Source organism: Enhydra lutris, unplaced genomic scaffold, assembly GCF_002288905.1.
Source record: "Enhydra lutris kenyoni isolate GAN:26980312 unplaced genomic scaffold, ASM228890v2 scaffoldscaffold9, whole genome shotgun sequence".
NCBI classification, from domain to species: domain Eukaryota; kingdom Metazoa; phylum Chordata; class Mammalia; order Carnivora; family Mustelidae; genus Enhydra; species Enhydra lutris.
In genome coordinates, this window is record NW_019154093.1 from 32,574,559 (window position 1) to 32,646,647 (window position 72,089).

At 38.3% G+C, this 72,089-nt stretch overlaps 1 protein-coding gene across 1 annotated transcript; it reads left to right on the forward strand.

The window, feature by feature from the left end:
* The first annotated feature begins 4,977 nt into the window (after positions 1-4,977).
* Positions 4,978-48,133, forward strand: LOC111143702 (ubiquitin conjugating enzyme E2 U (putative)). The gene is made up of 8 exons (XM_022497526.1): positions 4,978-5,043; positions 6,753-6,834; positions 8,852-8,944; positions 13,816-13,913; positions 19,270-19,390; positions 34,018-34,066; positions 40,462-40,550; positions 48,048-48,133. Exons 1-8 carry the CDS (start codon positions 4,978-4,980, stop codon positions 48,131-48,133), a joined length of 684 nt encoding a protein of 227 aa, XP_022353234.1.
* The last annotated feature ends 23,956 nt before the right edge of the window (positions 48,134-72,089 follow it).

The following is a 72,089-nucleotide window of genomic DNA, read 5'->3' on the forward strand; positions in this document are numbered from 1 at the left end:
TTCCAGCTCTGTGACTGTGTCCCTCCTTCTTCTGCAAAAATTAGAATCATAATAGTACCTACCTTATAGAGTTGTTTCTGACTATGAAATGAATTCCCCCAGACCACTGAGAACGGTGTGCCCAGTGCGTGGAAAGCACAGGTGTTGACTATCAGTCCGGCCCACAGGTTGGCAGCCATTACTGCCGTCAGCCTTCACAATGATTCTGAGAAGTGGGTGTTGTTACTGGCCACATCCTACAGGGGAGAAAAGGCAGGTACAGGGAGGCTAAGTAACTTCTTCAAGGCTCTGCTGGCTATGCAGACATAGGTATCTTGGGACACAACCGGGTCTGTCCAAGAGCACACATTCTTTACCCAGACTAACCAATGAACTAACACAGTGGAAGGACTACAGATGGGATTTATCTTCCTGAGTGTGTTGGTTTATCTAAAACACAGACCCCCACAACAATGCATCTGACAAACAAGGCAGGGAAGGACATGGCTCAGGAATGAGATGCCAGCAAGGACATACCATCCATGCTATCATGTATGGGGAAATTTTATTAAAACATGTGCCATAATAGATGGAAGGTGAGTCCGTGCAGAGAAAAACATTTTCAGATAGGCCTCTACTTAGAAGTTTGCAATTTCAAGTGACTCAGATGTCCAAACAGCTGATGCTACTAGTCTCCAGCCCCTGCTGTTATTAATGCAAGAAGCAAATCTAGCCCGTTGCTACCCCCGTGCTCCATGCGGGCACACGCGTGCACACACATCTCACTGCCACCCTTCTCCAAAGCCCCAATTCCACTTATCATCTCAGGAGCCACTGTAACCAAAGCCCATCTCCCATCCACACAGGAGCTAAGCTAATTGTAAAAACACAGGATGTTGGCCCGCCAGTGAGTACAACTGTGATCCCGTTTACTTAGTACCGTCAAATACAATAGAGCCAAGCCCCCTGAGGCAGACTAGCAGGAAGCTGTCTTTCCCAGCAATTTCATTCCCAAAACAGGTCCAGGAGTTCTAACCGCTTTATCCCTTGAGGCCCAAAGGTTGCCGACCTTTCTAAGTGCCTGCACCTTCTTCTTGATGCCCTGGGGGTTGGGCTTAAAATCTATGCCCTACCTGCAGCTCTCCAGCCCCTCTGCTCTGTGGGCTCCTACTGTCAGTGATTCTTTTGCTCTATTGTCTACTTTGTCACTATCCTCCCAACTTGAACCTGCGATGTAGCCATGGAGCGGACAACCACCTCTAAATCACCCACCGCCCCACATTTCTGCAAACCCTTTCCTCTGCTTATGTCTGGTTCTGTCACAGAAGGGTCACTCTCCTGACCCCCAATGTTTTATCTGCTAAGTTCAATTCAATCAGCATAGACTGATGCCCCTCTGAGCCGGGTGCTTAGTGCTGGGAATGCAGTGATGAAAAAACAAGTGTCCGTGTTCCTTGCCCTTAGGAACTTACATTCTGGTAAGGAAGAAAACCCCAGAAGCAGATCACTTCAAAATAACGTGGCAACGATCTACAAAGATGTGCCCAGGTTAAATGAGAACACAACCCATCCTGGTAGTTCAGGAAGACTCTGAGAAGGAATTTATGTCTTTTGACATATGTGACAGCTGGTTAGCCAGATAAAGAAGAAGAGGAAGAGAGTCCAGGTAGAGAGCCTAGGCAAGATGGTAGATACAGGAAAGAGACAAGCAGCTCAGGGATGCTGCTTTTTCAAGTGTGAAGCAGAGTGAGCATCAGTAAAGAAAAGGTTGATGGGAATAATAGCACGGGAGGTTTTGTAGCACCATGTTAAGAAGCTTGGATTTAACTCTGTAATGCATGGTTTCTTAAGCTTTTTACATCACAGGCTAGGCTAAACTTAATGCATTCCATGATCCTGTTCTACCAAAAAAAAAAAAGTCTATGTGCACACATGTACACATATACACATGTATACACATAAAAGGTTGCTCACGATTTTAGCCCCCCAACACTGCCAGAAGTCAATCTACATTTAAAACCCTATAGATGGAAGTAGGGTAAACTGGGGTGGTAAGGGGGATCACTTGTACTATTTTCAGCAGAGAATTACATGATCACATGTTAGTTTACATACATTACACGGAGGTATCATGACGCAACTCTGGAGTAAAGGAGTGTTGTATAAAGATGTTCTGTGTTCTAGGAAGAAATAACAGGGCTGTGAGCTCAGGCACTGGTGATAAGGCTTGTGAAGAAGCTAGAAAATCATGAGTCATTGAAGTTGAGTCTTGAGGACGGAGTCAGAGGGACCTTCAGATTTCCAGCTTGAGAAACTGAATGCACAAAATGAAATAGAAGGCTAGTGGAGAGGAGGAAAGGCAATGAGTTTATTTTGGGACATTCTGAATTTGAAATGTCTTTGAAACAGCCGGTGAAGAATTAGGCAATTGAATTTACTAGGATGAAGTCCTGAGGAGAGGTCCAGCAGGGGTCATATGAGAGCCTACCAACTTGATTTTCATTGCATTAAAGTACAATATAAATACCAATTTCTAAAAATTCAGAACAAAGAATGTTTTAATTTTACCTTTTTCTTTGACCTTAACATAATTTCCCCTAGAACAAAACTTTCATTTTTGTTTGTTTGTTTGAGAGGGGGTGGGAGGAGGGAGAGGGGCAGAGGGAGAGAAAATCCCGAGCAGACTCCCTGTGAGCGTGGAGCCTAATGTGGGCTTGATCTTTCAACCCTGAGATCAGAACCTGAGCTGAAATCAAGAGCCTGATGCTTAATGATTGAGCCATGCAGGCACCCCCAGAGCAAGATTTTGAAGAAATAACAAAAGATCCTACATTTACTATCACAGTTTTTCCCTATTAGAGTCAAAGGAGCTGCGGGACCACTCTAATATCATCAAGAAATCTAGCTAAAACCCCCAAACCCCCTTCTCACTGAAGTGCCTGTCTTCACTTTCCCCTTACACTCATAGACCTACATAAATCCACGTTAAAATCTAATGGATATAAAAGGCAGCCAAAAAAATTCAATCTTAGATCCTGGTTGATGTTTTCATAGGAAAAATTCTTTTATAGTCAGTTTTATGAAATATAGACTAAAATCATTTTATTGTGCCAAGATGTTAGTAAAATTAATTTATTGCTGGGAATTTGTAAGCTATCATACCCGGACACGGAATTGAACATGGAGCCTTCTAAATGATTTCCCCCACAATCCATTCTCCACAAAGGGAGCCAGAGTAATTTTGTAAATGTAAATCAGAGCGGAACTCTATCTCTGACTTAAAACCATCCATTGGGTTCCCATTGCTATTCAAATAAAACCTAACCCCCCTGCCCAGCTTGTTGAGCCCCACTCTAATTACATCCCACTACCCTTTCAAGCCCTCTGTGATTCCTTTTTTAAGCCCCGCTTTTTCCTGACTAGAACTATTGTGTTTTCATCTTCCTGGAAGTATCTGCCCTCCATTTCATAAAGCTGGCTCCTTTTCATCTTATCTTTGAGATACCCCCTCAAACTCTACTCCTGACAGAGGTCTTCCCTGACCACCACGTCTAACCTTCAACTACCTGCTGCACTCTCGGTCACATTACTCTTTTATTGTCCACGTGTCACTGGTCATGTGTTTTTGTTTTGTATGCTTGTTTCGTTTTTGAGTACTTTACTGTATACTGGAACCATAAAGGCAGTCACTTCATTTGAATTGTTCCGCAGTACATAATTATAATAAGTCGTTAATATTTGTGGAATGAATGAACTAATTGAACTGACAGTTTCCATAAAATTAGTAAAACAAATAAGCAACCAAAAAGCACTCTGAACCATGTTGCCCATTTCTGCAGTTGGCACTGGTAAATGAATACCTTTCAGTAGTTCCCCGCCTGCTGAAGAAGACAATAGGCAATTGTAATCCAGCGTGATAAATGCTAATGAGGAAGTAAAATAGAAGGTCCTTTAGGATCACAAAAGAGAGGAACCTAATCTTGTCTTAGAGTATGTCCGGAGGAATCGTGGGCAAAGTTAAATCGAAAGATGAGTGAAGAAAAGTGGGGGGTGGGAGGGGTGGAGAAATGGTGGAAGGGATGTGGTAAATGTCTAGATAGAAGGAACAGCAGGAGCAAAACCCTGTGGCAAAAGATGGGAACCTGAGACATTTTAAGTACTTCTCTGTTCCTGGAACATCCTCCCAAAGTAACTGTAGGGTACGATGACATAATAATGTACGCGAACGTGTTATGAATGGTAGCTTGCTATGTAAGTATGATTAATAAGCTCAGACTTGGACGTAATGATCACTTATTACCCGATCGTTCCTGGTATTCAAAGAAAAAGGAACGCATTTCAGAGAAGGACTTCTGAACGAAAGATCCTGGGACTTCACCTACCCTCCTCACTAGTTGGGTACAGTCTATGTTGATGGACTGAGTTGGCTTGGCGGGGTGGGGGGGGGGGGGGTTGCTTTGACAACGGGTCCCACGGCCTGTCAAAGTGAAACGGTTGGACGATTGGCTGCGAAGGTTTCCAGAGGCCTGCCCCCCGTCGCTGATTGGATGAAGGGCGACCAAGCTCCGCTGCTTTCCCGCAGGGTCCTGTTGCTTGGCAACCGATTTGCGACCTCCAGCAGGGCGGGCACCCAGTAACACCTTCACACCTGTGAAGCGTAGACTACACCGACTAACGACCCCCTCCGCTGCCTCCGCTTCGACCTCTCGTGCCCGCTTCACGCACGAACAACACGGGTTGTCCCAGGTGCTCCTCCGAGTGCCGGTTTTCCTTCTGGAAGTCTTAGCTGGGAGGAGTCAGAGGAGGAAAGAAAGTCTCTATTGTAAATCCAACTTAGAGCCGCTTACCTTGGGAGGATAGCGTTCTGGGGCTCTAGAAAAGAAGTAGATGAGGTGAGTTTGCTCACCTAACTCGGTGTGGAAGAGAGACCTATAAACTCAGACATCTGTCCCAGAGTAGACGCTTGGGGACAAGTGCCAGACCCTTTGCAGCCTTATCATGTACAGCAGAGCTTACTTACTGCTGGAAAGAGACTTCCAGGAGCTGAAGGAGAACAACTTTAAGGTGAGTACTGGGAACTTGGAGGGATGTGTCTCGTTGGGGTACGAATTTTTAAAAGCATTTCAATCCGTGTTTACTCTATAAGGCATAATTTAGTTAAGCCTCATTTACCACTACAGTTTTGTTATTTAATGAATTGATTGCACCATAATAATCATCTTATAAAAATAAGAATTACTATGATTTCATAGTAATAAGAGTTAAAAATATCGAGCATACTGTGCTGAGTAATGTATGTGTATTTAAGCCCTGACTATCAGGTAGTGATGGGTAGGTGCGGGGTAGTTCTCATTAATTACAACATTATTAAATAAGTAGTGTGGTGTTTGTCCTACCAGAAACTTAAGCCCCAGAAAGGTTCAGTAAATATTTGGCCCCAAGCTTCCATCACAAGCTTTTTTTTTTTTTTTTTAAGATTTTATTTATTTATTTGACAGAGAAATCACAAGTAGGCAGAGAGGCAGGCAGGGGGAGGGGAGAAGCAGGTCCCCTGCTGAGCAGAGAGCCCCATGAGGGGCTTGATCCCAGCACCTGAGATCATGGCTTAACCCACTGAGCCACCTAGGTGCCCCATCATAGGCTTTTCTGATTCCAGACCCCTTGCTCTTAAGTCTTAAGTTCTACTACTTACTGTCTACTGCACTTTTCGCCAAATGCTATCATATATAATACAGAAGTGCCTTTCCCTTCTAACTTTGACACAGAGGAAGGCTTTGCCCGGAATGCCACCACAGTGAGATTCACAGGTGCCACAGGCTGGTGTATCACTTATTCTACAGAGAATAAACGGAAGGGAGAGGGAGGGAGTCCTTCAGAGAAAGACTAGAGAGAAAGCCGCCTTATAGGGATGGCGCACAGGGTTACCAACAGTTGCTTCAAGTGTGCTTCCATGGCGTTGTTCTGTTTCCACCCCTGCTATAGAAGCATTGTCTTCTCTGGATGTCAGAAACAATGATTGAGTCCAATAAAAATCCCAGACATACCAACCTAACATTTGATGTTGTTTGTTTCTGCTCTGCCTGAACTCTGTGGTTCTCTTGTGAAAGAGAATTTGATGAAGGAAGTGATACGTGACTATAAATAATGTAGATAATAGAGATACAATGTTAATCCAGATGAGCATTTAACATACTTAATAACTGTGTGGTTGGTTAGAAATAGTTGTTGATTCTATTTAAGTGTATCTCTCAGCATAAATGATAAACTTTTCCATGAAATAGTTTTGTCCCTCCATTGGGACAGAACCTCAAGCATAGGAAAATTCTATTATTATATACAAGCATAATTTTGGAGTTGTGTTTTTCTTAATGAAAATTTTCTACTTCATGCCTTCCATATGGCATCCATATAGTTCTTTAAAGCTTTGAGGAAATGTATCTTTCCAACTATTTCTGTGTTTTCTATTTGGAATCTTAAATTGCCTATTGATTTATATAAGCCACATCTCAAGCTTGACTTTGTAGTCCCACTTGTGATTTCCATGCTTATGACTTATTTTAAATTTACCATTGTGTGTGTGTTTTGGAATCTACCTTAACTTCTATGTAATTAAACAATATATAATGTATGACATCTCCCCAAATCAACAAATACATAAATTTATTAGGAAAAGAAAATGTGGAGTTTATGGAATTCACTGTAACTTGACATCTGATTTTCAAAGCTGTATATTAAATATTTTCTTCTGCTTTAATTTTTTTTTTTAATTAAAGGGTATTACTGCCTTTCCTATATGTGAAGATCTAATGGAATGGGGAGCCGATATTGAAGGTCTACAGAATACATTTTGGCATGGTTTGTGTTTTCAAAACCAATTTACTTTTTTAAGTCTTTATACCATTATTAGCTTATCTTCTTTACATGTATAATAAGGTTACAATATATAAATTCTCTAGAATTCTAAAGGTATTCACATGTTGTTTTTTCATCATGTGGCTTAATTTCTTGCCATTTGTTAATGTAGATGGGAATTTTAGATTTGAAATTTTTTATGCCAAATTTTAATGTTATTACACTTTTAAGAAGCAGAAACAATAAAGCACATCATTTGGGAATAACATATAAGTTTTCTATGAAATCAGAGAAGAGCTATCAAAATTCCTACTTGCATAAAAATCCCAGTTACCTCTCGTTTTTTTCCTCCATGATTTTTCCCAAAATTTTCATAAATCAAATTCTCAAGAAGACTGGGCTACTATAACCTTTAATGACCATACACTCTTTCTTTATGGATTAACAAAATAGAGTTGTTGAGTGAAGTAGGGGAGAAAAACATAAGTGGCTAATTATAATAAAATCTAATATGTGCTATTAATGGATCTTGAATGAAATGCTGAGAAGACAGTGATTAGTTAATTTTGCCTTGGAAGGTCAGGAATGCCTGTCTTCTCAAGGAAGTGACATTTGAGTTGAATCCTGAGGAATGGGTAAGTTTGTCAGGTTTAGAAGGAGGGGGAGGAAATTCAGTCTGAGTTAACAGCATGGTAAAAGCTTATAAACAAGAAGACAGTTCTAGAACAGTGAGTTCAGTAAATATGAGCCAAACAGTGAAAGGGGCAGGTGTTAGGAGGTGGAAAGGACTGGGGGGAAACAGGTTGAAAACACAGTGGAATTAGATTGTGAGGAGACTGTCTTTTTTCCACTCTATATTTTTTCCTGCTTTGTCGAAGATTATTTGACCATAGAGTTGAGGGTCCATATTGGGGCTCTCTACTCTGTTTCACTGGTCTATGTGTCTGTTTTTATGCCAGTGCCATGCTGTCTTGGTGATCACAGCTTTGTAGTAAAGCTTGAAATCAGGCAACGTGATGCTGCCAGTTTTGTTTTTCCTTTTCAATATTTCCTTAGCAATTCCGTGTCTCTTCTGATTCCATACAAATTTTAGGATTATTTTCTCCAGCTCTTTGAAAAATACCAGTGGAATTTTGATCGGAATGGCTAAAAGTATAGATTGCTCTAGGCAGTATAGACATTTTAACAATGTTTATTCTTCTGATCCAAGAGCATGGAATGGTCTTCCATCTTTTTGTGTCTTCTTCAATTTCTTTCATGAGAATTCTGTAGTTCCTCGAGTACAGATCCCTTACCTCTTTGGTTAGGTTTATTCCCAGATATCTTATGGTTCTTGGTGCTATAGTAAATGGAATCGATTCTCTAATTTCCCTTTCTGTGTTTTCATTGTTAGTGTATAAGAAAGCCACTGATTTCTGTACATTGACTTTGTATCCTGCTACATTACTGAATTGCTGTATGAGTTCTAGTGGTTTGGGGGTGGAGTCTTTTGGGTTTTCCATATAAAGTATCATGTCATCTGCAAAGAGAGTTTGACTTCTTCATTGCCAATTTGGATACCTTTTATTTCTCTTTGTTTTCTGATTGCTGTTGCTAGGACTTCTAATACTATGTTGAACAAGAGTGGTGAGAGTGGGAGATGGAGAGGAGAAGGGAGTTGAGGGAAATTGGAGGGGGAGATGAACCATGAGAGACTATGGACTCTGAAAAACAATCTGAGGGTTTTGAAGGGGCGGGGGGGTGGGAGGTTGGGGGAGCCTGGTGGTGGGTATTATGGAGGGCACGTATTGCATAAACAATGAATTCTGTTGCACTGAAAAGAAATTAAATTTTAAAAATGGGGGGTAAAAAGATTATGAGCAGACTGTTAGACTATCTAGAGGACTCTATGTACCGTATGATCCAATTTACTTCTAAAACTCTAGGGACCTCGAGGAGTCTAAGCTAAAGAGAAACATCAGATTTTAATTAATCAATACAACATTACACTTTAGCAAAAATGTTTGTTTCTTTATTATAGGATTATTCTTCCAACTGACAATAAACTTTACATCACAGTACAATTGTGTGCCTCCTGTTGTGAAATTCCTAACAATTCCTTTTCATCCAAATGGTAAGCACCAAATGAAATTTTTATCATTGGGGCTCCGTTCCTATTATCCTTGTTCCTTATAAGTGTTTGATAATGTTTCTAAAAACTTTGTTATGGTTATATTTAGTAAGCATGCCTATTGGGGAAAATACAAAAAGGCAGAAAAATGTTATCACTTTGAATCGTAATTCAGAGAGCTATTCCTCTCAACATATAAATAAATTTATTTGCTTTTTACTATGTATATATTTCTTCTACATAGTTGAAGTATTACATATGAAGTTTATAAAATGACTTTTTTTTAAGATTTTATTTTTTTATTTGACAGAGAGAGGGAGATCACAAGTAGGCAGAGAGGCAGGCAGAGATAAAGAGAGGAGGAAGCAGGCTCCCTGCTGAGCAGAGATCCTGATGCAGGCCTCCATCCCAGGACCCTGAGATCATGACCTGAGCCAAAGGCAGAAGCTTAACCCACTGAGCCACCCAGGCACCCTAAAATGACATGTTTATTTCTGGATTATTAAACATTCTTCAAAAGCTCAGTTTTAATGACTAAATGATAAACTTAACTATTCTTATATTCAATATTCTCATTGGACCTGATTTTTTATTATCATAAAAAATAATGCACTGACAAATTAACATTTTAGAAAGAAATGAGTTAGATTGCTATTCAAGTTAATACACAAAATGAATTCTTGATATATCAAAAAGTCTAAAACTTTTAAATACTAAAAAGAAAATCAAAGAGAATTTTTAATCAGCTTGGTGAGGAAAGCTTTTCTAAATATGATAAAACCTATAAACTGAAAAAAGCATGACACATTAAACTACATAAACTTTTTTTTAAGATTTTATGTAATTATATGATAGAGAGCACAAGTAGGCAGAGAGGTAGGCAGAGAGAGAGGGGGGAAGCAGGCTCCCTGCTGAGCAGAGAGCCCAATGTGGGGCTTGATCCCAGGACCCTGAGATCATGACCTGAGCTGAAGGCCACCCAGGCACCCCTAAAGTACATAAACTTTTTAAAACTTCTCTACAGCCAACAATGTGATAAACAGAGACAAAATATGTTGACTTTTGCAAACCAAGGTATAATAATTGCAATGTGTAAAACAGAATATCTACAACATATAAAGAACACTTAAAAATCACTAAGAAAGGGACGCCTGGGTGGCTCAGTTGGTTAAGCAGCTGCCTTCGGCTCAGGTCATGATCCCAGCGTCCTGGGATCGAGTCCCACATCGGGCTCCTTGCTCCTCAGGGAGCCTGCTTCTCCCTCTGCCTGCCATTCTGTCTGCCTGTGCTTGCTCTCTCTCCCTCTCTCTCTCTGACAAATAAATAAAAATAAAAAATCTTAAAAATAAAAAAAAAAAAAAAAAAAAATCACTAAGAAAAATATAAAGCAATAGAAAAACAGACAAAGGTTATAAACAAACACTTGATAGAGGAAACATAACAAAAATAAACATAAAAAGATGTTCAGCTTCACTAGTAAGAAAATAAATGCATATTAAAACAAGAATTTATGATTCATTGCTTATGCTTACAAAATGTTAAAAATTTATCCAGTTTTAGTAGGGATGGGTGGGTTTAGTAGGTGGGTGGGTTTTCTGATATGATGACCTCAGTGTGACATTTCTGGAAAGCAGTTTGATAGTTTCTAATCAGCTATAAAAGGCAAATAGCCCTAAATCCCTGTAGTACCATGTTTATAAATTATTCCATAGAAATACTAGCACAGGTATGGAAGAGTATGTATACTATTTAAAGGTGTTTGTTCCCAGTAATGATGTTGGAAATAGGGAAAAGGGGAATAATCCCAGTGTCTGTTAATATAGGAATTTTTAAGTAAAATATCTTACTGCTGTGTACATAACAAGGAAGAAATAAAAAGCTAGACTTTTTGGTCACTACTATTCCTAGAATATTCACTACCTGGCACATAGCTGGTACTCAAATATATTTTCATAAACATGTCCAGAAATATGTTGGTAATTTACTATTAAATGAAAAAAAACCTTCAAAGAATAACACATAAGATATAATTCCATTTTTTTAAAGATTTTTTTTTTTTTTATTTGACAGACAGAGATCACAAGTAGGCAGAGAGGCAGGCAGAGAGAGAGGAGGAAGCAGGCTCCCTGCCGAGCAGAGAGCCCGATGTGGGGCTCAATCCCAGGACCCTAGGATCATGACCTGAGCCGAAGGCAGAGGCTTTAACCCACTGAGCCACCCAGGCACCCCAAGATATAATTCCATTTAATTAGAAAAACTACATAAACAGTCACACACACACACACACACACACACACACGTGTATATGTACATTTGTATAGACCAACTGGTGGATTTTTTTAAAAGATTTAATTTATTTATTTTGGAGAGAGAGAACACATGTATGCATGTGCACACAGACGGGGAGGGGCAGGGGGAGAGGGAGAAAGAGATCTCTAAAGCAGATTCCATGCTGAGCACAGAGCCTGATGTAGGGATTGATTTCAAGACCCTGAAATCATGACCTGAGCCAAAACCGAGAGTCAGGTGCTTAACTGACTGAGCCACCCAGGTGCCCCTAGACCAACTGGTAATAACTCTAAAGAGTGGTATTAGTAGACAAGGAAGCTTTCATATTTTACTTTATATACTTTTATGTACTTTTTTCCAAGTACATTATTACTTTGTAATTAAAACCTATTTTAAGGGATAAAATTAAATTTATGGTACATAATTCATTGTGTACATTTGCTATTATTTGTTTAACATAAACATAAGTGGAATTACTGGTTAAATGTCGTGAGGGGGGGCGTTGGTGTTCTTATACCCTACTCCTCACATCTTCCATTTCCGGAATAAAAAGAACCTCTGTCTCTAGGAGGAAAAGTAGAGGAAACTTGTGATTGCTCTTCTTTCCCTCCCTCACTCCTTGAGTGACTTACCTATTGGAAAAATAGGGAATAAAAATTGAACACGTGTGGCTCAGCACTTTCTCAACACTTTCTTTCCAGTTTCAACCAGTTTTCCTTCAAAATGGGTGCCCTCTTGCTTTCTCCAGGGTGGAGACAGGCAAGCCTTCAGTTTGGGTGTTAAGTTCAAATCAGGGCGTTTTTGTGGAGCTCAAGTAAAGCCATTGATCACATGCATTCTCCATTTCAGTCTTACCTATGGTAGAGTTGGTGTTTTACTTCCATCTTTCAACAGTTAGGTCTGTTTCATTATATATGCGCTTGGGAGGAGGGGAGTGTTATTTATTAGCCCCAAACTCCAAAGGATGGCTCTGTATGGTTCTAAGTCTTTAGATACGTAAAGCCAAGTTGCCTTTCGGGATGTTATTTACACTTCCACCAATAACTGTGTATAAAGTCCTCATTTTAGCACTCCAAATCTGGGCATTGAAACTTCAGAAACATTTTTTTCCAATTTCATAGGAATGTCGCTGTTATTTTAATAAGCACTTCTTTGAATACTTGTGAGTTGAACATTTTTTTCATGTCTGTTGATTTTGTGAACCGTCAGACTTAACAATGTTATTATATTGTATTAGATATTGCAAATATTTCCCTTTGTCACTAATTTTTAAATTTTTCTTATGCTGGTCTTCTTATATCTGGGATTTAAAAATTTTTATGTAGTCTTATCCTTTGAGATTTTTGCAGTTACCTTTAAACATAGATGATCCTTTCCCTAAACAAAATCAAATCATCATTTTAATTTTTTCAGTTATTCCATAGCCTTATTTTTCATATTTAACTCCATTCTTTTTTTTAAATAGTGATTTAATTAATTTGTTAGGGCATAGGCCAAGCTTCTCTATATCTTTCCAATCTGTGTATAACAGAACAAAGCTGGCAGGGTGGTTTCACCATCCTCAATGTGCAAGTGACATTTCTGGATGTAAGACTTTTACTATGGGACCGTTTCCAGACAGTGGGAAGGGAAAAAAGATAAAGAGGGCAAGACAGCTTCCTTCAGGAAGTATGACCTAGAAGTTGCATGCTTTCTTTCTGCTGATATCCCACAATTACAACTTAGTTACATGGCCACATCTTGCTGGGGAAAATATGGGCAACCATGTATTTATCTAAAACCACACATAGGGTGGAGACAGGGGCAGGCATAGTGCTCCTTATTCCAGAAGAGATGGAAGGAAGGAAGCCTAAATACCAAAGGATAATGAGTAATTTGCACAGCACTTGTTAATGCCATTGGTTGATAATCTTCTTTTGCTGCTGAGTCATAATTGCACTTTTAATATACAACAATTTTAATACATATTAGGATTTGTTTCTAAAGGCTCTTATCACATTAATCTCATGTCCCACCCTGTGGTTCTAATTATTGTAGTTTTATAGTACAGTGTCAAATCGAACACCTCTCTTCTTACCTTTTAAAAATTTCTTCTCAGTTCATAACTTTTTATTGCGAGATTTTTCTGTTAGAGTAGAAATGTTTCTCTTAGTCATTTACAAAAGCTTTTTTTATACATTAGTAAGACTATTATTGATAATGATAATCTGTCATTTGGGGGGATTTGCTACACGTCAGGTACTCTATTAAGTACTTTATTTTTTAATTCTTTTCAGTGAAGGAAGGTACTTTTATGATATCCCCATTTCACAATTTAGGAAAATGAGACCTACAGAGGTAAAGTTAAATTGTTCAACATAGCAGAGCTGACAGGTGGGGGAGTCAACATGCAGATCTACGTGTGTCTGAACCAAAGTCCATGCTTTTAACAGCTACACTCTATCAGCTGTCGGTCACATTCATTGAAGATAGTTTTTCTGCTTTGTCTTTTGCTTTCTGATTTTGCCTGTGCTATTTTGATGTTCATAAATTTTAAATAATAATTGTATTATATGTGTCAATATTCATGTATTACTTTAATACAGTAGACCAAAATACTGGTCGGGCCTGTATAGATTTTTTGGACGACCCCAATAAGTGGAATACAAGCTATACTTTGAGCAGCATCTTACTAACCCTCCAGGTAAGAACAGATTAATATAATGGTCTCTTTAATACTTTCAGTTATCCCAGTTATTAAAAATGTAAGGAATGGGATGTGCAATGAATATTTAAATGATTGAAGGATTTGAGTAAACTTATTTAAATCAACAGCATTTTATGCCAAGGCTATAAAGTGGAACTTATAAAGATTATTGTTTTAAAGTGAAATTGATAGTTAATGCCCTTTACAGTGAAGGAATATTTATTTTATTTTAAAAAGAACTTTATGATTTCAATTATAGAAATTTAGTCTCAACTTTTCTTTTGGCTTCTATCTTTATAATACTGGATATGATCTTTCCTCATTCATGAATCTTGCCTTCCTCAGAAAGGGGAATCAGATGACTACAACTTAAAATATTCAGCTTTATTCTTTGTTTCTGACAGTGCTAGCTACTTGCTCTTTTATAAACTTTCATATCAAATCCAATGAATTATTCTTTAATTCACTCATTAAGGCAGAGATTTTTTTCCTCCCTGCAGACTGAGGCCTGTTTCTGGAATGGCCCTTTGCCCCCTTGATTCATGGTCCTTTGCCCCCTTGATTCATGGTCCTTAGAAGCATGCCTCAGTGTTCTGTTATTTCTGACCCTCAAAAAAAACCCTCCTTTCTCAACTGGTGCTAAAATAAATTATTTCAGTGCCACTTGCTTTGACCACCTATAATCAGGCTCAGCGATGTTTCCGTGGACCTACTCATTATTAATAATATCTGAAGATAAACTTTTAAATTTTTGTTATTTGGAATACTTACAGAATGAAATATTCTGACTTAATTGAATTCTCTCAATCACATAGAATTATAATACAATTCTGTTTTCTTATTTTTTTAAAAAAAATTCTGTCTAGTCATCTTAGTATACTGAGAAAAGCAATCTTTATTAGAGATTAAATGATCAAAGTTATTTCATTCACTCTACAAATATGTATTGTCCACGTGCCTGAGCTAGGCCATGTTTGGGGAGAGACATTTGAGCAAAAACTGTAAAGAATTGAGCAAATATCTGAAGTTGATCTTTTTGATTCCTTCAAACTGAGTCATATTCCCATCTCTTCTACCTGAATTGGGATCTTCCTTAAGAATAATAAAACTGTGGGGCACCTGGGTGGCTCAGTGGGTTAAAGCCTCTGCCTTCAGCTCAGGTCATGATCCCAGGGTCCTGGAATCGAGTCCTGCATCGGGCTCTCTGCTCGGCAGGGAGCCTGCTTCCCCCTCTCTCTCTGTCTGCCTCTCTGCCTACTTGTGATCTGTCAAATAAAAAAAAAAAAATAGCAAAACTGTTGGGCCCCTGGGTGGCTCAGTGGGTTAAGCATCTAACTCTTGATTAGGGCTTATAAGGGTCATGATCTCATTGTGGTGAGATGGAGCCCCACATCAGGCTCTGTGCTCAGCAGGGAGTTTGCTTGAGATTCCCTCTCTTCTCTCCCTCTCCCCCTACCCAACCCCCTTGCACGCATGTACATGCTCTCTCAGATAAATAAATCTTACAAAAAAAAAAAGGAATAGTAAAACAATGTGTTGAGGCTCAGCAGGGAGTCTGCTTGGAATTCTCTCTCTCCTCCCACTGCCCCTCTCCCAACCCCATTAATACAACTCATCCAGAGCATGCTCTCTCTCTAAAAAAATGGGGGAAAAATGGAAAGGAAAAGAAAATCACTGATAGTCATAAAGAAAAACCTGAACCCTACTGTGATTACCATTTCCCTCTCATGTTTTCTCCCATGTTTTTGTTCAAAATCTTGTTTTAAAAAAGTTGCACATTCACTGCAGGGTTAGCCTCAGTTCTATCGCCTGACAAAGAATCTACTTGTTCTCACACCTGGGCTTCAGACTCTCCCTAACAGCACTGTGGATCCCCACTCCTATTATATCTTCATGCTGTTCTTCACTCACTGTGTTTGGTTCAATTCAGTTTATAAAACATTTATAGAGGGTCGCCTAGGTCATGATCTCAGGGTCCTGGGATCAAGCTCCACATCTGGCTTCCGGCTCAGCAGAGAGTCTGCTTCTCCCCCTCCCTCTACCTCTCTCCCTGCTCATGCTCTCTCTGTGTCTCAAGTGAATAAATAAAATCTTTTTAAAAAATCGTAATAGAGTTCTCAATTCTAAAGTTACAAACCCAAGCAAGTCTTCAACCTTAAAAAGTGCTCAGTCCACTTTCTGGTTGGCAATCCATTTTCTCCTTCCCTCTTGCTCAGTCTGGGAAGCAGCTGCATACATTGGAAGAGTCAGGGCCAAGGAGTCCTCCATTGGGATGCCTTTCCTGACCTTTTTCAGAGGTAGAATGGATGCCTTTGGTGTTTGAGGGATTTCTTTTGTCTCCCACCCACTTAGTGGTACTCCAGGCAAATTTCTATCAGAGGACTGTAATACTGTAATGCACATACTGTTTTCTTACCTGCCTTCCCCTATTAGACGACAAGCTCCTCAAGGTCAGAGAACAGGTACAATTCATCTCTGATTCCCCAGTACCTACCTAGAACAATGATGACAGTAGATGTTAAGTAACATGAATAAAAGAATGAACCTGAATTTTTTACATTGTTCCAAAATATGGTTTATATGTATAAATTATTTGACCTATTTATTTTCCACTTATCATTTTATCTCAAGTAATTTTCATATTGCTGCAGTTAATATTTTAATGATTATTTAATACTCCTTTCAAGGTCATGCTGCCCAGTAGAACTTGCTACACTGATAGAAATGTCTAATATCTGCAATGTCCAATATAGTAGGCACTAGCCACTAGCTACTGGCTAGTGTAACTGAGGAGAACTGGGTTTTTCATTTATTTTGTTTAATTTCAATTTAAATAATCACATATGGCTGATACCTGCTATAATGGACAGTGCACAGGCAGACCATAATTTCTGAATATTTCCCTTTGAACAACAGATGAAACATATGTATAATTATCACATTGTTATTCAAGGGAGTGGCATTTGAAATAGTGTTTAAAATATTTTAGTCTAAATATACTAATCATCTCCTCCTAAAATTTTTATAATCTTATAAAAGATTATAAGAACACTTGTACTTCAGTATATAGTGGAAAGGTAAATAGCAACACCATCCATAAAAGGAATTCCAAATATGGGCTTTAACTAATTGGAAATTACAAATTGTACCTACTGGTGCAGTTTTATACTGATGCTCCAGTTTTTTGTCCTTGTCCTCTGGAAAGCTGCTTATGTTGTTCCAGACTGTCACATGGCTAATTTAAAGTTGGACCTTGGGACACCTGGGTGGCTCAGTCAGTTAAGTATCTGCCTTCAGTTCAGGTCATGATCCCAGGATTCTAGGATCAAGTCCCACATCAGGCTCTCTGCTCACTTACTATAGAGCCTGCTTCTCCCTTTGTCCCTCCCCCTGCTTCTGTGCGCACTCGCTCACTCTCTCTCTCTTTCTCTCTGACAAATAAAGTTAAGTATTTAAAAAGATAAAAGTACCTTTTCTTTTTACCATTTTAGTAGGGTGTCTGATTCATTTTAATATATTTAAGTTCTTAAAAATCATTAAGTATACTTAGTAGCTTGTATAAACATAATATGAAAAGGTCTTAGACATAGTGTCAATGCAAAGACTATTGAATAAACTTTACCAGATGTGCCTCTCTGAGTAGGATTATCACTCCAGCCAAAGACTAAAGCTTACTCTTGAAGATAAGTTTCATCTGCTTCCTGCCCGCTTTGAGAGATATAGTGCAATCCACACTGAATCCTTATTTAAGCAACTTAGAATGTGTTTTCCAAACAGAAAAACTCAATTAACAGCAGTAAATTCTTATTGCCTTTGAAATATCAAATATCAGATTATTGCTTTCATTAGTGATGACTGCCATCATTTCTATGACACTTAAGTCACAGTTATCCACTTTGACCTTCATCTACACTTAGGTATTCTGGTAGTTATTATTTGGGGTATATTTTATTATCTAGTTTGTGTATTATAATATTCAAAATACTGAAATTATTGAACAAATACTTGCAGTTTGGGAAAATAATAGTTTTGAGATACTAGATAAACAAGATTATGGTTTATCAGAACTATTAAGTTTTGGTTACTACTGGTCCCCTATTTTGTCCAGATGCACATATACTCTAGCAGGCAGAATTTTATTTTATTTTAAGATTTTATTTATTTGAGAGAGAGAGAGCACGAGCAGGGGAAGGGGCAGAAGCAGATTCCCTGCTGAGTGAGGAGCCTGATGCAGGGCTCAATCCCAGGACCCCAGGGTCATGACCCAAGCCAAAGACAGATGCTTAACCGACTGAATCACCCAGACAGCAGGCAGAATTTTAAAGATATCTCTCCAAGACTCCCATCCTCTGGTTATTTAATCTAATCTACATACTGCTGTAAAAGGGTTTTGCAGATGGAATTATGGGAAGGTTATCCTGAACTATACAGGTGTACAAAGTAATTATATGACCCCTTAACAATAGAAGAGGAAGGTGGAAAGAGTGGAAAGAGAATGGCTGTAGCAGGAGGGAACATCAGAGAGATTCCAAGCGTAAGAAAGATTTTTCAACCCTTCACTGCTCTGAAATATAAGGGTCCAGGTGTAATTTGCAAGAGACCTCTTGGAGCTAAGGATAGCCCCAGGCTAACAGCCAGCAAAGAAACAGGGACTTCAGTCCTACAAATGCAAGGGACTGAATTCAGCTTACAGACAACATGAATGAGGTTGGAAACAGACTCTTTCAGAATCACTGATAAGAGCCCAATCGGCTGACACTTTGATTTTAGTCTTACTAAATCTGGAAAAGAGAAACCAGACTGACCACCCCAGACTTGCCACCTACAGAAATGTGAGACAATGAATTTGTATTATTTTAAGCTGCTAAATTTGTGTTAGTCACAGCAATAGAAAACTGTAGATACCAAATTCATTCAATGTTCTGGAGAGATGTATACACAGTATACACAGCCTTATTACATACGTTTGTTTTATCCATGACCTAAATATGATCTTGTGTTAAAAATTAAACTTGTTTTTTAATGGAAATGTTTCACCGTTTCCTAATGTTTAGTTTCCTTTCTATATAAATTGAATTTAAGTTCACATGATAGAAAGGAATAGCGTAGAGGAAGGAACTTGTAACTTGCTTTGATCCCAGTGTTTGGCTCATGAATGTGCAGAATAACACCAAGATAGACAGAGTTTCTTGAGAGTAGGGTTTATATATCATTTGTCTTTGTGTCTGTCTCCAAATGGATACATAGTAGCCATGCAATAAATGCTTGTTACTGTTGTATGTGTTGGCTTGTCTTTTTACTCTAGCAAAAGAGTTTACTTTAAAAACTTTAAGTTTTATTTTTTTTTCTATAGGTTATGCTTTCTAATCCAGTGCTAGAAAATCCAGTGAATTTGGAAGCAGCCCAAATGCTGATTAAAGATGAATCTCTGTATAAACAAGTAGTTCTAAGACTTTTCAACCAACCATCACAATGTAAGAGGTGCTTTTTTATTTTTTTTGTCAATTATTAGTTATGCATTTATAGCAAATAAATGACCTAACAAGTAACTATTATAAAAGGGACTATTTTCTGTATCCATTCAAGTAATGAAATCATACTAGTATTTCTCCTGTTGTACCTCTTTTTCAAGCCAGTCAGTTATCACAAAGTCAATCAAAAAGTGGTTCTTCTTTAAAGATTATCAGTGATCATAAGCTTAGTATTTTTAAATGTTATGGTCATATGGATGGGTGGTGCTGACTTATTTCCCCATCATAAAGATACGACATCTGATTTTAACCCTTTGATCTATAATGGATATTTCCCAGATTTCCCCTGCAGGACCCCAGATCTTACTGAACAGGGACTCCTTTCCTTTTGCTTAACAAAATGTTCAGCTTTTTGTTCTGAAGAGTTCACCCCCAAGATATTCCTTCTAAGAGTCCATGTGGAAATGACATCTGAGGCTCTTCAGTCTTTCTGCTTTACTGATCAATGCTTTTTTTTTTTTTTCTTTCGATACCCTTGTTTTGCTCTCTCTTATCCTGCCAGTGACCTCTTCATGACTTAGTCCAGTGTCTCTACTGCTTCTGTGTGCTTTCTGCAGTTAGCAGGATAATGCTATTGGTTCCCTGTGCCCAGAGGCATTCATCACAAATGAGGGTTGGGGCCCTAGTGACCCATAGTTCTTTCCTCTCTATCCTGCCCTCCTCCTAGCCATGCACAGCAGCCAGGCATAGTAGCTATTATTGTTATTTCCCTAATAGCAAGCCCTGCTGTTCAGACTCATTCTGCCAAACTCATCTCTCATGTGCTTTTTCTTCAGATGTCCCCTGTTTCTTTTTCCAGTCCCCTTCCAGGGCCTGCCAGTCCATTATCTAGGGCTGTACAGTTGTGACCAAGTTCAAGTGCTCCTCCACAGAGCTTTGCATTTGATGGAAATCAAGCAGTGTTGATCAGGTATCCCTTTTGGTAACTTCAAACATGTCATGATTGTCTTGGAGTCCCTCAAACATTCCCTGACAGTTGTGAAGCTGGTTTGTGCACAGAGGAATCCTATTGCTTCATTCTGACCACATTTCTGACCTCCCAGAATACTGTAGCATCCACTACTGTGTCCTCTGTGCTCAGTTGCTATTTGTAGAATGAATGAATGAACAATTTATATCACTTAACCCTTCATTGAGCCCTGCAGTACTATCATCATAAAGAACTATTCTATAGCAAAGCTATATTCATAGTCTGGCAAGTGGAAATTTAAAACCTTGTTTTAAAGGATTGTCTATAGGAAATGATTCTGTGCAATAGATTTTGGGTTTAGCATGCCAAAAGGAAGGATGAGAAAGAAACTGAAGAGAAGTCAGCCCTTCCTTTGTCCTCCTGCCTAGTAGATGCCATCCTTCACTCCTTCCGGTTCTCCAGTTGTACCATCAAGTCAGACAGAAAAGCTGCCCCAACTGCCAAATCATCCGACAGATGAACAAGAGCAAATAGTAGTTTGGCAGGTTTTCACTACATTCTTTAGTTATGGTGGTGAAATATGTGGAAATCCAAAACAGCGGTTATCAGCCTGCTTGCCGTCTCAGCCGGACTAGGAGTGGTAGCCTCGGGTGCCATGAAGAGAGTGACTTCCTGCAGCTTCCAAGGGAAGGAGTGTCCATGATACAGCAGGCGCAACTGCTCAGGGGGCAGGGGAGAAGTTGCAGAAAATGCGTGTACCCTAAATTAGATGGTAGTCTACAACTGTGGATTTCTGTGAGAAAATTGCATCCAGTGAGAATTACTTGTAACAACTTGAAAAAAGGTCTCACTAGAATGCTGCAAGAATCATCCTTCATATAATTTCAAAATGTTAACAAAGAGTTCTAGAAAAAGCATAAAGGAAATTACCACCTTTTTAGATAACACAAAACTGGAACAGATAGTTAATTGTATAAATGAGAAACTCAAGAGGCAGTGAACTATCATCTCTGTAGGCATCGATTATAGACCAGAACTATGTCCTCAGGGTAGTGTCTGGTTGTAGGCACTGAATAAAAATTTATAGAATTTATTTATAGAATGACCAAATGAAAAAAATCTGTAAACTTAGATCCTGATTTTACGTCCTAGTTTACACAAGGCTTTCACATACATTTATTCATCTGATCCTCAGCTCCTTCCTCAGTAGGAAGTGGTTGGCTCGAGGCCACAGAGAGCAAGCTGTAGAACCAGAATGTCAACCTAGGCATTGCCCTTCCCTGTGCCTCCATATTTAATGGGATGAGCATAAAGTCATTCATTTGGGATCAGAGGATTAAAATCTCCAAGTAAAGAATGGGAGAGGCCTGACTTGATAGCAGAACTCTATGAAACAATTCTTGCAGAGCTATTTGATCACCAACTTAATGTTATCAACTCATAGAAAGTGCCATTCCACGGAGCATGCGTGTTTCCGGTAATTCTGCCCTGCTATGATGTGCTGGGCCTTCACCTGGAACACCGGCTTGCTCAGTGTGGAGCATCACGTTTCCTGAGCTGAAGAAACCATGTATGTTCAGCGAGTGGAAGAAATGACCCCAAGGCACTTGTAAAAGCTGTTTTCAAATATTTGAAGGACTTTCATATAGAAAAGGGCAATTTCTTCTGTTGTCTCAAAAAACCTGACATAGCTACAATCAGCTGCACCTTCTCCAGGCCTACTAGGTTGTAGCCACTATAGTCCAGAATCCGCAGGCTTAGCCCTGCCTTGTGCTAGAACCTATCTTGACTATACAGGGGTCTTTTCCCTCATCATCAGTGGTCTGGAATTAATTTTGTTACCCTAAGCCTGAGTCCAGTGTTTGGTATGCAGACATGCAAATGCCTCTCATCCTCAAACATTCCATAATGTGGTGTTTGCCTATCTTGAGCAGCTAGGTCTTCTCGACCTTGGTGTTTTGACAAGAACACGCCAAGCTCTGAGCTCAACCCAGCTGGTGGAGGTCCCGATGACCTTCCCAAATCCTGTCATCTTCTTTTGGACCTGGACCCCTCTCCCTTACTGATAGTGAGGGTGCTCACATATACCAGACTGCCTGGGACAGCCCCGAGATAATTATTTCTAGCACACCCTTTGACGCTGTGCTCCAGTTTGCACAAAAAAATCACAAAATCCGTTGGGTGCCTGATTGATCTGTCCTATAAGCAAACACTATAGTAGTTACAACATCCCTGGTGGTAATGCCCATCCAGGTCCCAGCTCGCCAAACAGGAAGAAGAATTTTCTAAAAATTCAAGTTGCTTAAGAATTGAGAAGGTCGGGGCAACTGTGTGGCTCAGTCATTATGTGTCTGCCTTTGGCTTGGGTCCTGATCCCAGGGTCCTGGGATCGAGCCCCGAGTCACATGGAGCTCCCTGCTGGGCGGGAAGCCTGTTTCTCCCTCTCCCACTATCCCTGCTTGTGTTCCCTCTCTCGCTGTGTCTCCGTCTGTCAAATAAATAAATAAAATCTTAAAGAAAAGGCATTGAGAAGGCTTGGGGCACCTGGGTGGCTCAGTGGATTAAGCCTCTGCCATTGGCTCAGATCATGTTCTCGGGGTCCTGGAATGGAGCCCTGGGTCAGTCTCCCTGCTACTCAGGGAAACTGCTTCTCCCTTTCCCTCTGCCTGCTGTTCCCCGGGCTTGTGCTCTCTCTCTCTCTCTCTCTCTCTCACTCTCACTCTCCCTCTCTGTCAAATAAATGACTAATCTAAAATTTAAAAAATAAAGAGACGAGAAGGCTACCTTGGAAGGTAGTATCACTAACAGCCTGATTTGAGAACTGGTGTTCAGTTAGTCAAGTGTAAGAGCTCTTTTTCACAGATGTTATAAGAGAGCTTCTTGATCAGTGTCAGGAGCTGGGCTAGGGAATTTTTCAAATACTTTCCAATGTAGGCTTCAGCTTGTTTATAAAACTTGGAAGAAGGAGGCGAAAAGATCTGGAAGGAGATAACGCATAACTACTGTGTTGCATCTCAGCTTCTGAGTATTGGTACTTATTTTCTAATGTGTCACAAGGGATTTTATATAAGCCTATATGTCCTTTTTTACCCCAATCTGAGTGAATTTTTGTTTCTATGTGGTTATATAGTCAAAATTCATTTTGTTTATCATTTTTTTAAGGCATAAGGTTTATATAATCTTAAAAAAATCTTTGGTTGAAAGAAAATAAGAGTGTAAAAATGGTAAAACTCAGTAATAGTGGCCACACCTAACATAATATTTTTTTCTTTTAGCTAGGCATATTCCTGTAGCTTTTGTTAAATAAAAGAGTCATGCTAATGAGTTTCAGATACTTACCTGAATAAACTGTAATATAATAACTGACAGATATTATGACAGAATGATAATAATAATAGAGAGGAATTATAGAAATATCAGGGAGATTATAATACTAATTTACATTATATAGCTTTTAAACCTGGTCATTGTGCAAATAAATCCCATTCTTCTTGTGGTTAGGAAGATGTTGTGATAGGCATTTTGTTCCTTCTTCAGTCCAAGCGTCCAATTAGTTCATTGGGTTTTTTGTTTGTTTCCTCCTCCTAACAGTAGAACAATTTTAAAGAAAATTTTTTCTATGCTTAAAGTAGGTGATGACTCAGAGGATTTCTGGTTTTGTTTTGTTTTGTTTTTCTCTTTAGAGAGATTGCTTTTTGTTGTTAGGTATAGGAATACCCCTTCCCCTGGAAAATATACTTTCTGGATGTCAAAGGAAAACAAATTTAGTCCAATAGCACAGCTTGTGAAAGAACATGTGCTTTAGCACCATCATTCAGACCCAGTTTGGTTGTTGATGACTGCAGTGTTGTTTGTAGACAGCCTATTACGCACAGATGTGAGGAGATGTGGAGACCAAGTTTAACCGGATGGTGCATGTGGATCTACTTGGTGGGGTTACAAGCCTCTTTTTTTCCTGTTTGTATTTTGTTGTACCAGACAGTCCAGTAACTTTCAGCAAAGTATCTAGTTGGTAGTTTTAACTAAAAATATTGTATATTTTCTGTCAAAGAAATATATGTTCATAGCTTCAAAGAACAAAAGATATGAATTATTTCTTTAAATTCATATATATTTTTTAATCCAGGATAGTTAAAATACAGTGTTATATTCATTTTGGGCATACAGCTTAGTGATTCAATAATTTTGTACATTATTCAGTGCTCATGATGATAAGTATACTCTAATCCCCTTCACCTATTTCACTTATCCCCCACCGACCTCCCCACTGGTGTGAACCAATTTGTTCTCTGTAGTTAGGAGTCTGTTTTCAGGTTTGTCCATTTTTTATTTTGTTTGTTTCTTAAATTCCACATATGAGTGAAATCATGTTGTATTTGCCTTTCTCTGACTAACTTATTTCATTTAGCCTAATACCTTCTATATCCACCCATATTGTTATAAATGGCAAGATTTCACTTTTTTATGGCTAAGTAATATTCATGTGTGTGTGTATATTTCACCTCTTCTTTATTCATCTATCAGTGGACACTTAGGTTGCTTCCATATTTTGGCTTTTGTAGATAATGCTGCAATAAACATAGGTGTGCATGTATCTTTTTGAATTACTGTTTTCCTATTCTTTGGGTAAACACCCAGTAATGGGATTACTGGATCTTACAGTGATTCTAGTTTTTAATTTTTTGAGGAATCTGCATACTGTTTTCCACAGAGGTTGTACCACTTTGCATTCCCACTAATAGTCAAGTGAGGATTGATTTTTCTTCATATCCTTGCCAGCACTTGTTGTTTCTTGTGTTTTTTTATTTTAGCCATTCTGATAGGCATAAGGTGATACCGCATTGTGAATTTGATTTACATTTCCCTGATGATGAGTCATGTTAAGTATCTTTTCATATGTCTGTTGGCCATCTGGATATCTTCTTTGGAGAAATATCTGTTCATGTTTTCAGCCCATTTTTAATTGGATTATTTGAGCTTTTTTTTATGTTGAATTGTTTAAGTTTTTTTTTAATATATTTTGGATGTTAACCCTTTATCAGATAAGTCATTTGCAAGTATCTTTACCTATTCAGTAGGTTGCCTTTTAGTTTTGTTATTTCCTTTGTTATGCAGAAGCTTTTTATTTAGATATAGTCCTAATAGTTTATTTTTGCTTTTGTTTCCCTTGTCGTGGAAGACATATCTATTAAAGTGTTGCTATGGCCTATGTCAGAGAAATTATTGTCTGTGCTCTCTTCTATTTATTATGGTTTCAGGTCTCACATTTAGGTTCTTCATCCATTTTGAGTATATTTTTGTATATGGTGCAAGAAAGTGGTCCAGTTTCATTCTTTTACATGTACCTGTCCAGTTTTCCCAGCACCATTTGTCAAAGAGACTTCCTATTACATATTCTTGCCTCCTTTGTCATAGAATAATTGACCGTGTATTCATGGGTTTATTTCTGGGCTCTCTATCCTGTTCTATTGATCTATGTGTCTGTTTTTATGCTAACACCACACTGTTTTGATTACTCTATAGTGGCTCTATAGTATATCCTGAAATCTGGTATTGTGCCACCTCCACTTTTATTCTTCTTTTTCAAGATTGCTTTGGCTATTTGGGGTCATTTGTGGTTCCACACATATTTTAGGATTATTTGTTCTAGTTCTCTGAAAAATGCTCCTGGTATTTGGATAGGGATTGTATTAAATCTGTAGATTGGTTTGGGTAGGACGGACACTTTTACAATATTTGTTCTTCCAATCCATGAGCATGGAATATTGTTCTATTTTTTGTGTGGTCTTCAATTTCTTTCATCAGTGTTTTATAGTTTCCAGAATATAGGTCTCTTACCTCCTTGGTTAGATTTATTCCTAGGTATTTTATAATTTTTGGTGTGTTTGCAGATGGGATTGTTTTCTTAATTTCTCTTTCTGCTATTTCATTACTAACATAGAAATTCAGTGGATTTCTGTATATTGATTTTTGTATCCTGCGACTTTACTGAATTTATCAGTTCTAATAGTTTTTTGGTAGAGTCTTTAGGGTTTTCTATATATAGCATCATGTCATCTGCAAATAGTAGAAGTGTTACTGGCTCCTTATCAGTTCGGATGCCTTTTATTTCTTTGTCTTGTCAGATTGCTGTGACTAGGACTTCCAACACTATGTTGAATAAAAGTGTTGAGAACAGACATTCGTGTCTTTGTTCCCATCTTAGAGGAAAAGTTCTCAATTTTTCACCATTGACTATAATGTTAGTTTTGGGTTTTCATATATGGCCTATATTCTGTTTAGGCTTATTCCCTCTAAACCTACTTTGTTGAAAGCTTTGATCATGAACAGATCTTATACTTTATCAAATGCTTTTCCTGAATGTATCCTTTCTCTTGTTAATGTGATGTGTCATATTGATTGATTTTCAAATTTTGAACCACTCATGCATCCCAGGAACAAATCTCCCTTGATTGTGGTGAATGATTTTTTTAATGTATTGTTAGATTCAGTTTGCTAATATTTTGTTGAGGATTTTTGCTTGTATGTTTATCAGAGATATTGGCCTCTAATTCCCTCTTTCTCTCTCTCTCTCTCTTTTTTTTTTTTTTGGCAGTGGCTTTCTCTGCTTTTAGTATCAGGGTAACAGTAGCCTAATAGAATGAATTTGAAAGCTTTCCTTCCTCTTCTATTTTTTGTAATAGTTTGAGAATAGGTGTTAACTCTTCTTTAAATATTTGGTAGAATTCACCTGTATACCATCTGGTCCTGGACTTTTGTTTGTTGGGAGTTTTTTAGTTATTGATTCAGTTTCATTGCTGGTAATCAGTCAGTCTTCTCAAATTTTCTATTTCTTCCTGCTTCAGTTTTGGGAGGTTGTATGTTTCAAGGAGCTTATCCATTTCTTCTAGGTTGTCCAATTTGTTGGCATGCAATTTTTCATAATATTCTCTTATAATCCTCTGTATTTCTGTGGTATCGGTTGTTATTCTCCTCTTTCATTTTTGATTTTGAAATTCCCCCTTCCTACCTTCCTTCTTTCCTTCCTATCCTATCCTATTGAATCCTTTCCTTTCCTTTCTTTCTTTTCTTTCCTTTCTTTTCTTCCTTTCTTCCTTCTTTCTTTCTTTCTCTAGCTAAAGTTTTATTGATTTTGTTGATATTTTTAAAGAAACAGCTCCTGATTTCATTGAGCTGTTCTATTTTTAAAAGTTTTCTATTTTGTTTATTTCTGTTCTAATGTTTATTATTTCCTTCCTTCAACTGGTTTTACATTTTGTGGTTCTTCTTTTTTCTAGCTCCTTTAGGTGCAAGGTTAGGTTGTTTGAGATTCTTTTCACTTCAGGTAGGCCTGTATTGCTACAAACTTCCTTCATAGAACAGGTTTTGCTGCACCCCCCAAATTTTGGACCATTGTGTTTTCACTTTCATTTATCTCCATATATTTTTTGATAACCTCTTTGATTTCCTGGTTGACCCATTCATTGTTTAGTAACATATTACTTAACCTCCATGTATTTGTGTTCTTTCCAGAGTTTTTCTTGTAGTTGATTTGTAGATTCATAGTGTTGTGGTTAGAAAAGATGTGTAGTATGAATTTAGTCTTTCTGAATTGGTTGAATTGTTTTGTGGCTGAACGTGTGATCTGTTCTGAAGAATGTTCCATGTGCACCTGAAAAAAATGTATATTCTGCTGTTTTAGAAAGGAATGTTGTAAATATATCTGTTCAATCCATCTGATCCAATGTGTCCTTGAAAGCCACTGTTTCCTTATTGAATTTCTGTTTGGATGATCTATCCATCGATGTGAGCGGGGTGTTAAAGTTCCCTGCTATTATTGTATTTCTATCAATTTCTTCCTTTATGCTTGTTATTAGCTGCTTTATATATTTGGGTTCTCCTATGTTGGGTGCATAAATATATACAATTGTTATATCTTCTTGTTGGATTATTCCCTTTATGATTACATAGTGTCCTTCTTTGTCTCTTATTACCATCTTTGTTTAAAATCTATTTTGTCCAATATCAGTATTGCTACTCCAACTTTCTTTTTACTTCCATTTGCATGATAAATGCTTTCCTATTCCTTTACTTTCAATATGCATGTGTCTTTAGGTCTGAAATGAGTCTCTTTTAGGCAGCATATAGGTGGGTCTTGCTCTTTTATCCATTCCATCATCCTATGTCCTTTGATTGGAATGTTTAGTCCATTTACATTCAAATTAATTATTGATAGGTATGTACTTATTGCCATTTTGTTATTTTGTGATTGTTTTTGTAGTTCTCTGTTGCATTCTTCTCGTGGCTGTCCTCTCTTATGATTTGCTGGTTTTCTTTAGTAATATACTTGGATTCCTTTCTCTCTGTTTTATTTGCATATCTATGACCAGTTTTTGATTTGTGGTTACCATTAACTTTATATATAACATCTTATGCATATAGCAGTTTATATTAAGTTGATGGTCATTTAGGCTTGAACCCATTCTTTCCCCTTTCTCGTCTGTTATGGTGTCATACTTTACATTCTTTTAATTTGCGAATCCTGTGTCTGGTTTCTATAGATATACTTAATTGTACTGCTCTTGTGCTTCCTACTTTTCTTACTCCCACTTAGGGTCTTTCCATTCCACTCAAAGATACATCTTTAACACTTCTTGTTGGGCTAATTTAGTGGTGATGAATTCCTTTAACTTTTGTATGTCTGGGAAATTCTTTATCTCTTCTTCTTTTCTGAATGACAGCCTTGCTGGATAGAGTTATTCTTGGGTGCAGCTTTTTTTCCTTCAGCATTTTGAATGTATCATGCTACTCCCTCTGGCCTGCAAAGTTTCTGCTGAAAAATCAGCTGATAGCCTTATGAGGTTTCCCTTGTATATAACTGTTTTCTTTCTCTTATTGCTTTAAAAATTCTTTCTTTCTCTTATTGCTTTAAAAATCCTTTTTCACTATTTTTTTGCCATTTTAGTTACTGCATATCCTTGTGTGGGACTCCTGGGGTTGATTTTCTTGGGGGCTCTCTGTGCCTCCTGGATCTGGATTTCAGCTTCCTTCCCCATATTCAGGAAGTTTTCAGTTATTATTTCTTCAAATAAATGTTCTCTTCCCTCCTCTCTCTCTTCTTCTGGGATCCCTATGATGCCTATGTTGTTATGCTTGGTGGTGTCACTGATTTCCCTTAGTCTATTTTCATTGTTTATTATTTTTTCTCTCTCTTTTTCAGCTTGATTTCTTTCTATTACTCTGTCCTCCAGGGCACTGATCCATTTTTCTGCTTCCTCTAGTCTGCTATTTATTCCATTTAGTATATTTCGAATTTTAGTTAATTTTAGTTTTTGAGGTCTTCATTTCTGATTGGTTCTTTTTGTTTTCCATCTTTTTGTTGAGGGTTTCCTTGAGGTCCTTCAGTCTTTTCTGAGGTCCAGTGAATATCTTTTTGACCATTACTTTAAATTATCTATCAAGCATATTACCTAATCTCCATTTTGTTTAGCTCTCTTGCTGTGATTTTGTCCTGTTCTTTTATTTGAGACCTATTCTTCTGTCTCCTCATTTTGTCTAACTCTCTGTGTCTGTGTCTTTGTGTTAGGAAGGCAAAGTAGTGACCTCATGAAGAGGTCCTGTAGTGCCCTGCAGTCCAATATCCTCTGTTCACCAGAACTTGATGATTCAGGGGTATCTCCTATGTGTTTTGCACATGCCCTGCTGTTGTGGATGAGCCACTTTTTTCTTCCATCCAGTCATTTGCAGTGGCTCTCTTTTCCTGTTGTGAGCAGGCTTTTGTCCTTATGATATTAGTGAGTCAGTCTGGGGCCACTTTGGACTTGAGTTGAGTCAGACCTGGTATTTACCAGAGATGCAGTAGAATCAAATTGCTGGGCACATTCCATGTGTTGTTTCCTGAGAAGCTTTTGTGACCCACTGCTGGGGCCACAGTTGGACTGGTGTGTGTGTGGTTCTCTTCCCCTCTCCCCAGTTCAGGAGTCACTTTGGGGTGGTGCTGGCCCCTGTTGGGGCTGCTTGCACGCTGCCAAGCTTGTAGTACCGCTTTGGATGGGCTCCCACCGAGGGTGTATTTGAGATGGCAGGTCATCAGGAGAAAGCCAGGTCAGGGATTGTGGTTTTAGCACGTTTGTGTGGGTCTGTTGTAGGAGGGAATCTGCAACTGCCTAGGAAAACTATCCAGGCTTGGATGGCATTTCCACAGCAGGGAGACAGGGAAAGCTGTTAGCCAGCTAGGTGGACTGGTGGTGTTGTACTGGTTCCTGCAGATGTCCATGTGTTTAGGTTTGGTGGCAGAGGAGGCAAATGGCATGCAATAGCTCTTTTGTTCTTGGAGAAGCCTCTCAAAGTTCCTTGCCCATCCAGCACATGCTCTGAGATTGGTCAATAAATTTTCTTCCCATATACTCCAGGTATTTTTCAAACCGCTGCTTCTGTGCAGTATCTCAGCAGGGCTGTTTGTTGTGTTGTCTCTTTAAGGGCAGGGACTCCGTTTCCTGTCACCCTCCTGGCTCTCCTAAAGCAGAGCTTACTGATTTTTAAAGTTTTAAGCCCCACTGATTGTTAGGCCTCTCTGGTTTTCAAAGCCAAATGTCATGGGGATTCATCTTCCTCATCCAGGTTCCTTGTCCCTGCAGTGCCTGGTGTGAGGGTCTGTTTCCTTCCTATCTCTGCAACCATGGTTTCCCTCCCTCCTGTAGACAGTCTACAGGTCTGTTTGGCTCCTGACCAAGTCTCTGCCCCTCCTACCCTCTTTGATATGGCCCCTTCACTGCCTTTAGCTGTGAAGAATCTGTTCTGCCAATCTCTGGGTTGTTTTCTATGTTATTTACACGGATGTGGGTATTATCTAGTTGTATCCATGGGATAAGGTGAGCTTAGGATCCTACTCTACCATCTTCTCTGGAAGCATACAAATTGGTTTTTAATGAAACATAGCAGACCTTGGTACCCCACGCCTTCCATTGTTGAGTGCTGCCCCACCTCCACAAACTACCAACAGCTTTCAACACATATTTCTCCTGGAACTTATGACTATATTTCCAAGGTTTTTTTAATACTAATATTTCTGGGGTGTTCAGTTTTAGATATTATTTATAGGCTTCATCTGAAATATAGAGATTTAGATTTATACTCCTTCCATCCATATTTCTCTCCCTGTCTTCCTAATATAGTTTGGTTACATTAATACTTACTATGGCTTAATCATTATTTGTCACAAAAGAACCATGAATGATTCTTTTTCTACCTTTGTACAAATGGCCCAATTTTTCATTCCCTTGCTTTTTGTTTTTTAATATATCTACTATCTATTCTTCCCCTAAAATTTGTGACAAATCTGTAAAACAACTCCCAGGTAGTCCATCAGTTGCATTTCACTCCCTTGGAGACCTCTTTTCTCTGGCACTGCGTCCTCCTCCAGTTCTAAGTTGACAGTTCTCCAGTAGGTATCCTGGGATGAAGCTTTGCCTGTTTCTTAAATTGGAGCTCCTGCTTGATCCCCTGCTTTTGTCTTGCTTGGTTTACTCCCTCATTTTATTGGAGCATTTCTTCTAGGAGCTTACTAGTACATGAGAGCTAAATCTTTTATTACTTTATATGTCTACTAGTGTATTTATTCGACTGTCTTATGTTCACAATTTAAATTTTAGTTTGGAAATTTATTTCAGAATTGTAAAGATCCTATTACCTGTAGTTTCTAGTATTGCTCTTGAGAAGTTTGATTTCACTCATATGTCCAATTCTTTACATGTGATTTTTTTCCTTCTAAAACTTTTAAAATTTCCTCTTTATCCCTACAGATCTGAAATTTTTTAAAGATTTTATTTGAGGTACCTGGGTGACTCAGTGGGTTGAGTGTTTGCCTTCATCTTAGGTCATGATCCTGGGGTCCTGGGGTTGAGCCCCACAACAGGCTCTCTGCTCAGCAGGGAGTCTGCTTCTCCCTTTCACTCTGCTATTCTCTGTTTCTGTGTGTGTGTATGTGTCAAATAAATAAAATCTTTAAAAAAATAAAAAATCTTTAAAAAAATAAATACATAATTTTTTTTTTTTTTTTTTTTTTTTTTTTTTTTTAATGAAGAGAAAGCAAGCAGGGGGAGCAGCAGGCAGAGGGAGAAGAAGAAGCAGGCTCCTTGCTGAGCAGGGAGCCTGAGGCAGGAGCTTGATCCCAGGACCCTGGGATCATGACCTGAGCTGACACTTAAGCAACTGGGCCACCTAGGTGCCCCTGAAATTTTTGGACGTTTTTTTGATGTAGTTTTGCGTGTGTCTGTTTTTTTCTTTCCTTGCTCATCATATAGGGCATTTGCTAGGATGTTTAAATCTCAAATTTGAATCCTTTAGTTCTGAAATTTTTTCTTATGTGATTTCTTTTATCATTTCCCTCCTCCGTCTTCACTATTGTGTTTTAAATATCCACATATTTGGATGTAGGATCTACTGATCCAATCCTCTAATTTTGAAACTTGTATTTTTCCCTACTGTCCATATCTTTGTTTTTTGTTCTATACTCTGGAAAATTTCCAGCAAAATATGTTTCTATTTCCTGCTTTCCTCCCTGCTTATTTGTTTTGGTTGTTATCTTTCATGATAATGACTTTACACAAATGTATAGTGATCCTTGTCCATTGATGGACATATGAAGAATGGAAATCAATCATTAAAAATATTAGAAATATTTGAATACAGACTAGACTTGTTGATGGTTTTATATCTTTCTTTATTAGTTTATTTAGTGAAGACCTATCCATATCAATAGTCAGGCCTGACTATTTCTCCTGAAAACAATCCTCCAGTCTTGTGCCTGGAGAGAGAGACACTAATTGCTTAAACTCTGAGAATTGGACAGTGGGAAAGAATAAGGAGTCTTTTCTATCCAATAAGATTTATGTGATTTAGTATATGTGCTGCTGAAGCGAGCACAAGATTTATGTGATTTAATCGCTGCTTCCAGTCCCTCACCATACTCTTATCCTGCTTTGTACCTAATAATCTTCAGTTCTGAGTCTCTCTGATTCAGTTTCTCCAGGAAGTATCTTTCCTCCTGCCTCAGTAGTGGTGATCATCTGCTTGACAGGGTGAGGATATAAGTATTTGATATCTGTGCTATACCTCCTACCTTTCAAAGGCATCTAACATCTCCAATTCCTGAATTGTTTCTCAAGTTCTGAAGTGTAAATACATATGCTTTTGATTAATGTCCCCGCCTCATGTCATTAGGTTTCAAATTCCTGGCTAAGACAGTTACCACTTAACATCTTTCCTCTTGGAAAAAAAAAATTAAAGATTGATTTATTTATTTATTTGAGAGAGAGAGAGAGGATGCAAGTAGAGGGAGGGGCAGAAGGGGAGAGAGAAAAGCAGACTTCCTGCTGAGCATGGAGCCCAATGCAGGACTCCACATAGGGCTAGATGCAGGGCTCATCACTGGGCTCAATCTCACGACCTGAGATCATGACCTGAGCTGAAATCACAAGCCAGATGCTTAACTGACTGAGCCATCCACGTATCCCTCATCTTGAACATTTTTCTTACCATTTTTCTTTACCTTTCCTTGAGGTTTTATACTTTATTTTTATTCTTTTATTACCATTTTATTTAGGTTTTGGGAAGAGTTTACATAAAACTGTATATTCATTCTTCCAAGTCAACCAGAATCCTTTTATGTTTTTCTTTGCAGTGAGAGATAATGGCCCTGAGTTTCCTAAAGATCCAGATAAAGTTATCAGGTAAGTTTTTCTTTATTAATTCCATGTCCGTTTCTTTCTTTCTTTCTCTCTCTTGCTCTCTCTCTTTTTTCGTTTTTCATCTCTACACCCAAAATGGGGCTCAAACTCACAAGTCAGCTCAACAGTCGCATGTGCTACCAACTGAGCCAGCCAAGAGCCCTTAAATCAATAGGGCTGATTTAAATCTTGATATTGATTTAAACCATTTATATATATATTTTATCATAATTGAATTTTCACTTTTTTAATTTAGAAAAGGAAGTAAATCTCTTTTAAAATGCTTTTTTAAAATGTTTTCAGGAAGAATGTGAGAGGTTATTGTATTCTTTTTAGATGGTTGAATTAAAATTGAATGTAATTATTATGTAATGTAAGTATATGAACTTGCCTATTCTTTTTATTTTTTTATAGAAAAGGGAAAAAAAAGTTGGCAACATAATCAGTACAAACCACTATAGATCACAAAAAGCTAAGTAGTTTAGGAAAAGATAAGGTTCTAGAGGAAAACGGTGAGATAAGGATAAAGCCATTGTATCTTTTAGGAGACAAGATGAAAATGTGCTATCAGTTTAGCTATGGACGCCTGAACAAGGTGTAGGTCAGTATTCTCATAATGGTTCTGCAGCATTTAGTTTCTTGAACATTTCTATCAGCCTTAATTTGATAATCAGTCAGATGTAGAAAACAGCCAGTTAACTAGTGTTGAAATAACTTGCTTCAGCTTCAGTCTCCTTGACTGGCCCTGTATAAAAGATGAACAAATTATGTAACTCAAGTGGCTTTGGTTTGTGAAGGTATTGGAAAATTTCAGAAAGACAAGCATAGTCTAGTGGGTAGTGCACCAGGTTGGCATTGAGTAAAGGACATTGCTGCCCCTTAAACTCGTCAATGTGGAGAGAAGCAACTGACCTTCTTGACACAGTAGACCTTTGGTAAATAGTTGTTGAATGCATAAACACTGTTTTATCCCCTATAACGCATGACGGTTCCTAGAATATTACAAAGTTCTTTCTCTTTGTCGTATAATTATTTGCAATGCATAAAGTTACAGTGCTAGCATTTACTGATAAGGCAGTAAGAGGAGGCCAGAAGAACTTCTGTGGTTCTAGCTTTGGCAGTTCCTCTGAATGAAACCAAGGATAAATGAAGCCAGAATCAGGTCTTATTTGTGGTGTTCACCTAGTGCTAGCCTGAAATCTCTAGAGAAATCTTAGGATTCAGTCAAAGCAATACAATCTAGATTTCAGTGATACTTTATCCTCCTAGTGTAGAGAAGGTTGCAATTTATTATGTATTTGTAAATCCAAATGTTTACTCCTAGCACATTTGTTATGAGATAAAGCTCAGTTATGTCTAGCTTTTAGTTTTTAGGCCTCATAGTAAAGTGAGGCCCTGCAAAAATTACTCCAAGAGAGATTCTGCTATTAGCCTTGTCAGTCTAGCACCATATGCTAGAACTTCACGCTACTTCATGAGCTAAAAGAATTAACCTGATTATAGGAATGGATTCCAGAGGCCTAGCCAGACAGTTAAACCCTGTTTCCAAAAGATATAACAAAACATAGGCAAAGTCTAGTCAACTGAGTAGAATATAGTCAGGGGAATCCAGTTGATATTCAGTAATTAAAAGTGATTTAAGCTTGTGCTTGTCCTCTGGAATGTTTGCACCAGGGCTGCAGGATACCACTTAACAAGATATAGAGCAGCTTCTGAGAGAACACCTACTTACTCATTTGTTTCAAATGTATTCGCTGAGCATTTCCTCTCTGCCAGACCCCGTGCTCCCATCCTGGGGACACACATCTGAATAGTATGTGATCTTTGATCTCACATGATTTATAATCTAAGATTGGAAGCTGCTCTCTGAAAGAGAGATAGCGCAGAAGTATGCCTGACTATCAGTCCTATAGGACCATATAGGGAGCAGCTTCTACCAGAGGATGTAGTTGGAAGGCCACAGAGCAAATACTAGATCACGACTGAGGGGGATGCCAAGGTCAGATGAAATCATATTCAAAATGAGTCATATTGGGTAGAAACTTCTTCCCCTATGGCTTTTTCTCCCCTCCGTAGAGGCTTTTACTTTTTCACTAAGTCATCTGTCACTGGTTCCACGGCTGTCAAATGCAACCCAACATTTCATTGAGCTGTACCTAGTAATTATTTTATTACATTATTACTTCTAGTAAGTGGTGTTATACAGACTAGATCTAGATGCTGGAGGAACTTGGAGGGAGAAATATCTTCCTAAAGCTTGGAGTCCCAGAGTGGGGGAAGGGACATATAAAGGCCAGCTTCCAGGAGAAGGTGTTGCCTGAAGTGATTTCTAAAGGTAGAATAGGAATTCCACCTGCAGGCAATGGAAGAAGGACATTTAGGCAGCGGCAATAGCAAACTCAAAAGCATGGAGATAGGAGAGAGCCTATTTTCCACAGCCTGACCCAAGGGAAAGTAAGTTGACATCCAGAATAAAAAGTGAATCCAGATGCCAGTGGCAACCAAAGTGTATCAGGAGCTGAGATACAAAACCAAAGGGAGGAGGGGAGAAGGGGATTGGTTGCCAGATAGCAAGAGAATAGAAGCATCTTTTGGACGTGATTCTACAGACTTTTACTTACTAACAATAAATGGAGGTGAAGGATGGGTTATGAAATATTACACGTGTTATCTGAGCTAGATCTCTTGGATAACTCGTGCAGCTTCTCCATCAGCACTTGCTCCTTCCCTTTGCACTTTCATGTTATAGAGACAGCTTCTTTCCTTAAATCTCATGAGCCAACCTCTTCTAGCTTCAGCCTTTCCTTCAGCAGCTTCCTTACCTCTCTCAGCCTTCACAGAGTGAGAGTTTGGGCCCTGCTCTGGATTAGGCTTTGTCTTAAGGGAATGTTGTAGCTGGTCTGATCTTCTATCCAGGCCACTCAAACTATCTCATCTCAGCAATAAATCTGTTTTGCTTTCTGTCATTCATGTGTTCACTGGAGTTGCACTTTTAATTTCCTTTGAGTGATATTCCTTTGCCTTCACAACTTGACTGGTTTACGAGACCTTGTTTTCGGCCTATCTCTGCCTTTCATAAGCCTTCCTTACTCTTTTTTTTTTTTTTTTTTTAAGATTTTATTTAGTTATTTGACAGAGATCACAAGTAGGCAGAGAGGCAGGCAGAGAGAGAGAGGAAGGGAAGCAGGCTCTCTGCTGAGCAGAGAGCCCGACGTGGGGTTCGATCCCAGGACCCTGAGACCATGACCTGAGCCAAAGGCAGAGGCTTAACCCACTGAGCCACCCAGGCGCCCCAGCCTTCCTTACTCTTAATCATGATATTACATGACTATAGATCCAGAGATTTGTAAGGGCTTAATCAGGAGGCTTGAGTAATGGCTGGGAGGTTGCTTCCATGACCTAGCACTACCCTGACTCTCTTCTTCCCTTAATGATCCTTTTTGTTTCCTTCACTGGCTCCTCTTAACTATGAATTGGTTTCTGATCTTTCTTTTCTAAACACTTACTTACTCTTTCCGTGTTTGTTTCCCCTAATGGCATCATCTATCAACCTTTATGTTGATTTGACCCAAATCTCCTATTTCCAGTCTCAATTTCTCAATCACACTTCCAAAGTTCATCACCTAAAACCCATGTTTAAATTTAAACTCATATTTTACTTCAGAGTCTCTAGATGCTTTCTGTTACTAGCAAAACTAAATGGTCTTCTGGGCTTTAGAAGAATATCTGACCCCAGATTCCTTCACCTTTCACACCCTTCAGAAAACCAGTCCTGGCATTTCATTAGCTTGTCAGAGATTCATCTCCTCCCTTCATAGTCTCTGCTCCTACCTTCTGTTAGCTCTGCATTTCTTGCCTGAATTACTGCATCTGTTTCTTAACTTGTCTCTCCGCATTTAATCTCTCATATACTCCACCCTGCATCCTGAGGCCAGAAAAAACTCTTGCTCACATACTCGGTTCATAATTTACTTGCCTTATTCAAGAACTTCTGATTGCTCTCTATCACCTAATAAATCATTCCTAAGTCAACTCTAACCCATTCTCTGCCTAAATCTGAAGACCTGCATTGCCCAGTTTCACTTATTTTGTCAAATTCCAATTCCTCTGAAATTGGAACTCTCCACCTTAGTCAATTATCTCGTTACAATCGTCTCTCCCCCCAACATGCTCTGTTGCACATGCACCATGCTCTTTCCCATCTGAGCGATTGCTAATACTGTTCTCACCCAGATTGCCTCCTCCATCTGTTCCAGATCCATATTCCAAGTTAGTCCTTCCCTAAAGCCTCCAAGACAAAGTTACATCTCTCTCTTCCAACTTTTTTAGTTTACTGCCCCTGCCAAAGAAGTATCTGTCGTCATCTCCAAATGTCTGTTTAAATGATGTAACACTTTACATGCTAATATGTAAAACCATTCTATTTGCTAATTTGGGTATATATCTTATTTTCCCAATAGGATAATAAACTCTAAAGTTCAGTTTGGATTATCTTCTACTTTTTCTTATTCATAATGGCAGTGACAGTACACAGTAAATTCCTGTTAATGTTTCAAATTATAAAAACATGTATTTTTTTATATTTCCCTGTAAACTTAGTAGCTTATCTGAATAATCGTAAAAATTGTTTCTGTTTTGTTGTTGTATCTTGTATTGTTCTTATTTTAAGGCACTGTTTCTTTTACAGAATTGAAAATGCAGTATTCTCAAATGTTTAAGACATTCTGCTTTGTATATTCAAACTCTACTAAAGTTATACCTTTTAGGGTAATATTTTTAATTATTCTGGGGAAGAAAAGAAAACCCCTGAAGGCTAACAGTTTGAAATTGAACAGGACACCCCTGGGAAGGGAGAGGGTCATGGGTCATCGTCAAACAGACAAAAAAACAATGGAGACGATTGTGCCTAAAGATGGTGTATTTTTTTTCACGAGACAGTGTGTTGACAGTTTCCTTCCTCTTGGGTCATTGTTGTCTGCTAAATGATCTGTGACAGCAAATTGATCACAAGCTTTTTCATGCAGGAGATATAATGCAGCCTTTCATTTTGTTACCTCTGTTGCCAAATGCCGAAACATTTCGTTGGCAAAATTAATGTTAGTTTAATATGTCATTTAGTGGTGGAAAGCACCACACATAGCTCTGGAAGCAATAATAGCACTGATTAATTTATTGTCACCCCGTTTCAGATTTCTACTGGTGTGATTGCAAAAGCAATAATACATTTGAAAAATGTTACTTTTAAAATTAGACATTTGTAATTATCATTTAAATAAATGATGCGTTCAAGAATTTAGATGTTGTCCCATTCATTTCTAAAATGAGTCCAACATTTAAGGTACCTACAGTTCACCTATAAAAATTAATGCTGGTGTACTTTTTCTAATTGAAAAGTTGCTGCTTCCTCCAAAGAGCTTAGAACTTCAAATGGAAAACAGACATAAGGTCTTTTATGTCTGATGTTTCAGCATCTATTTAAGCTATTTGGTGATTTCACATGTCTGAAAAACATCCCAAAGGAAATTTTTGTTTCTAGAGTGTTGAGAATCTCTGCAATTAAGTTGTTTGTAGGAAAAAAAATTAGAAATGCAGTTATTTAAGTGCCTGTTAAGCAGATCCCATTCCATATTTTATAACAATATTTGCTCTCCCATTAGGATAGAGTAATATTAGCACAGGGAAGGATAAGTGCAGGCAAGACTGTTAGAAGAGTTGTTTTTTTCCCTGTATGAAAATGGCCAGATTCTGTGTGAAAATGAAACTGATCTCAGTTCTGGTGTTTTACTTCTCCTCACAATAAAAAGGAAATAAAGGTGATCTTACTGAAATTTAGCATAGATATTTTTTTAAAGATTTTATTTATTCATTTGACAGAGAGAGAGATCACAAGTAGACAGAGAAACAGGCAGAGAGAGATGGGAAGCAGGCTCCCCGCTGAGCAGAGAGCCCCATGCGGGACTCAATCCCAGAACCCTGAGATCATGACCAGAGCCGAAGGCAGAGGCATAACCCAATGAGCCACTCAGGCATCCCTAGCATACATATTTAAGAAAACAGTTTATTGTAGAAAGAAAAAATGTTCAAGTATGATGCTTTTCTTAAAATCCTTTTTTAAAGTTAATCTGAAAGGCAGATATTTTAAACTTTTTTTCTTTTTATAATATGCACATGGGTGTACATTTTTTACATTTATTTTGAAATATGTTTTGGAGAGTTTTTCTTTTTTGTGATTTATATGTATTAGTGGAGAAATTGATATATTAGATCATTTGTTAGAAATTACAAATCTGTTTAATGTCTTATGGCAGGATATTATCTGAAACAGTCTACTCTGATAAAATAATTTTAAAAAGGAAACTTGCAAATACTCATTGTCTGATTTTAATGTATATTTTCAGATCAATTAAAGAAATCTCATTTAATGATTACTACAAGACATGGTCTACAATAGCCACATCAAAAGCCACAGAACACTATAGAAGTTCATGTAAGGTGATCTAGCCTTATCTTATGTCCTTTTGGTATATATTAATCTCTTAATTATTCTCAACTTATCTTGCTTTCAAAGACTAATTGGCATTTATTTATAATCTGAAGGTGATAAACTTCTCTGTTACCTCTATATAAGAATCATTCAACAACTATTAATTTAGTTCCTCTTTGGTATAGAGTCCTGGACTGAAGTCTTATTAAAAGTCAGAAGAAAGATAGACAATTGGAGGAATAAAAGATGAAGCTATCAATCTTATGAGACTTAACTTTACTCCCCCCCAAAATGTGGAGCCTTCATAGCAAGAGGAGACTTTTTGATTCTAAACACAATTATTCTCAAAGCCAGAGAAAGTACTAAGTAGAAAAATAGTGAGAAAACATATGAACCTAAGGCTTTCAATTCTATCAGTGTAAGGAAAAGTCACCTTGTTGCCATCATATATTAGGAGCTAAAAAGACGGAAGGGGAGAGCTGGACAACTTTCTGGCCCCATCGAATCGAATCTTTAGCGTGCTGTTTCATGATTTAGATCCAAGTAGGCTATCCAGTCTGCTGCCCTGCTATCCTGCTGAAATGGAGCATTCAGAAGTGACCCATGACTTCCTAACTTCCAGGTTCAGTGATAACCTTTTTAGCCTTTATCTTACTTGTGCTCTTGTTTGCTATGCCTATCTGCCAGTAATTCCCAAAGCCTCATCTCTAATCAGGCCCTCTTATGAATTCTGTGTGCATATTTACAACTGTGCCTTGGACATTTACCCACATGGGTTACAGGCATCTCCTACTTAAGATATGCCAAAGTGAATTGATCATCTTGCCCCAAAACCTATCCTTCCATCGTTATCACCTCCCCTGGTTAGTTGTGGATCACCATTATTGAGTTTACTTGTCTAAACCAAAATCATAGGCATTTCTTGGAGCTCTTTACTGCCCAAATTAAGCCTTGTTTACTTGATCTCCTACAACATTAAGAACGTTTGTCTCTCCACTCCACCCTGATGACCACAGCCTTAATCTGTGGTCTCACTGAATTTCATCTCATTATTGTGATAGTCTCATATTTGGTTTCAATAGAACAAAAGATCACCAAAACAGTTTATAGTTTTAAGGCACAAATTAGAGCAGAAAGTAATACCAAGCTTAACAAATATTTAAAATAAATTACATGAGTAACTTCTAAGAAATTACATGTTCTTTCAGGATGTTGGTTATTATTTTGTGATCACCATTACCTTCCTCACTAATCATAGATTAGGATTAAGAACAATAATTAAGGTGCTTAAAGAAACACAATCTTTGGCAACACTATCAGTATAAAGAATTTTATTACTTTTGATGCCAGAGTACATGAATAGTTGCTTCTTTTCAAAGATTTATGGTTGGGTACTGCCTAGTCAACTTGCAAACACATCTTGAGTACCTCCTATGTGGAAACACTGAGGAACTCAGATGGGATCCAGGAGGCAGGAACCCTTAACAGACAAGGCATCCGAAACAGTTGGCACAATCCAGGGAAAGACTCAGCATCCAGCTCCTTCAACCGTAAAACAAAACAACTGGTAGAAAATGGTGTCTTATGGAATAACCTGTAAATATATAGAAGCATTTGGGAACTTCAAACTGTTAAGAAAAAAAAAAAAATAGAAGCACGTGCCAGAAGTTCAGGGAATTTGGAAATGATTCTCTTGCAACAAAGAATAATTAAAAATGGAAGGAAATAATGCAGTACCACTGACTGCAGTTTCTTCTTCAAAAGAATTAACACGAAAATGTTTAATTTGGTTCTCATTTCCATGGCTATAACTACTTAGTATGTAATTCATCCCTTTTTGTGAAAGCAATAGCTTTAGGGCTATCTCTAGCCCAGAAGAATTTCTGCAACTGATTCTAGCCCTTGGTGCAAGATTTCACAATCACCCTGCCTGTTCTTCCCCTAGGACTTGTTATAAGAATGTTTCAGGAGTTTTCCTTTAATAACAACGAACACTCACTTTTTAAAAATTGATTTTAAACCTTACATGTGCTGCTGGCCATTTTATCTTTGGATAATTCAGCTGGATAAGATCCAATACTATTTTTTAAACAGCCTAATTGCCTGGCAATAATAAAGATGAAGCTTTGAGATTATAGAATGCTTCTTCAGCTACTGAGAAATAAAAGGGAAACTTCTAATAACTTCAGTTTCTACAGTTACATTCTTTTAAAAAAATTTAATTTAATTTCTTAGAGAGGAGTAGGAGCAGAGGGGAGAGAGAATGTTAAGCAGACTCCACTCCCAGCATAGTCCAACATGGGGCTCAGTCTTATGACTCTGAGATTGTGACGTGAGCCGAAATCAAGAGTTGGACGCTTAACCAACTGAGCCACCCAGGTGCCCCTCTACAGTTACATTCTTTTTCTTTCTTTCTTTCTTTCTTTCTTTTTTTTTTTTTTGATTTTATTTATTTATTTGAGAGATGGAGATCACAAGTAGGCAGAGAAGCAGACAGAGAGAGAGGAGGATGCAGGCTCCCCACCAAGCAGAGAGCCCAATGCGGGCTCAATCCCAGGACCCTGGGATCATGACCTGAGCCAAAGGCAGAGGTTTAAACCCACTGAGCCACCCTGGCAACCCTACAGTTACAGTCTTATCACTGCAAAGATTATGAAACTCTTATGCATATTTGTAAAAGCTTTTTTATTCATATTGATGAGTGGTTATATTTCGATTTGGGGTATTAACTCTTTTCCATATCTTTATGCTACAAATCTACCCATAGTCATGTGTACCATAGTAATAGTAAGTTTATTCATGTACAATGCAGTTTACCAGGTATACTCCGTTGTTTGTTTTTTTAATCATTCCCATCTTATTCTTTTATTCATTTGTCAACCAGTATTTACTGAATGCCTAATATATGTCATACATAGTAGTATATCAAGCCGATGAACCAGGCATTATGATTATTACTCTGTCTTACAGATGAGAAAACCAAGATCAAGAGAAGCTAAGTGGGGCGCCTGGGTGGCTCAGTGGATTAAAGCCACTGCCTTCGGCTCAGGTCATGATCCCAGGGTCCTGGGATTGAGCCCTGCATTGGGCTCTCTGCTCAGGAGGGAATCTGCTTCCCTTCCTCTCTCTCTCAGCCTGCCTTTCTGCCTGCTTGTGATCTCTGTCTGTCAAATAAATAAATAAAATCTTTAAAAAAAAATAAGCTAAGTAATTTACCTAAGGTCATACAGGTAGGAGGAAATATTATATAGTGGTAAAGAGTGTAAATTCTAGAGCCAGATTGCTGAGATTTAATCCTGGCTCTGCTACTTATTAGCTGTGTGACCTTGGGTGGGTTTCTTAACCTCTCTGTGTAAGTTCCCTTCCTGTCTGTAAAATGAGAATAATTAGAGCACATGCCTCATAGCATTGAAGGACTTAAAATAGTGCCTAGCACATAGTGAGTGCTCAGTGAAGGTGGCTGTAATTAATTAGTACCATTAGGCTGTGGCTCTAAGGACTTGAACCAGATTCCCTGATTCCACATCTATTGCTCTTTTTATCATGCTATACTGCCTCTATAATGTGGTACAAAAATGCTGTCTCTATATAGCCTGAGATTTAAATCCAAACTCTGAAGTATATGCAGTACATTTTTCAAAAATTATTAGTTTACAATCATAGACAATCATATGGGGAAATGTACTGATGATCCACTGTTCCCTGTCCATCAGTATAGAATGACAAATAAAAGTCTGGCAGAGAATGAACCAATACATATGGTTGTGGGCAACAGCACCCTAATGACAGAATATGATCCCCATAAGGAAATGTTTATGTTAAAGGAAAGAAATCCTTCAGACCAGTGTACTCTGTAATACTGAGTGGAGGCATCCTGGTGTTTGTTTGCTATCATCAGACAGACCAGACACCCTGAAACATCATGGGGATGCTTGCTCTCACCCTAAAAGACTTCCATTCTTTGAGTCTTTGAGCCAGAAATAAGGACAAATATCTCCAGAATGCATTCAGATGCAAGAGGCAGCATCATCTCATTGTGATGCAGGGGCTCTCAGTCTTCACTGCTCCTTAGAACCACCAGAGGAGCTTGTAAAAACTCCCATGTAAAAGGCACACCCCCCAGACTAATTTCATCAGGATCTCTGGGAGCAAGACCCGGCAGTAGCCATTTTTAAAGCTCCCCAGGTGATTACAATGTGCAACCAAGGTTGGAAAGGCTGCCGTGGGAAGAGCGCAATAGTGGAAGTTAGAGACTCCATAGTTCTGTCCTGGTTCTGCCACCTACAGTTAAATGAATTTAGGTTAGTCATTTAACTCTTTGTGCCTCGTTTTTCATTTCTTTCCACTGACAGAAGCATTCCACTGTATTTTAAGTTGTTCTATGGTTAGTATGAGATAATATTTGTGGAAGATAAAACGTGCTAAGGCAGGTTGATCCTATTACATTTCTTTGGATGTGACAGTCCCAGCCATGGAAAAAATTTTTAGATCAACCTATACAGATGTTGGACAAGAGATGTGTCATGGAAAAAACAAAGTAAAGGTGATGTACTGTGATCTTTACAAGGAAGGGAAGAAATAAGTATATTATGGAGCCCATAGAAGATGATTTTCTTTCTTTCTTTTTTTCTTTTTAAAGATTTTTTTATTTATTTGACAGACAGATCACAAGCAGGCAGAGAGGCAGGCAGAGAGAGAGAGAGAGAGAGGAGGAGGCAGGCTCCCTGCTGAGCAGAGAGCCCAACGTGAGGCTCGATCTCAGGACCCCGGGACCATGACCTGAGCCGAAGGCAGAGGCTTTAACCACTGAGCCACCCAGGCGCTCTAGAAAATGATTTTATACCACAGACTATAAAACTGTCACAAGGACAAGATATGGTCATGATGGGGAATTTCAGCTTCAAAAACTTCTGACAAAATTTCACTGGTCCTTTCCTCCTACTTGCTTTCATGTGCCCCTTCCGCCTGCGTTATTTCCCTCCTGTCACCATCACTCATTGAGCATCTTCCATCTCTAGACAATGGACTGTGTGTTAGAGACAACATACGTACTATGAGAAGATTTTTAAGAAGTTTATGGTCGCATGGCAGAATGCCGAATGAAAAAATTATAGGAATAAAATAGGAAGCATTAAAATAAAAGTTTGTATAAATACTGTGGCATTTTTTGTCTCTCAGATAGTAGAGAAAGTAAGGAAGAAAATGAGTCAGTGATATAAGATTAATGGAAATATTCAGAAAGGATGACCATGCCATTTGGGGTTTCATAACATATAAGGAAAAGACTAATGTATATATTCAAATAGAAAATGTGGGAAAGGTGATTGCAAAAAAAAAGTAAGGAAATAGATTAATCATCCTTGAATAGAAACCTAAAATTTAAATTTTGTCTAACTGGTAAGAATAGCCCCAATGAGAAGACATTACTCAATTTTCTATTTGTTCCTCTGTAAAATGTATATTGTAATGGTAACCACCTACTTTACAGGTGCCCAATGTGTAGGAAGAACTCTCTTACTATTAGCTATTATAATCATCTAAAGGAAATAATGAGACCTCACTAAGAACCCTGCAGAGCTCAGATTGCCTTCCTTAATGAGGGGAGGAGCATAAGTCTAAATACCAACAAAAAGAATATTAATAAAGGATATTAAGAACATGTATGTTCTTAATAGGGGTGCCTGGGTAATCCAGTTGGTTAAGCATCTGCCTTCGGTTCAGGTCATGATTCTGGGGCCTTAGGATTGAGCCCCACCCAGTGCTCCCTTCTTTTCTCCTTCCCTCTGCCCCTTCCCCTACTTGTGCTCTCTGAAATAAAATAAATAAAATCTTAAAAAAAAAAAGAATGTATGTGTATTTGTGTGTGTGTGAAGGAAGAAAAAAAAGTCAAAGCCAGAAACTAGCTGTAGCTAGTGAAAATTATGTAATATTAATAGAAGAAAAGGAAAACTATTCTGTTTAATTGTTTCTATCAATGACCTATTTCATCAGGCTAGCAGAGGTTAATGAACCATTGTTTGAAGGAAGCTCCAGATAAAGGTAAGACTAGTAGAAAACATCTGGTCAGTTAAATTGTTCAAGACTAAACCAGGACAATTATAAGAAAGAGGGAGATGATAGATAGATAAGGTGTGTGTGTGTGTGTGTGTGTGTGTGTATATGATTTAGCTTTTTTTTTTTTAAGATCTGATTATTTATTTGATAGACACAGTGAGAGAGGGAACACAAGCAGGGGGGAGTGGGAGAAGGAGAAGCAGGCTTCCTGCTGAGCAGGGAGCCCGATGTGGGGCCTGATCCCAGGACCCTGGGACCATGTCCCGAGCTGAAGGCAGATGCCTAATGACTGAGCCACCCAGGCACCCCATATAATCTGGCTTTCAATAAATTTTAAGTTAATCTGATTAAAGGCATAAGGCTTATAATTAACAATGAATGTATGTGCCAGTGGTGCAATGTTGTTTCCAGAAAATACTACTGCAGATCTGAGATGAATTGGTAGAAGTGTAACACACAGGTCAAAGGAGGTACTAACCTGCTTACACCTTTGCTATTCAAAAGAAATCAAGATCCTGAGCCAGTTCTGGATGTGAACTTTTTTTTTTTCAAAGATCTTATTTATTTATTTGACAGACAGAGATCACAAGTAGGCAGAGAGACAGAGAGAGAGAGGAAGAAGCAAGCTCCCCGCGGAGCAGAGAGCCCGATGTGGGGCTCGATCCCAGGACCCTGGGATCATGACCTGAGCTGAAGGCAGAGGCTTTAACCCACTGAGCCACCCAGGCACCCCTGGATGTGAACTTTAATAGGAACATTAACAAAGTTCACTACCATGATGGTTAGGTCTCTAGAAGCCATATCTTAAGATAAAGTTGAGGGAACTGAGGCTGCTCTGAGAGCTATCTTTAATATTAGAAGGGCCCTCTCCCATGGGGAAAGGATGAGCCTGGTTAGTATTGCTCCAGAGGTCAGAACTAGGATCAGTGGAAACTCAGCACTCAGATTAAGAAAGACATTATGACCTACTATCTGGCAATGGAATAGGCAGTTTCCCAACCACAGGGAAGGGAGTTTTCTGTCATTGGCAAGGGATTGATTCATTCAGAGGCTGGACTGTGATCATCCATTGACAAATCTTGCTTTGTAGAAGATCAAGACCTACGTAATGTCACTTCCAACTCCAAGATTTTATTTTTTACTCATAGTGCTGAATAAGGACTTTGTTAAACTATGGTGTCTGTAGTTTCTGTCTGAGTTATTTTAATGTCATCTTCATTACTGTAAATGGTATATAAACAAGTGTTGTTATAATGAAAACTTTGAAGAAAAATCTACTTGTTTCAAAGTTCAAGGCAAAGGAAGAAATTTGTAAAGTGAGCATTGTAGTATGACTTGGACTATATAGGGTATATCATTGCCATATATCAGCTTAATGAAAAGTAAATTATTTTAAACTTTGAGCTATTATTAAAGAATGCTCCTTTTTCAAAACTCTAATTTCAGTGCTTGAAGATCCAGATTTTATTGTAGAGTATTATAAATGGAAGAAAGCTGAATTAAAACATCCTAAAGAATGGAATTTAAAGTAAGTACTTTGTATTGAAATATATCATTCTACTTTCTACTGTCTAACTGAATCATCAGAAGAAATCTTTGGAAGTAACAACGGATGCCCTTTTCTAAACATAAGAATAAGAATTAGACATGCCATTTTTTCCTTTCCTATGAACCCAGGTGGGAAACATCTTTGCTACTATTAACCTTAGAAATGTAAGTTATTTGACCAGCAAAAGGGGGTTTATTTAGGAATAGCAGAGAATAGCAATTGAGGATTTGCAAGCTAGGTCTAAACCACAGGGCAAGTCCAAGAAATTATAGAAAGAGGAATGTCGCTTTGTAGAGGAGGAGGAAGTTGGGAGGAGTTTGAAAGGAAGTCCTTTGGAGAAAAGCAAGTGTTCAGAATGATGCTTCTTGGTCATTGGCTGAGTTGCTGGAGTAGTCAGTTTCTTACAGTAGATGGAATGTATATCCTTCCCTCAATCTGTGATTGAGGATTTTGAGGATTTTTTTCTGTTGATGATTCTTCTGTTGGAGTCTGTAATGGACAGTTCTTATCGTTGATGTGAGTAATAGAGCTCCACCTTCTGGCCCCCCCCAACTCCATTTTAGTGAGGGCTCCCTTCATCAGTTTTCACCTATTTTTTTTAAGATTTTATTTATTCATTTGACAGAGATCACAAGTAGGCAGAGAGGCAGGCAGAGAGAGGAGGAAGCAGGCTCCCGGCCAAGCAGAGAGCCGGATGCGGGGCTTGATCCCAGGACCCTGGGATCATGACCTGAGCCGAAGGCAGAGGCTTTAACCCACTAAGCCACCCAGGTGCCCCAAGTTTTCACCTATTGACTGCCCAAAATAGAGATGGGCATGAGTGAAGCACTCTCACAGTACTCTCTGCATTAATTCTCTTACTCCTGTTCCCATTATCCTTATCAATACGCGACTTAGAACTAGGAAAAGGGCGCGTTGGTGATTCCCTCTTCCACAGATTTTTCATTCAGGAACCAAATTATTTCATCTAACAAGGAAGTATATAGTAAAATTTGAAAATAAACTATTACAGTATCTCCAGAAATCAATGACTATTAGACCACACTGAAGGGATCTTAAGCTCATCTTTGGTCACTTGAGTCCTAAAGGCAGTTTTTGTTTTTTGTCATCGTAGAGGAAACATTGCCTCTCAGCTCTCTGATATTGGCTTGGCTATAGTACTTATTTATTCTAGTATGCTTATTTCAAAGTACTCAGTAAATATTCTACACAATGCAAGGATAATTAAAGATCCCTCCTATTTTTTTTATGGCATTTGCCTCATTTACCTTAGTTTTTAGCTCTTTGCCTTGCTAACAAATGGAAATACAGGATTAATAAAAATAATGTGCTGTATTTTGAATTTGTGTAGAAATTGAAGTTCTTAAGAAAATATACTTTCCTACCCTTTAACATCATAACTCAGATTGGGTTTTTCAGTTGGATATTCTTTTTTCATTTGACTTCTGTGACAACTTCCCTTCAGGCCTAAGTGGAGAAAAGCTTTTGCATTCGATACTTTTCTGCTTTCAGAATAAATTATAGGCAGTAGAGAAGTTTTTTAAAGCAGAATTTGAAGGAGTACAAGCATTTTTTTTTTTTCTTGAAGGCGTGTTTCAAGTTTCGTTTAGAGTTAAAGAAAGCTACTTAGAATATAAGGTTAATTTTGCTTTGACATGACTTCCTTTTTTATTTCCTTTAACAGAACGGCTTTGTTTTATTCGTTTGATCACTGATTCATTATGTAATGCCAGCGTCCCACAGAACCCCACACTTAGAAATAGTAGGGCCGTGTCATTTTCAACTTATCCATCCACTTCTACATATGGCTGAAATAATTGTGAGCTGTTTGAGTGCTAGAACATTTTTCCAAATACATTATTTTGAAGTTACAGGTCAAATTATCATGTGCATGGTTGACCCTGTCAGAATACAACCCTCACACCTTATGCCATCTGGTGGTTGATGAGAATATATTTGGATCAAATGATAACTCTTTTAAATTTTGGAATTGATTAATATAAAAACACTAAAGTTTTTTTTTTTAAAGATTTTATTTATTTATTTGACAGAGATCACAAGTAGGCAGAGAGGCAGGCAGAGAGAGAGGAAGGGAAGCAGGCTCCCTGCTGAGCAGCGAGCCCGATGCGGGACTCAATCCCAGGACCCCGGGATCATGACCTGAGCCGAAGGCAGCGGCTTAACCCACTGAGCCACCCAGGCGCACCAAAACACTAAAGTTTTTAAAAGATATTGCATTTGGCTGAATTTTATTGTGGCATAAATATGCAACAATATGTTGTAAAAATCTAAGGTATGGGGAATCCACTTCTTTTTCAAATAATTATTAGACGTCTTATGTTCTGTCAAAATACAATATACTAAAGTGATCAACTCCTAGAGACTCAAGTAGAAAACATTTAGGCATCTTTGCAAGTGACTGATTGGTGTATACATTCAATATAATACCATTATGCATTTCTCTGTTTTAATACTGAAAATACTTTTTTTTTGCACAGAAATTTCCTATTTTAAAAAAAGCCAGAAAATGCAAATCAACAGCCTTTCATCTGCATAGCATTAAGGAAAAAGACCAATCTTTCCTGCTTCTTATCCCTCCTCCTACTGTTCTCCCTCTCCTCATCAATCAAGACTTGATTCTTAAGCCACACTAAGTTCTTTTTTCTCACTATTATTTTGGGACATAAGATCTCTTCACCACTTTGTGCCTTCTGCCTGGGATATCTTTTCCAGCAGGGTCTTTGCTGGTGGTCTAGAGTTAGGCTTTGGTCTGAATGAGAAGGTGGAATGTGGAGTCCTTAAGCACAGGGACACAGGAGCCAGACTATCTGAATTTCAGTCCTGGCTCTGCCAGTTACCAACACCTTGACAGAGCAAGGGCAAGTTATTAGATTACTTTGTGCCTCAGTCTCCTTATCTGTTAAATGGCAGTGATAAATGTACCTACCGCTCAAGGAGATTGTGAGGATTAATACAATAATACATGTAAAATTCTTCAAACAGTATCTAGTGTATAGTAAGTACTCAGAAGTTTCTCTATTATTCATGCTTTTCCTACTGTGGCCCTAGTTCCATTTTCCGACAGAACACTTTCTTTGGAGATAGCATGGTGGGAGGAAAGCATGGGCTTTAGGGTCAGATGGATCTTAGAGAAATTCATACCCACTCTCAGCTTGTTTCCTTATCTGCTAATTAGAGATAAACATGACTTACCTTGCAAAGTTGTTTCACATTTGATCTCTTGAGATCACAGATATATAGTCATAGAGTGTTGACTTAGAGACAGTCAATAAATATTAGTTCCGAGGAGAGGAGGAGACAAAAACTCACACTCCCCAACTTTTCAGAGAATAAATATAGTCTTTGTCAGAAACAGGTTAAGAACTATCACACTTTCTCCAGTTAGAACACAAGCACGGCTGCCTATCACAACCACATTTCTTTTAATTCCAGCATACATGTGGTTCTTATCCCTTTTCTGCCATTGTGCTCTCTGCTGCTTGGCAAAGTGCATCACAAGGATGGCGTGACAATCCAGCCCAACATCTCTTTGTGACAGGATCCCTGAGTCAGGCTTCCACATCCCCCATGCTCTCCTTCCTTGCACTCAGTCCCTGTCTCTTTCAGCACCTGTGGTGTAGAAATTGATCAGTTCATGGAGAGGGACCAGGGCAAGACATTATTGTGGCTTTCTATTCTCAGCACAGCACCTGGCATCTAGCAGGCACTCAGTCGTGTTTGTTGAATGGTGCATACTTACCCTGTTTTCTCACTTAATAGGTGAATTAGATGTGAAGGCAGTTAACTTTTAGAAAAATTAAATGTAGATGCTGACTTGAAATAAGGCCAATTCTAATAGAAAGATAATGGTTCTATTTGGGGAATTCTAAGGGTATAGTTATATAACAATGATTGAAAACTGGAGATATAAATGACTGTTATGAATATTTTATGCAAATTATCAAGTTGTACACATGTTTTTAGTTAGTATTAATAGGAACCCATTGTCATTATAAGCAGCTCATAAATATTCATGAATTGATCATTTGGTTTGGTCATTTGATCATTTCTGAGGCCTTTTTTCCTCCCCTGTTACTTTGCCTGTCTCTTGACTATTCATGCAAATGCTTTATTTCTACTAAGACATGGGAAAGAATATGAATCTAGAGATGAATCAGTAGTTTGTATTTATTTTCTCCGGAGAAAGAGTGAAAGATTAAAAACCAGAAGGTAGTGCAAGCTGTTTCTTAAATATTCTTCCTTATGCACATGTAAAACTGTTTATGTCATACTCTGTGGCTAATGAGTGCTTATGTGGTAATGGAAATACTGTGCCAGGAACCTAAGCTTTGCCGGACAGCAAGTTATCTAAATAGAAGTTATCGGTTTTGGAGTTTTACATTGTTTGCTGCTTTGGAGAAGAGTATCGCTCTTGTCTACACATCAGAGGTACAGAAGGGACAGAAACTAAATGGTGAAGCACCTCCTATGTGCCAGACATTCTTTCATTTCCTAATGGCATACTGGCCATGCTGCGGAGTTGAAGATTATACCTCTAAGTTTAAGCCCACAGTCGCACCCCTCAGCCTCCCGCAAAGCCGTAGCCAGCCAACCCACAGGCCAAGTCGAACCACGTCCTTGTTATACACAGACACAGCTTTGAGACAAAATCCTCAGCCTCCCTCTTCATCTGGGTTGTCACCCCTACGTTTCTCCACAGAGAGTCTGGAAACATCGATGTATCAACAGTGTATTAATGAGAGAAACGTGAGATTAGCCAGCTTGCCCAAAGTTACTGATAAATGCATTTTGTATTTGAAAACTAAAACTAAATTATTTCCTAATTTCCTATTAATATATGCTTATTAAAAGCTTAAAATTTTTAGGTAATGTGAAACTATGATTTACCTAACTGCAAGCACAAACCAAATCTACCTTTTATGGAAAAGGTTTTTTTGGTCAATCTCAAATTCTATTATTAAACAATGTTAGCTCTTTTCTCCTTCATAAAACACTCCTATATTTATAAAATATACTATGGACATATATAGTTGTACCATATTTTAAATTAAGGGGTTAGTATATATTATTTCTAAGTTCCTGTATCTGATTTTGTAGTGTTTTAACTCACAAAAATATGATTACTATGTTTGATTCCCTTTTCTCCAGTTTTGTAGAAAACATGTATACTGAATACATTAATTTAATGTATGTTTGTGCTGTCCTTTCAGGGTTTTTGAAGTTAAATGTTATTTTTATAGATTTACATAATTATATATTTAATGCATATTTTTAAGGAGGAATGCTGGCTTTATTTTATTCCCCAAAGATTGAACCTTGAATGCCATCTTGTGGTTAAAGAGAGAAGCATTAGAATTGGCACTGGAAACATCCCTTTAAAATAGAGACACAGAGAAAATATATAGACAGAGGGGAAAAAATCCCATTAAAAAAATAATTTCTGTCAAGCAACTACTTCATCTCTGCTTGAATGGTTTTAGAGACAGGGAGCTCAGTACTTCAAGGACCACTTAAATAGCTGGAATCTCCCGTATATCTAGCTCAAATCTAATACCTTACGATAACTCAATAATTCTAGGTTCCTTTCATTCACTTAAGATTTTTATTGAGTCCTTACTATGTGTTTTATACATTTGTCTGCAAAACCAGCCAGAAAATGAGAAAATATCTCCATTTTATAAAGAGAATGTACAGGAAAAAGTTTTTTAAAAAATTCCCTAAGTCTGCACATTCTGAAGGTGACCAAGCTGAAATTCAAATCCAGGCCTGCAGATGCTACAACCCATGCTTTTGTCTACTAGATCCACTGCCAGCTCAAACACTGAGGATGGCTTTGGATATGGGTAGTAGGCGTGGCTCGAGCAGTGATGTTGTGGCAGAAAAGAAAGTATCTCCACTTGTCCTTGGAAGCAACACAAATAAGGCTCTTCCTTTTTGTGGAATTATCCTTTAAGTCTCAGAAAATAGCTTTTTCCTAAATCCCCTTAAGTTTTCTCTTTTTTCAGAATAAACACATCCAGTTCTTTCAACTGTTTTTTTTTTTAATGAATTCCACATTTTTTTATTGTTCACCTTTGATGGGTTCAATTCATTTAATCAACTTTTCTCTCAGAATGTACCCTAAAACTTTATCATGGATTTCTGGTTGTAGCACAGAATCTGGTGGGGCATTCTATATTATAAACACCATGACTTAAAGCTACTTCCTCCTTTACCTCTCCAAAAAAAAAAGGGGGGAGGATTTTGATAGGAATCAAAAACACATACCAGGTTTGTTTGTTTGGTTTTTTAAGAGACTTGTTCCTTTGGTTCTGCACCCACATAGAACACTCTTGCGAAAGGTCTCTCTGTTTCTCTTTCTCTCCCCACCTTCCTCTCCCCATCAGCACCCTATCCCACCCCACCCCCGACTGTGGCCGGAGAAATATGATACGTAGTTTAGCTTGGGCCTTCCTCTGAGCAGGGGTGAATTTAAGAAGGGCTGTGGTTTCCCAGAGGCATATTAGATTGTGTGCCACCTGAAGGGAGAAACAGGCAGGAAGCCACGAAGTATCCTTAGAACATGTTACAAAAAATCAGATCACTAGATGGAAGGGATACAGTTAAGTTTTATAACCCTCGTTACATACGTAAAGCTGCTTTTCAAGAATAGGTAACAACTTACAGTGCCAACAAAATTATTAAGAATTTAAGATGAACACTCATTTGAGTTGCTAGTTATACTTTTTAACTTAATAGGTATAATAAAACACAAGAAACAACAAGTGTTGACAAGGGTGAGGAAGAAAAGGAACTCTTCATCCACTACTGGTGGAAATGTAAGGTGGTGTGGCTACAGTGGAAAACAGTATGGAAGTTCTTCAAAAAATTAAAAATAGGATTACACTATGATCCAGTAGTTCCACTACTGGGTATTTACCCAAAGAATAGGAAAAGAGTAATTCAAAAAGATATCTGCATCAGTGTGTTTACTGCAGCAGAATTTACAATAACCAAACTATGGAAGAAGCCCAAGTGGCCATTGACTCATAAATGGATAAAGAAGAAGTGAGATACACACACACACACACACACACACACATACATACATACATACATACATACATACATACATATTACTCAGCCATGAAAAAGAAAAAAAGCCTTGCCATTTGAAACAATGTGGATGGCTCTAGAGAGTACAGGGGTAAGCAAAAAAGTCGGTGCAAGAAAGACAAATACCATAGGATTTCAGTCATATGTGGAATTTAAGAAACAAAACAAATGAACAAAGAAAAATAAAGAGACAAACCAAGAAACAGACTCCTACCTGTAGAGAACAAATTTGGTTCCCAGAGGGCAGGTGTGTGGGGAAATGGGTAAAACAGGTGAAAGGGATTAAGAGTACACTAATCACAAGGGGCACTGAGTAATGTATAGAATTGTTGAATCACTATGTTGTATACCTGATACTAATAAAACACTGTATATTATACCTGAATAAATACCTGATAAAATAAAAAGAAACAAAATGACTATTTTGTTATCACATCAGTAACAAAGTCAAAGAGTACCAGAAAGAAAAACCCCATTACAGATAAATACATCTCATGTAAATTGATGTAAAGATTTTAGCTAATTGGATCCCATATGTATAATAACAAATTTAATAATAAGATAATAAATAATTGATAATTATACATGACCATGTGGGGTTCATGTCAGGAATGTAACCTTGGTTTAATATTTGAAAAATTCAAACAATATAAAATAAAGTAAGAAAGAAGAATCATATGATCATCTCAATAGGTGAAGAAAATTTTAACACCAGTTCCAATTAAACAAATTGACAAAATTAAACAAACAAACAAATATAAAATAAGCCTCCAGGGGCACCTGGGTGGCTCAGTGGGTTAAGCCTCTACCTTTGGCCCAGGTCATGATCTCAGAGTCCTGGGATCGAGTCCCGCGTCGGGCGCTCTGCTCAGCGGGGAGCCTCCTTCCTCCTCTCTCTCTGCCTGCCTCTCTGCCTACTTGTGATCTCTCTGTGTCAAATAAATAAATAAAATCTTAAAAAAAAAAGCCTCCAGAGCTGTGAGAGAATAAACTTGTTAAGGAAGCCCTGGGAAACAAATGCACCTTCCCTTACCAGTTGATGTTTTATTACTTTTACAGTGTTCATCTTACACCATATTTGTTTGTTTTCCCAATGACTACTCTGCTAGGAAACATAATGGAATAATTTCTGTTGACCGTTACACTAGTGAACACTCAGAATGGCACCACAGTCAAACCCCGCTATTCTGTTTGTCTGTCTGATTTAATATGTTTGCTTTATCTTTCTCAAAAGTGATGTACACTTCCCAGAATTCATTTGGAAATTTAGATGACTTCTTTTTCTCATTCTAGGTATGCAGCTACTGTGGCTCGGCTGGCTAGAGAAAGTAGAAGAATGCCTTCCAGAGCCAAATATCTAACTGAAAGAGTTCGACTCTGCCCAACTCCAAGTACATGCAGTTCAGCCTATTTGTTTGGCTTTGTTTTCAGAACTAAAATATTAGTTATAATAATAAATGTAAATTTTTTTCAGTTCAGGTAAATGTAAATCTGTGAGGCCTAATCTTGTGTTCTCCTTTTAAGGTTGCTTTAAGTCTTTCTGACTAACAAAATAAATTCAGTAAATTACTTACATAGGAATTGGAGCTTGGAAAAAAAATGGAATTACTTACCCTTTGAAGCTCACCATCTTTTAATAGGTTAATGTACAATTTGGAATTCTAAGGCTAAGTTTCAAGGTGTGTAAAAGCATTCAAAACAAGAAACGCCAAATAAACCAATCCCTAAAGGTCCCTGTAGATTCAGAGATATATGCAATATGGTTGAAAAGAAAGGAATAATGGTTTTTGGTGATCTTCCTTAAAATTAATGTTTTTTAAAGAAATATTGGGGGGGGCACCTGGGTGGCTCAGTCACATAAATGTCTGCCTTTGGCTCAGGTCATGATCCTGGGGTCCTGGGATTGAGCCCCACATCAGGGGCAGCCTGCTTCTCCCTCTCCCTCTCCCTCTGCCACTCCCCTTTCTTGTGTCCCCTTGCTCTCTCTCTCTCTCTCTCTCTCTCAAATACATAAATAAAACCTTAGAAGAAAAAAAGAAAGAAATACTTGGGATAAGTTGAGGGAGGGTCTTGATTAGGAAAAGAGTTGGTAACTTATTATAAAAATCAACTAGTATAGAGGGGAAAGCAAAACATTTGGGGTCAGAGAACTTGTGTTTAGATAACAGGTCTGTGCAGTTATGAGAAAGGCATTTAACCTCTGAGTTTCAGTTTCTACATCTTCAGCCAGTACTGAATACATAGAAGATGTTCAGTAAATACTTGTTCCTCATATTCTGTCCTAACACAAAGTATTCTTGTGACTAAGTGACTCCATGTATGCAAACATTCTTTGTGAACAGGAAAGTACTAGAAGTCTTAGTTATCACATTTCACTGACCCCTGTCCTTCAAACACAACAGCATAGGCATGCCAGGCACAGGCAGCAAACTTCATCCAGTGGTTTTCTAAGAGCCCAGTTTCCATACATCTTACTTGCATTTCTTTGGCTCAGCTTCTACTTCTCATTCTCCTTCCTGTTTTGGCGTACCACTCAGATTCCTTCATCTGACTTGCCAGCCTCAATCTGCTCTATTCCACTCTGCCTTCTGCATTTCAGGGTACCTGCAAGCCTTGGTAAGAAATGTTGCCTTTCCCAGCCAGACTCTGCTTCCTCCATGAACTCTCTGCTCTCTGCAACCTTTGTCCTCCCCACACCCCCACATCTGCACCAGTGGAAGAGATCTTTTGGTTCATTTGATGATTACAATAATTCGGTTCATGCTTTGTCAGACTTCTTTCTACAGCTCACATCTGCTTATGTTTTTCTGAGTCTAAAATCCTTTGTTCTCCATTTCATTCAGGATAAGATTTATACTCTTTGACATGGAAAAGTCCTTAATGCTCTTATATCTGTCTGCTTTTTCAGTGACATCTCTTCCCACTCTCCCACTCATACCCTAAACACCACACTGACCTAGTGGCTTATGACTATTTCCTTCCTCATTGCAAAAAAATTTGACAAGTATGCTGCTGTGTTTCTTCATATCCTCATGCCAAACACCCTTTCTTCCTTTCCTTTCTGTTACCTACCCATCCTTTGAGATTCAGCTCAGGTATTACCTTCTATAGGAAGCTTTCCCTGTGGGCTATTAAGCACTTCTGTTATAATATTATTCTATATTAGTTTTCTATTTCTGTGTAACAAATCACCACACATAATGGCTTAAAACAACACATATTTATTGTTCCACCATTTCTCTGCGCCCAGAGTCCAGACATGGTGTAGCTAGATCCCCATCTTGGGATCCCATAAGCTGTGATCAAAGTGTGAGCTGGGCTGCAGTCTCATCTGGAGGCTTGCACGGGGAAGGGCTGCTTCCAAGCTCACTACCGTTGTTAGTGGAATTCCCTTCCTTCTGTCCTTAAGACTGTGAGCCCTGTGGCTGTGTGCTGAAGACCTCCTTTAGCTCCTAGAGGCTGCAGGCAGTTTATTGCCATGTGGGCTTTTCCAACATAGCCCCCTACCTCATCTAGCCAGCAAGGAAAGTCGTTAGAGTGTGTCTGATGGCAAAATGGAGTCATATAATGCAACATAATCATGGGAGTGAGAGTCCATCACCACTGTCATATTTTATTGATTAGAAATAAGTAATAGGTCCCAACCACATTTAAAATGTAGGGATTTACATAAAGATGTGAACACTGGAATGTGGGATCATGATGATCACCTTAGATTTTGTCCTCCACATATGCAATGTCATATAAGTCTCTTTATGGCCAGTCTCCTTAGAAAATGACCCCCCGAGGAAAGAGACTCTTACCTCTCAATCTGCCACAACACAGCAGTTCATCTAGTAGTCATTGAGTGCTCATGAATGAATGAGTGAATGCATACTAGAGTGAAGTAGAGTTGTTATGCTTTTATCAGCTCTGATCCCAGAAGAAGGTAAATAAACTCTTGATGAATGAGAATAGTAAGAAAGGTGAGCTGGAAGAGAGAACACTTTAAGGAATATCTAGAAACTGATTAGATCTCTAATGCTGAGCCTGTCATCTTTGAAAATGGTATAAAATATATTTTGTGTCTAATCTTATAGCTAAGAGGAGAGACTATCCATAAGAGGTTATAGTAAGTTAGATTATCATTCAGAAATAGTCACTATCCATAGGGCATCCAGGTGGCTCAGTCAGTTAAGCATCTGACTCTTGATTTCAGCTCAGGTCATGATCTCAGGGTTGTGATATTGAGCCCTGCACCAGGCTCCATAGTCAACATGGAGTCTGCTTGAGTTTCTCTGTCTCCCTCCCATTCTGCCCCAACCCCATGCTTTCTCTCTCTCTTTCCCCACTCCACCAAAATAAATAAATAAATAAATCTTTTAAAAAAGAGAGAGAGAAAGAGAGAGAAATATTCATTATCCTGTTCCACCTCTATAGGCAAAATGTACTCCCTTGACCCTCGACTTTGAATTTTGCCATGTGACTTGTTTTGATCAGTGGAATATTGGTGGGTGTGATATGCCCAGAGTTTGGAAACAGCTCATGCTATTTGGCTTGCTCTTTTTCGCTTCTGCCACCATCACAAGAATATGCCTGGAGTAGCCTTCTGGTCACGGAGAAAGATGAAAGCCATAGAGCCGAGCTTCCATGACAACTTTCCCAGCCATCTCCTGCCCAGATAAGCCAATCTCTAGTGGCCCTGCAGATGGGTGAACTGAACAAATGCTTGTTGTATGCCGTTGAGATTTTGTGGTTGCTTATTAGGTAGCAGTAGTGAACTTACAGTGCATATGAAAAGGAAGCATGACTCATTTGAAAAAGAAATGAACTGTGTGCTCCTCTTTTGTAGAGGTGGTTAGCATGGTTTGTTATTGAGAAAAATGCATCAGAGCTTTAGGAGGTGGGAGGGAGGAAGAGGCCATTAATTCCCAAGAAATTGGCAGTTTCCTCAGACTGCAGTTTCTTTTTTTTTTTTTTTAAGATTTTATTTATTTTTTTGACAGACAGAGATCACGAGTAGGCAGAGAGGCAGGCAGAGAGAGAGGAGGAAGCAGGCTCCCTGCTGAGCAGAGGGCCCGATGTGGGGCTCGATCCCAGGACCCTGGGATCATGACCTGAGCTGAAGGCAGAGGCTTTAACCCACTGAGCCATCCAGGCGCCCCTCAGACTGTAGTTTCATGCACGCTTCACAAACTCTCACTTTACAGATATGATGGATTCAGAAATATCTCCATGAACTCTCAATTTTTGTCCCACTTTGGGCTGGATGTGTACAGCTCCTTGTAATGCCCCATGAACTCCTGGTTTTCCCACATCAGGCTAAAGTAGGGAGTGACTGCTTTTCCAGTTCTCCAACTACAATCTTTCCAACCTTCCCACCCCCATGTCTCCCCATACCCGTGTAATCCCTATTTTCTATATTAAACTCCTCATTCTTATATTAGCTATAGTGTCTCTGTTTTCCTAGCTGAACCCAGGCTGACACAGAAGTGAATGGATCTGATTATTTGGCAATAATCAGAGCTCACCAGTCAGAACAAATTTTAATATCTTTACCAATTAAATTATTTTCATATTTAAAAATATATATGAGTTTCCAGGATCCATCCCTAGAGAGGCACGCAAACTATATGGCAATCAGCGTTTATGCTTTCATAAGTTATTTTGTTAACATAGTAACAGAGTTCTGACCTTTAGTATTGATTCCAACTAGTAAATCCAAGGTTTCTTGGAGGGATTTGTAATACTTAAGATTTTCTGGAGGAAGGAAGTTGAAAATAATATTTTTTCTGTGTCAAAATGAAACATTTTTATATTTGTTTTACATTATGCTCAGCTACTCTAGCCAGAATGTATTGCTTTGGGTTTTTGTTTTGTTTTGTTTTGGGTTTTTTTGTTTTGTTTTGTTTTGGTTTGGTTTGGTTTGCTTTTGGTTTTAGTTTGTTCTTGTTTTTAACAGAGCTAGGACTGGAGGACAAATGGTCAGAGTGATTGACTCTCAGCATTCATTCCTGGCCAACAACTGGCGTCAGCCCACCGTGGTAATCTCATTTCCCTTACCGGGAACTCACTTAGGAGCAGTGTGTGACACAATTCTGCCTGAGAAGAAGTATGCTGAGGGTCTCAGGGGGATGGTTTTCCTACTCTTAAAAAATAAAACTCTTGAGAGAAAGACCCCCTTTTTTTCTCTGGATGTTGCCATATCTGATGTGAGTACTAGAATGGCTACAGCTCTCTTGCTGTGAGTCTGAAGATTGAAAACAACACCAAAGATGGGAAAGCAGAGCAGCGGAAAGAACTGGTCCCTCATGATACTGTTGAATCACTGGCTCATCCAATCCTGTCCTACCTCTGACTTCCCTCTTCTGTGAGATAAGACATTTGCCTATTGTTTAAACTGGTTTCAATTGGGCTCTGAATCTCTCATACCCAAAAACATATAAATTCAGAACAGCCCAAACATGGTTAGAAAGAACTGGAGTTAGTCCATCAATGATGAGTTCACAGAAAATAAAGTAGGTTTTCTCAAGGGAAAGACAGAATTTACATTTAAACTAGTGAAAGCTAGAGATTAACACTAAGATACAAAACAAAAAAACTCAATCATTGGAGACTTCAGGATTCTCCCAGGATAATGGCAGTTTTCTAAACTCATAGCTCTCTACAATCTTTCTATAAAACAAAGAGACCAAGAGAAAATTCACTCATAACCCTTGTCCATAGCACAACTAGAAGGCAATGAATATTACAAGATTTATTTGGTATGCAGTTAGGGAAATAAACATATGAGACAACAGAAAATTTGTCCTGGATCCCTTACTAGGCAACGAATTAGGTAGCTACTGTAGTAAAACATAAATAACACTACTACGGTTAAACATTCCTGGAAAATGGGTTCCCCATGCTGGGTAGAAATATTAAGCAATATAAACACTGTATCTATATTCTTCCTTTAAATGTAATTAGTTTATTTCCCTGTTTACAAGACCTGTAGAAAAAGATGAATCATCTTTGCATGATATAGCAGGCTTTCCTAATCTGGCCTCAGTTTAATAGCCAGCCCCACCCAACTCGCCACTGTAACCCAGGGATTTGGGATTTGAATGACCTGGAATCGATTCTTACTAGCGAGTGTCCTTGGACAAGTTACTGTAGGTCACTCAGTCTCAATTTCCTCATCTGTAAAATAAGGATAATAATACCTACCTGTCACAAGGGTCATATCTAAGTTAAATAATATTATCTATATAGACTGCTTAGCAGAGCAGTTGGCTTAGCATAAACGTTGATGTGTCAACTCTGATTACCTCCAAATCTGTCAAGCACTCTTACACCTCTGTGCCTTGGCATGTGCTGTGTTCTCAGTCTAGTGTGCTCATACCTTCCTTTTTTGTCCTTCTCTGTTCAGCAAACTGCCCTTCCTCTGTCAAATCCAAGCCTATTTTCACTCAGACACAACGATTCCACCATTGTGTTCTGAAGCCTTCATAGACACTGTTTCCCTTCTATGCCTACCAGTGGTTGGTGGAGACTCAGTAAATACATGTTAAATGAATGAACTAACAAAGCATAAAGAAGATTGACCAGAATGGAAGGAATGATTTATGAAAAACTGATCGCAAAATGTAAAATTCAGAGAGTTTTAAAAGGTTGCTTGCCTTCACTACACAATCTTAGTCACTATCACATAAATGCAAGAACACATCTTTTTTTATCGTGTTCTCTGCCATGTCTACTAATTTTTTTTTTATATTTCCTCTTACAGTTCAAAATTTTGCTGACTCACAGACCAAAATGACCATTGTCATGAAGACTGGTAGAACAAAGGAAGGGTGGAGGCGTTTAGCTTTACCAGATGATTGTAGTGCAAATGAGCCATGGGAAGAAGAAGTGGAAGACCTGGTCACCTGGACCAACACTCTTGATACAGACATTTTAGAAGATTCAGCATGATGCTCCAGGATTTAGGAAATGAACAGCCTCAACCACAGCTCGGCTTCATGAGGCAACTTTGGAACTTGGATTCCATTTTTTTTTTTTTTTCAAGTTGCTCTCACATCAAGTACAAATTAGAAATATAAGTATAAATCAGTGAATATGTTTCTCTGAATTTTTTGAGCTCTACTTCATTGCTTGAAGCTAAGTTAACTGAATTAGGGGTGTTCATTGTGGCATTTCAATCAGTGGTATTACACCCATAGTTGTTAGGCTATGGGTTGCAAGTTTTTGCAGACAGGGACAAGATATGAGTCAGGAAGAGGCTGGGATAGGAGGGGAGCTCTCAGGACCTTCAGAGCCTGGACATTAACCAAAGAGAGGGATCTTTACGGATGTCTACATCTGCCTGGTTTAGTGTCATGTTTTCTCCATATTCAAAGGATAAGATGTCATCCATCCACCAGTGTTCCTCTTCTCTTTTCTTCCAGAAAACATATTCTGTTTCCTCTTTGACCTTATTCCCTCATATTCTCATATCTTTATTTTCTTCCTCTTTTTTTTTTTTTTTTTTTTTTTTTTGCTGCATTGCCTCAGCCTGCAAATGCACTTGGGTCTCTCCTATTTTAAAATATGTCTCTACCTTTGACCCCACATTTCTACTTCCCTCAGCACTGTATTATTCAGGGGTACCTGGCTGGCTCAGTTAGTGGAGTGTGGGACTCTTGATCTTGGGGTTGTAAGTTTAAGCCGCATGCTGGGTGTAGAGATTAAAAATAAAATCTTTAAAAAACAAAACAAACACTATATTATTTGTATTTTGTCAGCTATGCTGATTGATAAGTCTATTGTTTGCCATCTTTATTTCTTAGATTCCCTTCCCATTTGCATTCCACGGCACAATAAAATCAGTCTTCTGCTTATATTACTTGATTAAAATTCACCAGGATCACCAAAGGCTTCCATATTGCCTAAATTCAATAGCTTCCTTATCTTACTGGACCTCTAGGCTGTATTTGATATTATTGATCACTTCTATCATTTTTAATCTTTATTGCCTCACCTTTGAAGAGGCTTGTTTTGAGTCCCACAAACACCATAAATATATGTACATATAAATATGTATATCTGCATAGAGACCTAGGTAGATGCCTGACCTTGGATCTAGTTGTTAAATAGGTCTCTCCCTCACTTCTGAGGAAACGGATTTTACTTCCTATGAAAAAAGAAAAAAAGTTGTTATATGTACTCTAGTGTCTGGGCTAGCTAGCTGCTTTCAAGTCGGCCTGTGGTAGTTCAGACAATAAGGCCCCAAGTGACTGTAGTGCCTAACACTTTTATTATCCTCCTCAAACAGAACCAGAAAATTCTAGCAGCTATCCCAGATCTTCCCCTCCTTTTGTCAGTGCCAAAGTACAATGAAAAGCCAACTTCATGATCCTGCCCAACTTGGTAACAATCAGAGTTATTTTTTTTTTAAAGATTTTTATTTATTTATTTGACAGAGATCACAAGTAGGCAGAGAGGCAGGCAGAGAGAGAAGGGGGAAGCAGGCTCCCCGCAGAGCAGAGAGCCCGATGCAGGGCTCGATCCCAGGACTCTGGGATCGTGACCCGAGCCGAAGGCAGAGGCTTTAACCCACTGAGCCACCCAGGTGCCCCCAGAGTTATTTTTATACCCAGTGAAAAGTGCCATTATGAATTGCCTATCCCATACCTCAGTGAAATTATAGAATGTAGTCAAAAAATGCATTTGCTGATGGTCATACTGACGGAGGATGGGCCTCTGACTCTTCTCTGGTTTTCTAGGAGGACAAACGCAGATTGTCAACAGATATAAAGCTGTCACCAGGAAATTAAAACCGGAAGAACTATGTTAGTCAACCAAAAATATTTCCTTAATATCTGCTGTCTTATATTTTATTCTTTCCATTTAATCTCTTTCTTTCAGGACAAAGAAGTTACATTTGTTGCTTTCTTTTCCTGCAACCAGAAGACCTGGGGGTAAGAGTGGGTGATGGAGGAAGGAGGGATAGGGAACAGAGACACTCTTTTGGAACAGAGACTTTAATCAATAGAACAGGACAGTTTATTTAATTACCTTCACTATAACTCTGGCTATTCATTCTGGGTCTTCAATAGAAATTTCCCTTCTACCTCTGGCCCTTGGTGAGAGGTTCCTTTGGGTTCCATCCCAGTGCTCTTCTTTACACATTTTTTTTTTTAAATGTTGCCATTGTCAGAGTTTTAACTCCCACACATATTGTCATTCTCTGACCTTTTTTCTACCTGCCTTAAAAAGCGTCTTCAATTCAATGTCCCCCATGCATCTGAAACTCAACATGCCTGGTTTAAACTCATTTCTCCTCCTCCTCCACCTTCTGCCTCTTACGTTTCTTTTTCAGTTAATGGAACAATCACAGGATAAAAACTCGGAGATCACTATAGATTCTCTCTTTCAGTTATGGCCAATTGATCACCAAGACTTGCAATACTTGCAATATTATCTTTTAGATATCTCAAATCCATCTTCTCATTCCTGTTCTTACCGTTACTTTACAGTATGAAGCCCTTTTAATCAGTAGGTGGGATTATACTTTTCTGTAATGACATCATTCACTTTCCTAAAATTCTTCAGACCATCTCTGCTTATGAGAGAATGTCCAAATCACAACTGCCTTCGTGTCAGCCCTCACCCACCCTCTCCAACCTCATCCACAACTTCCCACATCATGCCCCATGTTACCGAACTCCAAATGCTTCTCCAAATGTAACATGCTTTTTCCTGCCTTTGCTTATGCCATTTTCTTTATCTGGAATGGCTTTTCCCTTCTTCACTTGACTAACTCCTATTCATCTCCTAAAGCTCAATTCATCATTTCCACAAAATTTTCTTGGCATGCCTCAGACCCACCCCAGGCTGGGCTAAGTCTCAGTCTCTCTCTCTCCCCCTCTCTCTGCATATGTGTATGTGCATGTACAGCTATATTATATTGAAATTTTCTGTTTGCCCATCTGACTCTTACACAAAACCTGGAAAGTATAATCCAATCAGACTCCATCTCAGAGATATTTCATAGTGTAGGACCCACATACCAACAGTTGCCACAATTTCTTCACCTCATACAAAAGCTCCTGTTTCACAGTCATAGAATCTGCTGTTAAAAAATTAACTTGGGGGGCACCTGGGTGGCTCAGTGGATTAAGCCGCTGCCTTCGGCTCAGGTCATGATCTCGGGGTCCTGGGATCGAGTCCCACATCGGGCTCTCTGCTCAGCAGGGTGCCTGCTTCCCTCTCTCTCTCTCTCTCTGCCTGCCTCTCCATCTACTTGTGATCTCTCTCTGTCAAATAAATAAATAAAATCTTTAAAAAAAAATTAACTTGGAAAAAAAAATTAACTTGGAAAATTTAGCAAATTGGTGAATTTCAAAGTGACAAAGAGGGAAGCTTTTATTAATAAGCAGGAGTACCTTGAAAGAGTTGATCCTGGAAAAAGTTGCTAGATTTTTTTAAAAACAGGTTTAGTGAGATATGATTGACGTACAATAAATTGAACTACTTTAAGTGTACAATTTGATAATCTGACACTCACGTAACCATCACTACTATTAACATGGTGAAGCCATCTGTCACTCCCCCCCAAAGTTTCCTCATACCTCTTTGTAATATCACTCCCCTGCCCAGGCACTTCCTGCCTTTACTCCTCATTCCCAGGCAATCACCGATATGCTTTCCGTCATTATAGATTACTGTGAATTTTCTACATTTTTCTGTAAATGGAATCATACTGTAAATACTTGTTTTTGCCTAGCTTCTTCCACTCAGCATTATTTTGAGATTGATTCGTGTTCCGTGTATGTCATTCATTTATCCTTATTGCCAAGTAGTATTCTATTCTATAGGTATACCACAATTTATTTATTCTTTTGCCTGTTGATGGGCAATTTGAGTTGTTTCCAACTTGAGACTACTACAAATATAAAAGCTGGTGTGACAGATCCAACTGCTGATGACCAGCAGTGAGTCATGCCCTTGTATGATCCCCTCCCCATGAGTGTGAAGAATACCCAGGACTTATTTCTAGCCAATGGAATATGACAAAGGTGATTGGATAGTCACCGCTGTCATTATGTTACATTAGCTAAGACTCCATTGTAGCAGACAGAGATTCTTCTGCTGGGTTTGAGGACATAAGTTGTCATGTTGTAAAAAAGGCTGCATAGCCAGGGACTGCCTGCAACCCCTAGGAGCTGAGAGCAGCCCCTATGTGGCAGCCAGCAAAATAAAATAGGGGCTTTGGCCCTACAACCAGAAGAAATTGAATCTTTCGGTAACTATGTGAGTTTGGAAAAGACCTGACTCCCCTAGAGGAATGCAGCTTGGCCAACGCCTTGACTTCAGCTTTGTAAGATCCTGAGCACCCAGCCAGGCCAAGCCTGGACTACAAAATTACAAATGTGTGTTGTTTTTAAGCTGTTAAATTTGTGGGACTTTATTATGCAATGATAGAAGATTCATCTAGATGATACGAACATTTGTGTAATGGCTGGATTACATGGTGCATAAATTTTTAAGAGATTGGCAAACTGTTTTTCAAAGGGATTTTACAATTTTACATTCCCACCAATAATGTACGAGAATTCCAGTTCCTTCATATTTTGGCCAACACCTGGTATGATCAGTCTTTTAAGTGTCGGTCATGCTAAAGGATGTAAAGTGGCATCTCATTTTAATTTGCATTTCCCTAAAGCCTGTGATGATGAGCACCTTATTATGTACTTACTTGTCATCATCCTCTGTTTTCTGATGAAATATCTGTTGAAATCTTTTGTCCGTTTGTTATTGGGTTGGTTGGTTTTGTACTATTAAGTTTTAAGAGTTCTTTCTGTACTCTGGATACAAATTCTTTATCAGATAAATGATTTACAGATAGAAAATTTGCCAACCAGTGGCAAGTTTGCCACTTGTCTTTTCACTGTCTTAATAGTTTTTTCAAAGAATGGAAGTTTTTAATTTTCATCAACTCCAACTTACTGATTTTTTATTCCTTGTATAGATTGTATTTTTGGTGTTGTATCCAAGAAATTCTTGCCTAATTCAAGATTACAAAGATTTTCTTTTATTATTTCTTATAGACATTTTATAACTTTAGATTATCTTTTAGGTCCTTTTGAGTTAATGTTTGTATATGGCAAAAGAAATAGATCAAAATTTGTGTGTTGACTATACTGAGTCTTCCTAGGCATGAATTCCTTATTTATTTGGGTCTTATTTAATATCTCTTAGCAATACTTTATAATTTTCATTGTCCATGTGTTGAATATCTTTTTCCAGGTTTTTCTTTCTTTTTTTAAATTTTTTATATTTTTATAAGCACATAATGTATTTTTAGCCTCAGGGGTACAGGTACAGGTCTGTGAATCTCCAGGTTTACACATTTCACTGAACTCACCATAGCACATACCCTCCCCAATGTCCATAACCCCACCACCCTCTCTTGACCCTCCTCCCCCTAGCAACCCTCAGTTTGTTTTGTGATATGGTTTGTCTCCCTCCCGATCCCATCTTGTTTCATTTATTCTTTTCCTAACCCCCAAACCCACATTGCATCTCCACTTCCCCATACCAGGGCAATCATATGATAGTTGTCTTTCTCCGATTGACTTATTTCGCTAAGCATAATACCCTCTAGTTCCATCCACGTCGTTGCAAATGGCAAGATTTCATTTCTTTTGATGGCTGCATAGTATTCCATTGTGTATATATACCACATCTTCTTTATCCATTCATCTGTTGATGGACATCTAGGTTCTTTCCATAGTTTAGCTATTGTTTGCCAGGCTTTTCTTTAAGGATTTCATAATTTTTGGTGCTATTTTAAATAGTGTTATTTCTTAATTTTCAGTTGTTCTTTGCTAGAATATTGAAATAAAACTGATTTCTGTACATAGAAACTGATTTCTGTACATTATATCTTGATACATAGGTAATCTCATTTATTACTTCTAGGAGCTATTTTGTAGATTCTCTCAGATTTTCTATGATTGTCTAATCATACTGTTGTCAGATAAAAACAGATTTGCTTCTTCCTTTTAAATCTAGATGCATTTAGTTCTTTTTCTTGCCTTACTGTACTAGTCAAACTCCCAGTACAATATTGAAAAATAGTGGTAATAAGTGGATACCATTTCGTCTTGTTCCTGAACATAGGAGGAAAGCAATCAGTCTTTTGTCAGTAAGTGTAATGTTAGCCGTATATTTTTCAAAAATGCCCTTTATCCAACTAATTCCTGCCCTTCCCAATTTGCGATGAGTTTTTCATCAGAAATAGAAGTTAGATTTTGTCATATGCTTTTTTGTGTCTGTTGAGATGAGCACGATTTTTCTTCTTTTTTCTTTAGCCTGGTAAACTACATTGACTTACTAACCTTTAATATTAAAACAACTTTGCATTCCTGGGACAAACCCAGTTTGCTCATGGCATATCATCCTTTCATATGTTGTTAATTTGATTCATTAATATTTTGTTTAGAATTTTGACATCATTTCTTGAGGGAAATAAGTTACAGTTTTCTTCAAGTGTCTTTATCTAGATTTGGTATTAGAGTAATGCCAGGTTTATAGAACGAATTGGGAAGAATCCTCTTCTTTATAATTTTCTGGAAGAGTTTTTGTAGAATTGGTATTATTGCTTCCTTATATGTTTGGTAGAATTCACCAGTATAGCCATTTGGGCCTGGATTTTCCTTTGTGAGATGGCATTAAATTACACTTTTCTTTATTTTAAATGGCCTCATAGTTATTTAGCTTATGCATTTCTTCTTTAGTGACCTTTGGTGGTTTACATCTTTCAAGGAATGTGTTCATTTTGTCTAAGTGGTCTAATATTTTGGCATAAAGGGATTCATAATATTTCTTTGTTATCCTTTTAATATCTATAAATTCTGTAGTTATACCACTTATATTTCTCTTGCTTTTCCGGATTAGTCTGGCTAGAAGTTTATCAATTTTATTGATTATAAAGAATGAGCTTTCGGGGGACGCCTGGGTGGCTCAGTTGGTTTAAGCAGCTGCCTTCGGCTCAGGTCATGATCCCAGCGTCCTGGGATCGAGTCCCACATCGGGCTCCTTGCTCAGCAGGGAGCCTGCTTCTCCCTCTGCCTCTGCCTGCCATTCTGTCTGCCTGTGCTTGCTCTCTCTCTCTCTCTGACAAATAAATAAATAAAATCTTTAAAAAAAAAAAAAAAAAGAATGAGCTTTCGGGTTAATTTATGTTCTTTGTTGTTTCCTATTTTACTGCTTTCTACTGTATTATTTATCATTTCCTGTCTTTTGCCTACTTTTGTTTTAATTTACCTTCATTCTCCCTTAATTTGTTAAAATGAAAACTGAGGTCATGGATTTGAGAATTTTCTTCTTTTCTTTTAAGGTTTTATTTATTTATTTATTTGAGAGAAGTGTGAACAAGAGAGACAGAGAATATGCATTGATATGCAGGCATGTGCTCAAGCACAGGGGAGGGGCAGCAGGAGAGGGAGCCCGGGGAGGGGCTTGAGCCACCCAGGTGCCCCCTTTTCATCTTTTCTAATAAAAGAATTTAGTACTGTCAGTTTCCTTCAAAGTACCATGCTGGTAGATTGCCACTAATTTTTAATGAGTTATATTTTCATTTTTACTCAAAATATTTCTAATTTCCTTTTGGTTCTTCTTTGACCCATGTGTTATTTATTTTTTAATTGTTTTATGTAACTTTATCTTTCTATTTCTATTGTTGATTTCTACTATAATTCCATATGGGAAGAGAATATGCTGTGTATGATTTTAATTCTTTTAAACATATTGGTACATGTTTAATGGTCCATAGTATAATCTAGCCAAGCAAATATTCCATATACATTTGAAAAACATGTATATTTTGCTATTGTTGAATGGATAGTTCTATGAATGTCAATTAGGCCAGGGCACCTGGGTGGCTCAGTTGGTTAAGCATCTGCCTTTGGCTCAGGTCATGATCCCAGGGTCTTGGGATGCAGCCCCACATAGAGTCCCACATTGGGCTTCCTGCTCAGCAGGGAACCTGCTTCTCCTTCTCCTCCTCCCCACCCCTGCTCTCTCAGTCTCTCTCATTTTCAAATAAATAAATAAAATCTTTTTTAAAAATGTCAATTAGGTCAAGCTGGTTGATTGTATTGTTCAAGTTTTCTGCATCTTCATGGATTTTCTGTCTGCTTGCTCTATCAGTTATTGAGAGAGATGTGTTCAACTCTCTGAAACTGTAGGTTAACCTATTTCTCCCATCAGTTCTATCAGCTTTTGCTTTGTGTATTTTGAATCTTTGTTGTCGGGTTTGAAAACATTTAAGGTTATTGTGTCTTCTTGATGAATGGGCCCATTTATCATTATGAAATTATCTTCTTTGCTTTGAAATCTACTTTGTCTGATAATCATATAGCCAATCCAGTTTTCTTCTGATTAATATTAACATGATATATCTTTTTCTATTCTTTTGTTTTTAAAAAAAATTTTATTTGACAGAGAGAGGGAGCGAGAGAGCACAACCAGAGGGAACTGCAGAGGGAGAGGAAGAAGTAGGCTCCCCACTGAGCAGGGAGCCCCACATGGGACTCAATCCCAGGACTGCAGGATCATGACCTGAGCTGAAGGCAGATGCTTAACCAACTGAACCACCCAGGCGCCCCTATTCTTTTGCTTTTAACCTATTTGTTACAGTTTTACCTATCTCTGGAGTTCTCAAAAGAATTAAAAAAGATGTATTACTTATAACAGAGCAAAGGACATAGTGAATATTTAGTATCTGTTAATTCCTGTGACTATTTGCTATTTCTCTTTATTCAAAGCCATGAGAACATTTCCTAACATGTCAGACTGCATTCATTACCCGGCTG

Bases quoted from the DNA above. Each gene is read 5' to 3' on its own strand.
- LOC111143702 (XM_022497526.1), top strand. From the start codon at position 4,978: ATGTACAGCAGAGCTTACTTACTGCTGGAAAGAGACTTCCAGGAGCTG. The intron at 34,067-40,461 runs GTAAGTTTTTCT...GTATATTTTCAG, and splicing joins GATCCAGATAAAGTTATCAG to ATCAATTAAAGAAATCTCAT. The intron at 40,551-48,047 runs GTAAGGTGATCT...CTCTAATTTCAG, and splicing joins AGAACACTATAGAAGTTCAT to TGCTTGAAGATCCAGATTTT.